Source organism: Mchenga conophoros, linkage group LG14 (genome assembly GCF_057382185.1).
Source record: "Mchenga conophoros isolate Kocher_MC1m ecotype Shallow Benthic linkage group LG14, M_conophoros_male_GT1.1, whole genome shotgun sequence".
Lineage (NCBI taxonomy): Eukaryota > Metazoa > Chordata > Actinopteri > Cichliformes > Cichlidae > Mchenga > Mchenga conophoros.
In genome coordinates, this window is record NC_140539.1 from 35,625,111 (window position 1) to 35,690,048 (window position 64,938).

At 41.1% G+C, this 64,938-nt stretch overlaps 2 protein-coding genes across 8 annotated transcripts; one reads left to right on the forward strand and one right to left on the reverse strand.

Annotated features, from left to right (window-relative positions):
* The first annotated feature begins 274 nt into the window (after positions 1 to 274).
* Positions 275 to 55,346, forward strand: mark4b (MAP/microtubule affinity-regulating kinase 4b). 7 transcript variants are annotated; one of them, XM_085244199.1, is made up of 19 exons: positions 275 to 1,350; positions 22,261 to 22,458; positions 23,443 to 23,496; positions 34,886 to 34,934; positions 35,019 to 35,084; positions 37,021 to 37,091; positions 37,333 to 37,389; positions 37,612 to 37,848; positions 38,294 to 38,413; positions 38,576 to 38,675; positions 39,007 to 39,116; positions 39,405 to 39,594; positions 39,691 to 39,911; positions 40,352 to 40,455; positions 44,497 to 44,775; positions 45,977 to 46,059; positions 50,184 to 50,228; positions 51,286 to 51,325; positions 51,894 to 55,346. In XM_085244199.1, exons 1-19 carry the CDS (start codon positions 1,303 to 1,305, stop codon positions 52,225 to 52,227), a joined length of 2,406 nt encoding a protein of 801 aa, XP_085100325.1. In that variant the 5' UTR covers positions 275 to 1,302; the 3' UTR covers positions 52,228 to 55,346. The 7 variants fall into 7 exon arrangements, with proteins under 7 accessions (XP_085100325.1, XP_085100329.1, XP_085100326.1 ...); XM_085244203.1 differs by having other exon boundaries at positions 276 to 1,350; positions 50,192 to 50,228; positions 51,894 to 52,004; XM_085244200.1 differs by lacking the exon at positions 51,286 to 51,325 and having other exon boundaries at positions 276 to 1,350; positions 50,192 to 50,228.
* Positions 55,347 to 55,430: 84 nt separating this feature from the next.
* On the reverse strand, positions 55,431 to 60,420 carry ckmb (creatine kinase, muscle b). Its single transcript, XM_085244206.1, has 9 exons — positions 60,318 to 60,420; positions 58,802 to 58,914; positions 58,493 to 58,589; positions 57,909 to 58,063; positions 57,521 to 57,653; positions 57,248 to 57,419; positions 56,648 to 56,771; positions 56,358 to 56,547; positions 55,431 to 56,003 (listed from the first exon to the last, which is right to left on the reverse strand). Exons 2-9 carry the CDS (start codon positions 58,892 to 58,894, stop codon positions 55,825 to 55,827), a joined length of 1,143 nt encoding a protein of 380 aa, XP_085100332.1. The 5' UTR covers positions 58,895 to 58,914; positions 60,318 to 60,420; the 3' UTR covers positions 55,431 to 55,824.
* Positions 60,421 to 64,938: the final 4,518 nt, after the last annotated feature.

A 64,938-nucleotide genomic window follows, 5' to 3' on the forward strand; every position in this document is an offset into this window, starting at 1 on the left:
TGTCTCCTGCTGGTCATTACAAGGAATGCAGATAAAAGACACTTTTCAGGCCTTTTCTAATCAACCTTTATTAACACAATATATAGCTGTATGGGACATAAAGTCATAGCGGCTGTTTTCTTAAATCCTGCTGATAGCTTTTCTTCATCCTGGAAAGTTTACCATGGGTATCTTTATTTTCCGAGCTCTGATAGATTGCCGGAAGACAGATTTTTTTGCGGGGTCTTGAAGGCAGCTCGACAGATGAGAGAATAGCGCGTGTCTGTGTGCGCGTGCGTGGAAGGCAGCAGCCCTGCCTACCGTTGACGTTCCCCACTCTTTCTCTTGTCACTGTTTTTCGGGAGGCGAACTGGGGGAGAGGTCCGCTCTTCTCTCGTCTTTCTTAGAAAACAGATGGTGTGTTCGTGACCCGGCGGAGACGTATCTTCGCCCTCACACGCCGGCGACTTCTTCAATTACCGCTGCAGCACTTTTAACCAAATCAAAGAGGAGAGGAGCCAAGGGCGGACTGGACAGAGAGGAAGAACCAACCATAGGACTCACACACTGGGAGGCTGCACGTCCGCCTGCTCTCTTCAATACATTGATTTATTTAACCGGGCCCTGAACGTCTCCCGGCGTCCAGAAGTGCTGCCTCAGCCGGTTCCTGCTTCCTTTTAAACTGACTGCGTCTTCGTGGACTGTCCCCAGAATTATTCAGCAAGCTAACAGGAACACACAAAGTCCCCTGCTTTTTTTCTTCTGAATTCAGACCGTGGTGGCCAGAGGGACACTGAGTCCTCGCCTCTGTTTCCTCTTATCAGCCCCTATCGGTTGCTGTGTTTTCCACCGGCTGTGCGCGCTTTCCTCCTTTCTCAGCAGAAGACGATGCAGGTGGAGGTAAACCGGTGACCACAGGGGCTGTTTTGTTAACTATCCAGCAGCGTGTCAACAGAGATGAGAGGATAGCGTCTGGGAGGGGATTTGGGGGAAAGCGAAGCGCTAAGTGGGGGGTTCAGTGTTGGTTTTCCTTCTTCAGATGAGGCAGACACACCATAAAGACATGAAGTGGATGTAGCCAACCGGTTCAGTTTTTTTTAAAGCATCAGTTTAAGCTGGATCACTGTCTTGGTGATCTGTGCTGCCTTCACGGACTGTGACAATGAGGATTTTATGAGAAGTGAAGCCTTTCCCCCTCTATCTACATACAGCCAGGCTAGTCTGGGGTGGCATTTCTTTCTTTCTTTCTTTTTTCACCCGGTGTGAACACAACCCAGACTTTTTTTTCTCTCCTGGACGGCGAAGCTCACTCAGGGACAAAAAATGTCTTTACGCACAGCACTGCCTGGGAACGAGCGGAACCCGGACCATGTAAGTAGATAATTAAAAACCATAGGCGTCTGTCTGTGAGAGGTTGCACTTAGGTTTTTATTATGCTTTTCAAGGAGCTGATCATAATAACCCCCGTCAGCCCGCGGGCCCAGAGATTAGTCTGCCATGTGCAAAGAGCAGCTGCAATCAAGCAAGGCGACGTAGACGCGCTAATCTCCCCTAGCTCATTTGGGACAGGGTGCAGTTGGACACACATGCTGTCCAGGATGGAGATATGAAGATTAGACTTTCACCTCCACCGGTGTTTTCATTGCGCATGTTTACCCCCCCTCAGCTCTCAGCTGATCAATAATTAATGCATCTGATGCAAGACCACCCAGCCAACCCTCACCTCCACTCCATCACCTCCACCCTGTCTGGCCCGCCCAGTTTCCACTTTAATAAAACCGCGACAGAAAGCTCAGTGGGCAGCTCAATATTGCAAAATCTGCTGTGTCAGGCTAGCCTGGTCCATCCTGCTGATAGCCTTCTGTGTCTGTGGCAGCGTGGGATTTTGGCAGACTGTGTTTGAGTTGTTCTTGATTCAATTTTTAGTGTTTGTAAATATTCTTGTAATTACTGTGAACCTCTCTAATGTCCTATGACATCAGTTGAGCAGCTGTGCAGAATATCCCCACCTCTGTCTCAAGGGCACCCAGCTCAAAGCAGCTTCTCTTTTTGGATGTGAAGGTCTAACAAAGACCACTTCCTCTTAGTGCAGCTAACAAAACACTGAATACTTCCTTTCCTGCTTTTTAAGGTTATTTAAAGTGTATGCTGTCACTGCCTCAGGCCCTGGATATCTTTTGTTTAGATAGGTGCAAATATTTCCAATACCAGTAGTGTCTCTCACTGAATTTTCCTGCATCCAGGGTTCTCAAAGTGCAGACCCGAGGCCGGTGGTGGCCCTTAGTAACATTTATTTGTGGTCATGAACACGACAAGGAATGATAAAGCATACACAATGTTTCCCACATTTCACAGAGGGATTGTAGGTATTGGTAATAAATAATTATTGCAAACGTGTGGAAGATTTGGACTGCTGCACTACAACAATAAGAATGCAAGACCTTTAGAAGTGTAGCTAACAAACGACAGCTTTTAAACATGTAAACTTGAAGGGTTGCAGACGTGTATCAGTAGCTACTGATGAGAAACCTGCTTAGTGAAACAGCAACTGACATCCCAAGGAAGTTAACGTTAACAGCATCCATCCTCAGGACACTCAGACATAATAGACAAACTTTAGCCTAACTGACTCAGGATATATCAGAGGATCAGACTCATTCCAGTGAAAGGAGCTGAAATATATGATGCTGAAGTTGGTGGAGAATGATATACTGGAATCTAGGCAGTTTAAGACCTGAAGTTAGGCTCACAAACAGCATTCCTGTGAAGGTGTACAAATCTTCGAGCATTCAATGGGCGAATTAGACTTTACTTAGATGCAGTGCCTCTATGAATTGACAACAAGTGCATTATTAGCAGGACTGCAGCCAAAGATCATTTTGGTAGTCGGCTAATCTGCCAATTTTTCTTCGATTAGTCAACAATTATTTCAATAACTCTTATCTCCTCTTCCTGTGGGCAAACCTGTTCTAGGCTCCAGTGCCTCACCTCCCCAAGTCTACCCACCTATGAATATCACCCTGTTCTCTCTCTCTCCCCACAGATTAGCTACTTAATGTTAGGTGGAAAAGGTTTGCTATAGTATTAATGTGTGTAAAAACTAAACAAACAAACTAGGAGACAGTGTAGCTATCTCTGTTTATTGGTTTACAATCGCATTTCACTCATTAGCTGCCAAAAAGAGATTTTTCTGCCAAAAACTGATTTCTAGTATTTGCCAAATATTAACTGCCCGTATTTAAACTGCTCTAAATAACGTTTTGGCCTATAATTTGTGAAACAAATGTCAAATGACCTATCAAGTCATCTTGAGCCACAAACAGCATTCCTATCAAAAGGTGGAAGCCCAAAAGTGACGTTTATATCCTTTATTTATCCAGTTAAAATGTCTCATTGACGTTAAAAAAAATATTTTTAAGAGTAATCTGACCAAGAGGATCGCAGAAATTGCAACAAATATAATAATAGGTTTAAAAAGATGTCTTATGTGGCCAAAAAGAACCGGATTGGTTTGAATGTAGGTACAATAACACATAAAGTCATAAGATACTTGGAAAACAGGTAATTTTTACATTTTATATATAATCACTTTGTAAATCATGTTCACCAAAGTCCTATTTACCAATATAAGTAAAGACATGACACATAAAAACATTGGAAATCAGTTTTAAGCAGATGATCATTTTTTGGCACAACAGCGGCGTTTTTAAATGCTTGTGCACTGCAGTAGTGCTGTCTCTGCTTTGCACTGTCTGTCCTGATGAACAGAATTAACTGTTTGGGATTTCCTTACCTGGATCATTGAGCATGCATCAAGATCTTCTTCTTCGTTGGTATTGAGCGCATTCTTGGCAGACGATAAGGGCGATAATGGCCACCATAGCTTCCTGCAGTATATTACAGTTACAAAAACACATTTATGTGGTATAGTATATGACGCATCGACAATAAAATTCTGCTTCCGCGTCATCGAGTATGTTGATGAATCGTTGTAGCCCTAATTTTTAGTAGCATTTTTTTTAATCCATCCAAGACAACACTGTTATTGATTCATAATTATGCAGTCCTCTTGCTCTTATTTTAAAAGAGGATGCTAAATTGAACTTGCTAGTGTCTCCAGTCTAGTCTTTCCCTGCTGGGTGGCTTGTAAGGATGTCGTTGCTCTGAGCTGTCTTTACTGTCCGATCCATTGCTCAGACAGATTTGAAGTCCATTGTCTTGGATTGCAGCTGCCGGCAGTAATCTGGAACCTGCACCATATAGAAAGATAGTACACTACACTAAGTTCACAGAGTACCATGATTGCAAGCAGCAGTCCAGGACCATGGACTTTGAGTCCATAGACTGGATAAGAAACTAACTGGAGAAGCAGCTGACTAGTGCTCCATCATTTATTGCCCCAGTTTATATATCATTTTATAGCATATTAAATTATCTAAGTACAGTCAGTGGGAAACACTGATGTAGCAATGTAGAACCAAGGGAGTGTTGCTTTTAAATGTCACTTCCTCTGTTCTTGCCATCTTAAAGTACTTTTGTGTCGAGACGTGTCTAGAAATACTTCCTTGCTAATGTTTAAAAATTAGAAGAAGATTAAAAATGATAAACCATTCTCTGAACAGAAGCATTTCAGACACTGTAAGGCAGCGGTCCCCAACCTTTTTGGCGCCACGGACCGGTTTATGCCCGACAATATTTTCACCGACCGGCCTTTAAGGTGTCGCGGATAAATACAACAAAATAAAACTAGTACCGGTACCAAAAAAAGAAGATTTAATCATAACACACGTGAAAAAACCGAGTTAACGATAAAACGATAACAAAATAACGCTGAAAACCGATTTAAAAACCCTGAAAACCATACATTTCACATCTGAGCCTCAACTCTCGCGGCCCGGTACCAAACGACTCACGGACCGGTACCGGTCCGAGGCCCGGGGGTTGGGGACCGCTGCTGTAAGGGATTGACTGCTTGTGACAAATAAAGCTTTCATTCATTCATTCATTCATTAGGTCACTCTGGTTACGATAATTTATTGCACAACTCATTCTGGATTGTAGCAGTTAGGTGTTTATTGTTTATACCGCTTGCTGGAACGCTGAGGTACTTTTAGAGGTGGCAGAATCTTCTTTGACTTTTATGCAAACCTGTTGTAGCTGGTTTGGACATTTACACCACATCCAAATAATAAAAATTCAAAAACATTAAAGTTAGATCGAGGCTTGTGTTACAATAAAGATTAAGACTAAAGAAGCTCAGTCTTCACATTGAGGAGAATCTGTTTTGTCCACACTGTGAGATACCAAATAAAAGCGAGAGCCACTGGTGGATTCTTTCCCCTGTTTTTTAATAACTGCAAGAGTCATAAAACGATTTCTCCTGAAGCAGAGCAGTAAACTAATAATAGAGCCTGTTAAATGCTTGATGCAGTCTACTCTTGTCAAAAATGATCCTTGTAGAAATGCATATGTAGCATTAAAGCTGGTGAGAACTCAGCATTGCAGGGAATAAACCAGAATGATTGCTGTCCTTGCTCAAACACAAGCCTTTTGTCTTAGTAACCTCACCATGGCTACAACATGGGGTCCTGCACACCCCACCCCCACCTTCCCATTATTCCTCACCCTCTCCTGTCCATTTTAACACACACACACACACACACACACACACACACACACACACACACACACACACACACACACACACACACGTTCACTCGCCGACTTTGTGCCTTCAACTTACAGACCTTATCCCATTTTGATTTATAGCGACGTCCGTCCGGAAGCAAGTTTAGCCACTTGGCAGATATCTCGACAGTGCAGCCTGGCAGCTGTTTTAAGGCCTTTATCTAAATGAATGGTCAGACATCAATAACTTATATTTCAGGCTTCACTGCATCTTCGCAGTCACCCGGGTTTGCTCGATTATAGAAAAAATCCCAGTCACAATTATTTTGATCAATACTGAAATCATAATTGACAGGATTACTTACAGACTCTGGAAGAATAGAAGAGTTATGGAAATTTCAAAAGTGGATTTCTTTGTTCTTTCATTACAATTTCATTAGAAAGAAAATGTTAACTGAACCTAACGTGCTGCAGCTTGGCAGGGAGTTTCCTTGGAAATAAAACGGTCGCTCTACAAGAAAACAATAAGAACATATTTGACAACAAGCCAAAATTGTAATTGAAATTAAACGTTATCAGTTTGCACAGCCCTAGAATCATCATTCAAATCTGCTGAATGATGCTCGATTATTGTGCTTGGTGCACCTTCCTAGCAAAGTAACTACATGTCGACACAAATCAAAAACAGCTGCCTACAACTAGATCCGCTTGGTGTTAATATGCAGTGCAAACACAATATGTTGATTAGCACAAACATAATCACAGTTCAACACAAGGTAATTGGCAGTAAGTGTCTCTCACAAAGCTAATGCACAAGCTAGCGTTCTTCCAATATAGACATATGCCATTTTCCCATTTTCATCGCTCTGATAGTTTAGCTCCATCACCTCTGAAGTCTTTCTCCTTCCTGTGTTGTAGTAAAACTGTTGTTCAATATTTATTACCTCCAAGTCCAACAGGATTAGCCCTATTTCACTTGTGATTGCACCAGCGCACAAGTATAAACGCAAGCAGTGATGTTGCTCAGTAGGTGTAGGGGCTGCTGGGCTTTGATGCAGAACTCTAAACCCACCCAAGAACAGTTTCCAACACTGATTAATTAGAAATGTTGTTTGTGCTTCGGATCTTCACGTTGAATGCCAGATTTCATTACAGGGTAGTTACAGATGGTGGTAGAAAGACAAATAAAAGTAAATGGAAGTTTTGAATGCAGCACACATGTGGTTGAACATGTTGGTGCATGTATTTGTGTGTTCTGCATGTAAGACAGGAAAGTCTCACATGCAAAAGGCTCCGAGACCATCACAAATGCGCAGCGCATGATATTATCATGCTGTGGCTTCGTCTTCTGAGATCATCAACACCACATTGGCTTATCATTCAGTCACATCACACATGACACGACAGTCTGCACTTTCACGCCACGCTCTGCAATTTACATGTTCTTACTCTCTGTTCTCTGCTTTGCTCTCTTCTCTTGTTCAGTCCTGTCATTTCCTTTAACCTCCCCGTGTATATTTCTGACTCTGTCGCAAAAGTCACCGAAACCAGAACTAATACCTGACATGTCCTCCATCCTTTTCACCTTTATACCCCAAAGTTAAAAAAGTCCCTGCTGCTTTTTGTACTCTTTAACTGCTGTAAGTCCTTATAATTACTCTTCTGTATTTTATTGTCTTGTGCTTTTTTTTTTAATCAGAAAATTGCTAGTTGTACAATACTTCAAACCTGAACAAACCAAACCAGAATATCCATAAGGGCAGGATTATGCTTCTCTGTAGGCTGTGAACATTTTAGTAAAGAATAACTAACAGAAGGCACGTCAACAGTTTGCAGTAGGCGACATGAATAGCAAATAATTTCTAGGGTCACCTTTCAGGACGAATGAATAAATTACATTTTGCTTTTTACTTCCACTCTTATTTTGTGTGCTATGGATAATTGAATTGTTTTCAAGGACGTTGTTAATATTTTACATCTCTTTGTAACTTACTGAGCTCAGTCTTGAGCTTATTGTGACAGTTTTACATCTTTAATCTAAGGGTACAAAAATAAAACGACGTGAAGCAAAAACGCACTGATATAGCACTTTTCCCCAGTCAGGCAATCATGCATGTATTTGACCACTACAAAGAAGCCAGAACATGCAGGAGCAAGCTGCCAGGATTCAAATCCTTCTTGCTATAGGCTTGTATTTAAATGAAATAAGGAAATGACAAAGCTTTAAATTGAAAATTAATATTTTCACTAATATTTTTGTTAAACTTATATGAGGTGTTATTAAAACGTTCCAATAAATCAACGTGATCTGTTTTGAAGTTGCATCTGTGTCAGTGTTCATCTCCCTCTGTAGTTTCCTTGTTTCCACATGCGGGTGACTTAACCCAACCTGCTAAACCTGCATCTGCAAACGGCCTGTGAGAATTTTCATAGAATCTTAAATTTTTTATTTAATCACAGGATCTTTTCTCCTCTTTAACTTTGTTTTGCTGTGTATTTGTGTTTTTAGAAGAAAAGGTTTCGTGGGATTATCTCTTGAGTTTAGAATATTTTAAAGTCTCAACAGCGAAAGTTAATTACAGGTGTAATAAACAGGTTTTAATAAACAATAAACAGGTTGCATTGCTCTTCTTAATGCTGAACTGTGGGAATGGGCACACTTTTTTGCTTGGGGCTAGTCATAAGGTTTTAATGTGTGTGAGAGAGAAGGAAGTCGTATAGAGGGTGTGGGCGAGTGCTTGTGTGCACATGCACAGCTGTGTTTTCTTACAAAAAGGCCAACATGTCTTTCAGTGCACGACTGCAGGGCACGGCGAGGCTTTTGTGTTTCCCTGGACAAGCAAAAAGATTCAAGTACTTGCTGTCCAGACATGTTACCCAAAAACTGGCACCCTCCTTTGATGCCCACGTTGGCATTCATTTCACCTAGAAACACTCCAGATACAGTCATAAACAGCCTTAGGCTTTAAATCATCTGGTCCGCCGAGGCCAGCCGAACCATGCATGATGGGTATGAAATTAAGCGGGCTGCTGTTAAATTGCTTGCCCAGTTTTATAGAAAAATGTGAAATAGTCATGAGAACTATTTGTTTGTGCTTATAGATATAAACTGTCATGTTGTTTTGTGACAGCACAACTCTGAAACTGAAATTTTTCAATAGGAGGTATATTTTGTGCACGTAGCACATATGTTACCTAGATTCTTCAGCCAAGACGTGTCACTGAGGCTAACCGACCTTTAAAAGTCACGAAAAACTTTTTGTTTTTACCAAACCACAATCTTTTTCTAAACCTAATCAAGTTAATTCCCAACCAAAACGAGTCGTCTTTAATAGCCTGACCCTGACATAGTTGTTTTTATTGTCTGAGCCGCTTCCAACAGTAACATATTTGAAATTAATGACACTTTAAAAATAAATGAAAAACAAATGAAATGGAAAGATTTGTTATTCTTGTAGCACTTTGACTGAGGTTTCTTGTGTGAGCAGCAAAACCCCACGAAGCCTCCGCATGTGGACCTTTCTGCCCTTTAAAAGTGGAAGACATCATTAGTACACATGAAAATTCATGCCCAGAAATACAAATCTGCAGATGAAAGCTTGTGATTATAGCACAAGGTGCATTGAAACTCTGTACTGATCGCAGTGCCTTGCTGATGTTTACTTTTTTGTAACCTTGCCAACTGAATCCAACTTAAAGGCGTTTTGGATTACAGCTGCAACAGCGGACCCAAAAGGTCAGAGAAGCAGAACACTTGGAGGGAAGTTTCCAGCTCAGATCCCTGGAGACGTGATTGAGTTACCCTCTGTTTAGCCTTAACAGCTACAGCAATGTTGCCCATGAGCGGGTCACAGAGCCCCCAGTTTCCCTGGTTATATTTTACAGCGTACAGTAGTAAACAGTGAAACTGCAGAAGCATGAGTGTAAAGCAGGGCAGCATCAGGAAAAGAGCTTAAGAGCTTACTGGACCTTCCTGAAAATGGCTTGCTCAAGAGCCTCTCAGTGGCAGATTTTTAAGGAAAATTTAAGGATTTGCATTCCCTGCTCACATTACCGGCTTAGAGGCTAATGTCAATAGTATTTATCTGTTGTTTTTGAATTGCATTTTCTAAATTACTTTTCAAACACCCAGTGTGCCATTCAATGGGCCGTATGGTTCCTGTTGGTTTCATTTGAGCAATTTCTGAAGATTTTTTGGGGTTTCATTTGTGCCCATAGCTACTGTTAGAAATGTAAAATCAACAAAAGCTACCTATAGTCTGATAGAAATGTAGTTATTTAAAAAAATGCATTGAAGATCATCATTGAAAAGGTCTTAAATTAACGCTGAAATGGGGAGATAATAATTGGGATTAGCTTTATGATCATTCCAAAGAAGGGACGCTGTGTTAGATGCAGGTTAAAGAGCCTAAGCCAAAAATAATAAACACAGTGATTAAACTTTGCTGGCACCAAATCAAAAATTAACTGTCTTGGCATTTTGTCAACACAGATTGTTTTCTCTCCAGCAATTATGTAATTCTAGTTAAGTGGTTAGGCAACAAACGCTGAACAGGTGGCGTTTTCTGGAGATCAGGCTACCATGTGCAGAATGACACTTTTCACGGAGCCTATGCTAACTGCCAAACGCTCACAAAACGAGACAAGCAGATTTGCACAATTACAAAATCTGAACCAGGAGACAAGAAGAAAAGACACTCAGATATTCATAGTCAGAGCACACAGTCAGGCTGTTGTGTTCATTGTGTAGAGGGCCTCTTCGGCTGTCAGGTGTCGACTTACTGTCCTCAGTGTTTCTCCTCAGGCCTCAGCTGCTGCAGTTTAACCAAAAGCCCTTTTAGTTAACAGCCATCCAGTGTTTTTCAACCAGAAAGACCAGGTCGCTCTCCATGAGCTATAACTGCAGTTTTAGTGCTCGCTGGGAGGTCTCATCAAATTTGCAAAACTTGTGTGCCCCTTGAAAAAAATAATTTCATGCCCAATTTGGGTGTTCGAGAGGAGCCATAGAGCGAGCTGGATGTTTGGGAGTGAAGGTTCGTGTGATGTGTCATTCAGCTGCCTTCTTTGGCATCTTTTTCCCACGCCTGGTCAAATATCAGACCTAAAATATGAAACTCTGGTGGTTTCTACACAACTAACAACAGTTGGTCCTCATGTACTTAAGGCAAGGAGTCTGAGGCTATTCCCGATAGTTCTGGCCCTAAATTAGTGCTTCAGTTAAGAGAAGTGAGAAATATATCTGTCACATTTCTGGTGGTTTTTTTGGTGGAAGGCCAAAAACTCTGTGTGTGCTATGATGTCTTGTTTACAGATGAAACTCTGCTTACCAACTTTTTAAAGTTATTAAAAGCTGTATGTGATTATGATGGAATCACATGATTTGTGTGTGCATGTGATAATGTTTTAGTAACTAAAGTAAAATATTCAGCAGTCCAACATCTCTAGCTCATACCAAAAGTAGTTGGTTGGTTTTTTTTTTTAAATTGTGGTCAGTATAAACGCAGAGCCTGTGATGCAAGCTTTGTCACAATACTTCCTGTTCCTCTGTGTGTTTTTGTTTGAGCTAAGCTGACTTTTTTGCATTTATCATCTGGTTATAGACAGAGAGCTAGAAGTACATTGCAAGTGTTGTCAATAACTATAGTATGACTTCCCCTTGGCAGTGTGGTTAATAGCTTCCTGCAGCAGACCATAATCTCAAAGAACACTACTACTAACATTGACATCCATTATTTCACCCGCTTAGTCAGAGGGTCTGCAAAATTGTTGTCTGTGAAGCCAAACCAGCAATTACATTTAATTTAAGAGATGTTACCAAGCAGGTCATGTTTCTCTCCGATCAGTGTGCATGGTTTCGTGTTCTAGACAAATTGCTTTGGGCATGAGGAACAAACATAATTGTGAGAGGTTGTGTAGGTCTTGTAATTTTACATTAGGTAACAAAAAGGCCAGAAACAAAGACTGAGCTGTGGGAATGATGGAAAAGGGAGTGGGTAGAAGGTACTGAACAGAAATTAAGAGGTCAACTGTCAAATGATTAAGAGGACCTGACTCAAAAGTGTATGCTTATTTGACATAGACTGGTATGAATGTGGAAGTATGCCGCAAACTGTGAGTAAGACGGGCTGCTAGTTTCACAGATTACAAGTTGTCTTGACTAATCCAGTAATGATCAGCATCATAAGTTTTATGTATGAAAGGAAGTAAATATTTCATACGATTTGCCTAGTTTTAGCAATTATCACTCCCACCAGAGATAACACTCGATCGCACTCATCTCTGACATTACTGAAAAAAAGCCTGATGAGCCGCTAGCTCAGAAAATGAATTAAAAATTAAAACATTATTACAAAAATCTTTCAAATGGAAACTATTATTATGGTTTGACTTCTATTCTGACTTTCACCCTGTGTACTGAACCTTCCATTATTACATGTCCACAGTTTTTGCTTGAGTAATACTGAATACTGCCGTATACTTAAAACTAATCTTAGTAGTCAGTGTTTCCACTTGGGTGATTCCTTTGGTGAGGGTGGGGGGCTCCCCAGCTTTTCTATTTAGTACACAAAAAAACAGATGATACAAAAGTTTCTTCTGTTGCCACCTGGTAACATCTGGTTGCTATGGAAAAATGTGCATTCTCTGACCTGTTGGTGAGTGGTTGCTGGCTGTTGCTAGGTGAAATTGGTTGCAAAGAGGTTGCTGTACCATAAACCTGCTTGTGATTCCTGTGATCACTAGCAGATCGCTGCGGCTGTCGTTTGCGTGGAAGATGCCGACTTGTCTGAAAACACTTTTAGATTAATTAACACATGTTGGGAAGTTTTCAATGTATTTGCAGTAGGCTGTCATGAACCATGTGCTGTTTTCATCTCACCGTTGTACCTCCCTTACTGTGCATGCTCAATCCCTCAGTCCTACCACAAACTATGAGAGAAATGAATGAGATCATACATGACTGCAAAAAGCAGCAGAGAGACTGACACTGTGAGGACATGACTGAAATGGACAGTAAATTTTTTCCCAAAGGGAATTGTGCCTTTTCTTTGCATTTATTGATGTACATTTATACAGTGATGCAGGGTTTAGAGAGAGAGGAGCTGAGGTCTAGCCAAGGAGTGACTCAGCTCTTTAATCCGCTGCTGTTGATCCAAACAGAATAAATCTGACCCTGGCGAATGATATGCTGAGTAATGTGGCACATTTCCAGAGGCAAAAAGAAAGCGTGTGTGTACATTTGCAGTCCTGCCTTGTCCAGACAGAGGAATCCAGTTACATTTTGCATACTGTGGGGTCAGATGATGTCACACTGGAGGAAGGAGGCTGCATTTAACCCACAGTGTTGGGTAGTTGTCCTCTTAATATTTGTGCTGTCCGCTTCATGTAGGGGATGATATTTAAATGTCTTCTCTTAAAACCTCTCCGAGGTATTTCAGCCTAAGAGGGTAATGGATTTAACAAAAGGGGCATTGTGGTGCAGAAAACAGTAATTTATTCATATTCGGTTTGATTTTTTTTCAGCACAATTACTGCTTTTAGTGAAGACTTGGTCATCACAAGATGACTTTTTTTTTAAATGGGGTGTTTAATAACAGCCAGAGTAGCTGACACTTAACAGGGTAGTTAACATTGTCTTGATTTTTCAAATTAAGGTCAATTTAATGATGATTTTAAGCCTTAATAAGTGTTATAATCAGGGGTGCACATAAGTGGTCCGCAGGTGCGCATTCGCTGTCAAAATAAAAGATGCGCACCAGATAAGAAGTTGCAACGTGCGTTTGCGTACATATAAAAGGCACTGTTTTTGTCCGCTAGAGTGGGATTTTCACGGCACATTCTGCACCACATCTCTGTGCGTTCATCATTTGTTTGAAGCCAGCTCACCTCCTGCATCCACTTTTCCGAGAATACGTGCTTCTTTTGCGGTTCGGACTCCTTCTGACATTTCTTTGGAGGTGGAGGAACACCAAAGTAGTTGCTTAAAGGAGCTTGCTTCTTGACATCTTTAAGAGTTCTAACCAAATGTCTGTCCTCCTCCAGAAAAGCTTATGTACACGAACGCGCATTGCAACTTCTTATCTGGTGACAGCTAAGACAGCAAATGTGCACCTGCAGACCACTTATGTGCACCCCTGGCTATAATGTACTTGGCCTGACCCGAGGGCCCAAAGAACCAGTTTTAAGCGTGTAAAAATAAGAAAATGCAAATCTCAGTGGAATCAAATCAGGCTGCTCTGAGTGAGACTGCTAAATGCCTTGCTGTATTATTGTATTTTGATCATAAATCAGAAGGTTAACATTGGACTTGCCATAAAAGACAGAGAGGGAGAGGAGCAACACTGGTCTGACTCAAGTCTGGGCTAATGGTATTGGTAGGAATTTTAGTGACTGTGGCAGAAGCCAACCAATGTCTATCTGCTTCTTTGCTTTAGTCATCTGTGGATAATCTGAAACACAAAAAATGCTTTAGGGATGTTCTGTTTGAATATCAGTCATTTATGTTGTTTAAGGGGCAACATGTGGAAGCAATGCTTATTAGTCACAGCGTGAAATAGTTGTGGGTTATTTAGACTCCCTTTGAAATAAAGTCAATTCTTCTTTCCGCTCTCATTTATTCCAAAAATACACACATTTTAGTCCAGTTTGACCTTCATCTATTCATCATACTCTTCTCTCACACATTTCCTGCCACTCTTTATCATCTGTTTACTAGTACAGCAGAAAGTGTTACAAAATGATTCATGAAGAAATATCAACTCCAAAAGATTATTTCCTGCGATGAACACAACACGATGGTGGTGACACAGTATAAGCGCTGAAATGTTTGAGTAAGGACTGATAATTACGCTACATAAATACTGTCAGTATTAAGTTAATTAGAACAGAACTCTTGAGCTTTACAGCATAGCTTTGAGTGTTGTGAAATAGATGAGCCATTAGGAGATTTCTTTTGTATATTGATATAGACTTAATATATGCTTTTTATAAAATGGAGCTGGGTAGTCTTATCCATGATGAGGGTGTTTAACCCTAACTGGCAACCAACACTGAATGGACATCAGCTAAACGACAACATTTGCCTCGACTTTCTTTACTTTTATTCTTCCGGGCTTTAGTTTTACTAACTTTGCCATGTTGTTTTTATATTTGCGTATAAAATGGTTGTGTTGTTCCTTCTCCACTCTTCACCGTGCCTTTGCCACCAAGACTTGAGTCTTTCACGCACAGATATCTATGCCTCGTGAGACAAAAATGTTTAGGAGAGGATGTAAATGACTGTCTCTGCAAGTCCACGGTTAACCACCCTCTATGTATGTTGCAGTTTGCATCATTTTCTAGCTGATTTTAGCTCTTTGGTTGACACTCTTATTTATCACACTCTCATATGTCAACGTGTATGGTCCCTGAGATTGTCATCTGTTAGTGCAGTACTGTTATGAACGGCAATATCTTGGAGTTTTGGCTTTAAAGTACTAGTTCCTCTTTCGTTCTCAGAAATAAACAGATGCAAGATGACTAATTCGATTTTCGCTCCTTTTTGTAAGCCACACAAAATGCTTCCTGCTTTTTCAAACAAATCCGATCACATTATGAGGGAAGTGAAGCTCCAGCAGCTGGTTGAGCTGAAGCTCCATTGCATCAGACAGCTTGTCTGTTATGGTCACTGGCATGGGTTTTTTTTTTTTTCAGCTCTTTCTTCCTTTTGGGGCCTGCCAGGAAATGCTCGCTGAGTGTTGCAGCTCAACATGTGACACGTCTGCTGTCATCGCTGTGACATCTCTGTCTCCAGAACAGGATGTGATGCTGGTTAAGTTCATGCAACTTCCTGCTGCTTTTGACACACACTCCTGATGGATGAGTGAGATGTGACAGGTTTATACAGGGATCCTGAGCTCTTAGAGAGGAAGAGGAAGACTGTCTTGCGAGCGTGGACAAAGCTAATATTTTTAATGTGTACTCCCACTAGCAGTTAGACTTAAAGTGTAGATTGCCGGTTGCATGAGAGGAATGTAGAGCTGCCAGTCAACCTCAAATTATATGATCTGGGGCCAGTTTCACAATAATAGAGTTTACTATGGCTTAGATAATGGAAATATACTTAAAATAGATGTGTAAATTCAGACCATAAGACCTTAAGACCTTAACTTTCTTAAGCAGGAGCACAATTAATAAGTAAATAAAGATACTTACATCAAAAATAATGGCACACTAAGTAGCTTCTGCAGAAATTGTTAGTCTAAAAAAAGGAAGAGGGACTAAGAAGCCTAAAAAATGCTGCTGAGATAGTGGGTAGTGTAACCCTCGTGTTGGTACTTTCTAATGGTCGAGTGGTTTATGTAGGCTAATTTTGATGTTGGGTGCAGCTGCTTGACTAATCATTTAACGCAGCTTAAAGCAGCTTATTTCAGTAAACACCATAAATTGGATTTGATAACAAAGTAGTGTTTGTTATGTGTTTATTATTCTTAGCAACACATGATGAGTCATGTTGGGTTTTTTTGGGGGGTGCTTCTTCTAAATGTAAGGATATAGTTAGCTTGGCTTAAAATAAGTCAATCTTTATTTTTAGTGGCCAGAAACCAGTGCTCCCCCAGTTGAATTCTCGTTGAAACAAATGATAGCATAAGGTCAGTGTAGACCACATGCTGTGACTCAGTTATCCACAGAGAAAAGCACTGCCTTGGACTAATGCATAGGAAAAGTCAAAACTGTCTCGGTGAAACTAGCACCTGGTCGGCTACATTCAAAACAACCTATTGGAATAAAGTCATTGTGGGACTTTCCTATCACTGCAATAAGTATGTATTTCCCTAAACTGGTTTGTTTCTTTGTTTCCCTTTAAATACCTTTAAGTTTTTCCCTCCTACATAGTTTACAGCTGAACATGCTTTAACCTCTCGGGCAGGACAGGGAATCTAACATATCCAACTCACTGTTACTGACAGCAATTTCTCTTTCCTTTTTTAGCATAAGATAAGAATCCTTCTTATCTCTTTGTTTTTTTTCTGTTATGTTATGGAGATGACGTGTCTGCAGTCATGTGTAATAGAGCCAGTGACGTACCAGTCCGAGAGCCTCTGGAGCAGAAGAGGAAGCTGTAGTGTAGGTCACTGTGTCTGTGACGATGGCTGAAGGTTACACCATTCCTCTGCTGGGCATAAGGTCACACATCCTGTCTTTACTTAGTACCTCCCTACCCAACACACACACTCAGAGCAAAAGTAAGTCCAAGACACCTCCCTCAGGGTGTGGTCCATTGTGTGGAAGCACATTTGTATTCGTCATAGTGGGTGTCTTGACGTAGTGTTGCCTGCCTCGCCTTTACATTCCTCCAGTTTAATTTAAAACTAATATAACAGACCACAGAAAAATCACATTTTAATTCTGCCTTTGCAACAATGAGCTGAGTCTTTTCAGTTATTTATGAGTCCCGCTACAACATATAAGCAATAATCCCTATAACAACAACAACAAAAGTTTAATTTACAGAAGAGAAACAGCATCCAGAGAAATGATAAACTAGAAAAGATGACAGGCATGTTCCACGGAGTATAAAAGAGGAAAATGTTCCTCAGGCAGATTAGGCCCATATTGAGAGTAGATGAGATTCATGAGTTTCCATTCATTGATTCATATCCATTTTGTTTGGCTCTACTCCCACACAGATCAGTGCAGATGGAAGATAACTCCTGTGCTGTACAATAGCCAAGCCAGACATGCAAACGTGTATGCCACCGCAATGCCACCACATACCTGAGCGAAAACTTACCTCTTATTGCAAACTAAAAGTGGTTTCCTGTGATTTGTAGCTCATATCTCTGTAGTTTTTCACAGAAAAAGACGGGACCAGAATGCTGCAGATCTGCTTAGAAAAACCAGTTAAATGTGTTAGTGTTAAATCATTTTTTGCTCTTGGTTTAAGAACAGATCTTTATCTGCTTTGTTGACACCTGATCATGATCATCATCCTTCAGGCATGTCACGCCATCATAAAGATCTGAAAATGTTGAGAAACTGCACAAGAGGCTGTAGTTTTATTTTATCTTATTAATTATACGATAAAAATTATTCTGTTATAGCAGCCAGCTTATATTAAACTAACACAAAATCTAATAAGAAAACATCAGCCAAAAGCAAATAGCTCCACAAAATCAAATTACTCTATACAATAAAATGGCTACATGAAGTAAATTAGAGAGTAAAGCAGAAAACTGCAAACACCAGATCATATTAAAGTGTCAGAACAGAGAGTGTAAAGTGTAATGAGCACTGCAGGTTTGGAATAAAACCATTAAGGTGCTCGGACATACATGTGGTGTTGCCTGATGTGGGGAAAATGTCCTGCACCTGTGTATATAAGCTGATTATAGACGTGGATGACTATGCATAAAGTGTAGAAATTTCTTTAAACAACTTTTGGCAACTTTTCAAGCTAAAAGTCGGCGTCAGATCTTTCGGCATCATGTCAGGCCCTTTGGCAGCTACGCTCACACCTTCAGCGCATTGTTGTTTAATTGACATCAAGCTGTCATTCGTGTAAGCCACACATGAATTTATAGGAAAAAGCTGGCATGCTTCCTTTGTTGAGTCATTGACAGGAGCCTTGCCTGTCAACAGTGTGTTCCTCTGTAAGATGATGTCAAAGGAATTATTCAGAAAGTAACAAAGAACATTTCAGCTTGTTTTTTCTTCATAGAGACTAAAGTGTAAACTGTAAAATGAGAGACTAACAAAACACCAGAATCTCACTCAAGGAAACTGAAGCACAAACTTCTTTGGTGGTCTTTAAGAGTCAACAAGCTGTATTGTCGGATAATTTAATTAAAAACGCTTCAAGAGGCACCAACAGTACACAGTGGAGCAGTCCACTTTAGTGACTAATTTTACACCTTAGCAGCATCCAAGTGGAGTGAGTTCTGAAAATAGCTTCCCACTATGCAGCTGTTATCAGCAGGGTTCAACGCTTTTTTGAACCAGACCATAAATGTGCTTTTAATGGTTCAAAGTTGGGAATTTTAATACTGGGATCTGGGGATACCCTAAGGAGTTACCCTAAGGATCATTAGAGGAAGTGGTGTTTTTGGTACTTTATCATTTTTCAGCTCCGGAGTATGCATACTGGACAGAAGCAAAATCTGATTTTGTAATAAGGATAAACATTGTATTGGTTTAACCTCGCATACGTTCTTGCTACGATTTAACGATGCAGAACATGGACACCAAATCTCAGTGCTTTCAGTCTACAAGGACAAGGTGCAGCTTGTTTGCTGAATGTGCAAATCATTTAGCAACAACCACCACACACACACACACACACACACACACACACACACACACGGAGCCCTTCATCCATCTTCTATATCAAATGTCACCTTACACCCATACTGGAGGGGGAGGGTGGAGGCTTTAATCGCCCCACTCCCCACCCTATGATATCTTTGCTGCTGCAGTCTACCAGCAATATAGACTCCATCACATCTTGCTCAAGCACACACACATGCACGGGCCTGCTTGTGAATGAAACTGCGTGGTAATCAGCAGGATTGGGTGAATCGATAGACTGCACTCCCTGAAGATGGGGAGATGGCGAGATGGGAGTAGTGTGATGGAGGCCACCGGGATGCTCAAAATGATGAGAGGTCGCTGAAAATGAAGATAGCGTCGTGAGACAAAAGAGAGGGCGTGTCCGGGCATGGCGAGGAGAATAGAGGGAAAGGAGGCAAATTGATTTGTCTGGGGGAAGGGATGAACCAGAGGAGAGAGAGGAGGTGAAATTAAAGGGGGGAAGGGAGAGGAAGAGGAGAAAATGAAGGAACACATTTGCTTGGTGGCTATGGCGTTTTAAATATCATATTCCAACTCTTTAGTTATAATCCTTCAATAAAATATTAGTTTCAGTTTGTACTATTTTGGTCCGAACCTTGATGTGTGATCAGCTTCAGAAAGAGAGATGAAAGAATATCAGCTGAGGGCGATTTTTATTTGTTTTCTGGTGTACTGATTAATGTTGCAGACAGTCCACAATCAAATTTATTCTTCTAAACAATAAACTCGACATTTTGTTTTTTTACATGGTAGTTTAGCTTTTAATAGTAATTTCTTCACATAGCATATGAGCTAGAAACATCTCCTTTCTTCATTTACAACCAGTTAATGCCCCCCAGGGATGTAGCACATTTCTCAAAAACCTGCTTTTCTCTTTGTCTTTGCTGTTTTGTATTAGAAATATGAGGGAAAAATGCCTCAAGTGTTTCAAAAAAATGCATTTTGGAAAGCTAATAAAATCTAAGAATGGAAGTCCACAAAGAGAACGACAAAAAGGAGGCGCGATGAAAGCTTTTTGATGTCTGAGAGATGCAAACGGGTAAAACAGGCTGGGTTTAAAAGGTCCTAACAGCAATAACAGCAAATGGTGATACAGTCTGAGGTGGAATCACAGATCTTCTTGACTTGAACCTCATTTGTCTGCAGATTCTTCTTAGGCAACACTCTGCCAGTGATATTGCCTAATCTAGAAATTTACCAGTGATTCACAGAATATGTTAATCGTGATATTGCTTCTGTGGAGATATACTAACACGGCAACATTTACCAGACAACAATTATTCTCAAACCCATGGAAATGTGAGTTGGCTCCTGAAACGAGAAGCAAATATGTTCCTGCACTACTGAGTTGGTGGAAATAGGGTCGGCTGTTGAGTCATCTAAAAAAACAGACATGATTTTTGTAGAAATCTTTGGGTTTTTGTTTTTTTCTTTTTCTACATCACTTAACATCCATGGTGCTACAAGTCTCTGCAGTTTCTTATGACATGTAGTTTTGAATATTGAGTAATTCTCATTTTTCTAAAAGGTCTCATCTGACAGGGCTGGGCATGAACTTTTTCTGGCACTTTTTACTTTTTGCTTGTCCAGGCAGAGACGCCGCTAATCTGGGGTAGAAATGAAAGCAATTCATTTCAACTGAATTTAAAGAAATCAGGTGGGAGAAAAGAATTGCTGTCTCAGACGAGTGAACAGATCTTAATGCTGAACTTTGACATCTGTATGGAGTACTATGCAATTTATTTGAGCTTTTTCATTTTTAATTGATTGCAATGACGGGGCACTTTTTCGTCCTTTGAAAATAATGCTAATTATTCATGCTTTGCATGAAATATCACCCTGTAACACAGTGAGTAATGAACATTTAGTTGCTATTTACAGTTTTCCAAATGAAGCGGTCTATAGCTGGAACATTTCCTGATGGCTTTCACAGAGAAAAGTGGTGATTTGCTAAATATAGTGAAAAGTGTAGCAAGTCATTTGCAGGAAGGACTGAATCTCATTCGCCTTTGAGTTACAAGGTAAAAACTGATACAACTGTCAGGAACAAGGTTCTGCATCATTAATTGATTGTGAAAGTACTTTGTAGCTAACAAACAACATTTAATGCTGAGATTTTACAATAGTAATGTTCACCCTTCATTCCAGATGTTTGTTTTCATTGTAGTCAGGTCAGGTACCTGAAGCTTCCTCTATTTTCTTGTTTCTTTGTTCCGCATGTCATCCTTACTGCAGATGGGTATTTATGTGTCCATTCAGTGCTCGGGAAAGCAAATGGAGAGATTAAAACTTGAAGTAAAGCGGTCAAATAAAACCGACAGTCAAGTCTGGGAGATAAAACAATAAAGATAAATGATCAGAATACATTTGACTCCAATTGAAATATGAAACATGATCAATGTAAAGTCAGTAGAACAAAAGGCCAATGATAATAAGAATAGCGCTGCACTCATATTGCTGGAGTAGAGTTGGGTCTGGCTGACATTTGTCAGACCTATATTACCTGTCTCTCCCTCATCACTGTGAGAAAATGACAAAGGGTTGGTTGGTTGGCTGTCGCAGTTACCCTGCTGTTTCACTCACCAATCTATTCTTTAAAGGGTGATTAAATTCAGACTGTTGTGGTAGTTTTAGATATGAGCATGTTGTGAGTATCAACAGACGCTCAGGTATGAAGGCCAGATCGGTTTCCCACCACCATCATTAGGAACACGAGTCTAACGTCACTGACCCTGCAGCCACACGAGTGTGCTGAATAAAAACATCGAGGGGTGCTGGGTGCTCTTTCTTTTCAACTTCTGGTGTCTGGTACAGGCTTGCAGTTACATAGTCAGTGTCACAAGGTATCTATAGGCATGCAAATCATTTGGAGCTTGTGACTCTCTTTCACTCTTTCAACATCGGTGCAAGTATTTTAAATACGTTCGGTCTGCTACTAGTTAAATTTCCACTTAAATAATAATTTAGCCAATTAAAGGTGAAAAAAATACTTAAAAAATCAATAGGTATAAAATTTAATAGGTATATTCCATCTACTATGATTTATTTTCAAGGGAGAGCTGCACAACTGAACTGTTTTGCTTGAAAAATTTAGGGTTTTTTTTTTTTTTTGGTTTTTTTTAACCATTCAGCTCTAATGTTGTTTTTATTTAACGAACTGTGAGTGGGAGTCCTCTTTCAAGCAAAATTTGTTTTCTCTTACAGTTAGAGAGTATCACATCTAAGATTTCACATTGGATACAGTTCTTAAGATTCCACTGTGTTGTTCATTAAGAATGAATGGTGTCAGTCACAGTAGTTTATGTATTTATCTCTCTCTTTCTTCAGCATACCTCCCTGTCGGCCAGCCGCTCAGAGAAGGGCACGGGCTGGTCAAGCCGCTCACTTGGTGCCAGATGTCGTAACTCCATCGCCTTGTGTTCAGATGAACAGCCACACATTGGAAACTACCGACTGCTCAAAACCATCGGCAAAGGCAACTTCGCCAAGGTTAAACTGGCGCGACACATATTGACCGGCAGAGAGGTGAGTTCAAAGAAACAAGAAGGAGAGAAAAACAATGCACAGAAAGCAAAAAGCAGAAAAAATCCTGATAATTATTACGCTGAAGGGCAGCCGTGCACAGTGGCTCATATGAGGCTAAAAGAAAAGAGTTTAGGGGTTGGAGCAGAAGTAAATACTGCAGATCCTTGTAGCGCAGTCAAGGCCTTTAAACCTTTTGAAGAAAGACAGTGTGTGTGTGTGTGTGTGTGTGGGTGTACGTCCATGTGTTTAAATACACTGTAGTCTTTCTTCTCATAAAACCCTTGACCTACATTAGCTCAGTTGATAACTCTGGGCTCAAGAAACTTTGTGTGTCTGCCACTGGCTTAATCATGTGATAGCTGCTGTTTCCACCCACATAAAGCAGAAGACAAATATGGTGGTTTAAAGTTGTACTGGTATGTCCGGGTCAACACATGCTGTTAAACCTCTTGCTTTATTAAGTAAGTTTTAGCTTTTATGTCTTTTCTGTGTTGTAAAACATGGCGTGGTTTGAACTCTTTGGCCTCATTACAGTTTGTTTTGATTCACTTGTATTTTCTCATTTAAGACTATTGGATTGTGTTGTGCTTGCTAGTAGTATTACCCAATGCTAAAGATTCTTCAGATTATTCTAGTTCAGGGTTTATTTAGTCCAGAAGCTGGAGTAAACTCATCATCTAAGCATATTTTTCAGTAGCCATCAAGTGTCAGACTGTCTTGACTGTCAATATGGACACTGAAGTGGCTGATAATAAATACAACTCAAAAAAACAGCAAATTAATTGATTAAAAAATGAAAGCAGTGGAAATTAGACGGGAAAAGCAAAGGGCCACGGATCGGACTCGAACTGCTACATTTCAGCCGTGTGGCATGCGATCACCTACTCAACCAGTGAGCTATGCTGGCGTTAAATAAGCCAGTTTTTGTTGGGCAAGTGTGATAAATTCTCTGTATTTATTTTGTTTTTGTTTTTTTTCTCCCAGGTTGCAATAAAGATCATCGATAAAACACAACTGAACCCAACCAGCCTTCAGAAGGTGAGTGACACATTACTGGATCAGCCGGTGTATATCAGTTTAATGAGCTGGCCACTTAACGTTCAACTGAACTCTAGATTTAATTGTTGTAGTAAGAGTGCAGGATTTTTTTTCTTTTTAACCTGTGGCATCCTGTGTGTGCTTATTTGTGATGCCTTAGATTAAAACTCTCAGTTGAGCTTTGTGTGCTGTAGTCATCTGACCTTTTACCTTTTGGTTGTTATGCGGTTAAAATGTGAAAAACACAAAAGCAACAGTTCGGGGAGAATTTAAGCACTGAGGCATCTGCGTTGGCTTTGTCAGTGGTTGCAGGGAAGATTCATCTCTCCATCTTCAGCTCTTGCAGTGCTGCTTGATAAAAGGCTTGCCTGTCCAGTTTTATGGGTTATTTATATCTTTTGTGAACTCGGTATAGTATATTCATTCAAAGAAGCCAGCGAAGCAGTGACTTTTGCTTTGTGTCATTGTAATGCATCCGTCACATGTGCACTCAGTCCTCCAGAACAAAGCCGGACAAAGACTTGGAGTAACGTACGTCACCGTATGCTTCTGTGGTGACATTTAGGGTTATGTATTAACTACATGCGTTGCATTTGTGTCCTTAATGAGATTAAACCCTTTCCTGTCTCAGCTCAGACTGCTTGCATCTATTTGTGTTTTTGTGTGTGGTGCATGTGTTAATTGAGCACAATCTAATGAAACAGAATCGACCACTGCCTCAGGGCTGTCTTCTGTTTTCAAGCAGTGAAAGTTGCGGTATTTTCTCATTCAGCTATGATGGTGTTTAATAATACAGCACTGAATTATTAATGTCTTCACTGAGTGCATGATTTTATTATATTTTGCTCCATGTGATTTTATTGTGGTGTTGACCTCTTAGATAGTTGAGCAGTAAAGTTAATCATTATTCACTGGACTATAGTATCATACCTCCATTGTCATAATATCTAAAGCTTGACTGGGTAGCTGCTGTGACGTCACCCAGTGGTTAATAAAGTGTGAACTTTCACCGTTGACTAACCAATCAGCATACAGAAATATTCCTCCTTTCTGACTCCTGTAATGACCTTAATTTACAAAATTAGCTTCATGTTTTATTCAATAAAACCAGAAAGTCGTGACTGAGCCCATAAATCATCAGGAGATTGTTTACCAAGGTCAGAGAGCAAAGGAGCCCAGGGCTGTTTTTCCATAGATTTCTATATGACTGCAAGTGTTTGTGCTACCACATCAATCGCCCCCTGTTGGTCACTTTAAAAAAACAAAATGCAGATTTAAAACACTTAAGCATTGGCTATTTTTCCAGACCCAGAGGCTGCGTCCATATTTTTTACTGCCTATGCTAATGTCAAAGCTAGACTGTGGTTTAGACATTGGTTCGGTTATCGGTTGCATGTAGTACTAATATGCGGTTTTCACATGTGAACTCCAGACAGTGGCAGCTGAATCAGCTTTGCTTTCCCACATTTAGCCAGCAGATAGTTAACATCAGATCTTTTCTCACTAATGGAAACAGTTTGATTTAGGTGTTGGTTATTTTAGGACTACTGGCTGTGAATTCACCAGACAATCAATCAGACATCACATGGACTTAGTAGTATGAAGCTGGCAGGCTAAAGACAGTTGACTGTCTGGTCTCACATGCAGCTTCACCATTTAATGTCTAAAAATTGCTTAATTAAACGTTTGTAATTTAAAAAATACAATGAGTACTATAAAAAAACTACTATGGGTTGTAAAACGTGCTGCTAGTTTTTGTTTGCTCTGTTCTGGAAATGTTAGTTGGTTAAAGAAATGTGCTACTTATTTCTTCACCTTCAGACATCTGAAGTAGGAAATCGTTTTAATAGACTAAAGAAGCAGAGCTGTACCACAAGCTTTTATTCCCCAGATTGGCAGCAGGTTTTTCTGGCTGTTCATTTTGTCATTTGCAGGTTTAACCTTGTGTATTTGTGTGATGGACTCACAGCTGTAAGAACCGTTCCCAGAGTTTAACAAGGGATTTCTTTGTATAGCCTCAACCCTGCTGACCAACCTTTGTCCTTGTTCAATTATGACTTTACTTTATCGTGCACAACAAAAAGCACACTCTCTCACCTCATCTGGATCAATACTGCACCACATACACACATACAAACTGGCCTATTGATGAATTCTCAGCTGGTTAGGTAACTAGTCCAGGCTAGGTTTGGCTCAACTGATAACACAAAGTTGTGTTATTGGTGACGTATGGTTGTCCGTGACTATTGGTCCACTTGGCCTAGATTCTGGCCAGGATGACTGATTGATGACGCTGCTTCTCCACTTGTCAACAAAATGAAAACATAAGTTAGTTGGTATCCCAATCCAAGTCCTCCTATCAGTAATTAAAGGCAATTACTCTGTAAAATTCACCAATTTATTAACAAAAATTGGTGTCTTTTCTTTTTTGTTTTTCAAAAATGTACATTAGTATTTGGTGAAAGATAAATAACTTTATTAGACTGCTGGTGGCTTTCCTTTTGCCTCTGACAAAAACTTTTTTTCAGGGGCTGCAAATAATTCCTCAATGCAGCGAAAAAGACTGTGTGTGAATCTGGGGGATGAATTTGTGGATTGTGTGTGTCTGCTGGGAACACAGACAGTGGTTTTGCTGAACAGCAGTCATGAGAATGGCCGGGCTTTCATAGAACAGAAATTGCCTTCGGTTCCGGTGGTGATACGCCGACTTAATCACACCATTTATCTGCTCTTCAAGTGTTGAATCTCAGATCCTGGTTTTATAAGGCGTGGTTCAGAGCTGTGTGTGTGTGTGTGTGTGTGTGTGTGTGTGTGTGTGTGTGTGTGTGTGTGTGTGTGTGTGTGTGTGTGTGTGTGTGTATTCTGCAGCCTGGTTGTGGTGTAGTGCTGCATAGCGCAGCTGTATCGGGGCAGGGGCTGCCCGTTACGTCCTGTCCTGTCAGCATTATTGTAGCCGGTGTAGGACAATATGCATGCTGCCAGGTGACACTGTCACGATATCTCTCAATCTCTTTCTCTGTCTGTCTGCCACGTTCCCCCTCACTCACTCACTGCCCGTCTCTTTCTCCAGTTATCAATTTCTATGTGTGCTGAAAAAGTGTTGAATTTCATTATAAATCAATTTCAATGTTATGTTTATATAATATAAAGCTCCAGCTTATGATAAATTAGTAATAAGTCGAACTTTGTTTGGGTTGGACAGTTGTGTTGTTAGCAAATATAAAATTTTACTGTTAACATTTACAGGTCTTAATAACCATAGGGGAAGAACCTTTGGTACTTTTCAACATTCTTGACCCCTCATAACTTCCTAAATAGGGCTGCCACGATTAGTCGACTAGTCACGATTATGTCGACTATTAAAATCGTCGACGACTAATTTAATAGTCGACGCATCGTTTGAAGCTTTGTAAGATCACAAAGGACGCAGGAATGAGTAGCAGGATTTAAGCGTGTAATAACGGACTGAAACAGAAGATGGCAGCACTGCATGTACAAGGATGCCAGCTGCCGTTAAACCCCGAAGAAGAAGAAGCTGTGTCCCAGAATTCATAGCGCAGCCCAGCGCAGCTGTCGACAATGGCGGCAGCTAGTTAGTTTTAACTTTACTCTTATTATTCTTTCTGGGTCACAAAATAAACGTTTAACATATTTTCAGGCGAGAATGTAGCTGTGTAAACCTCAAATATCTGCTCAGTTTATCAGGACACCACATATTTTCAAAAGCGCTCCGACGTTTTCGGAGACGTCTGTTACCCACTAGCTCGTTAGCTAGGCGGGGGCAAGGCTAACTAGAGCCGTGAGAACACCGGACTCCCGGCAAATCGTTTTCAAACCCACCGCCGTCTTTCGCTAGTCAGGTTAAACATATATATAAGTCACTTAGATAACTTAAAAATGTTAGTTTGGCTTTCTTTAGTATTTTATTTGTTCCTGAGTAAATTGGTTTGGCTGAGATTAAAGTTATAGTTTTTGCACAGCTAAAACTGTCAAGCAGACAGCTGATTATCAGAAGTGTGAGACGCTGGAGAATATACTCCGGTGTCCTGTTATATTTTAGAAAGCAAGGAGTTTATTAAACTTCACCGAAACAATCTGCAAATTTCATTAAAAATTAATAAACTACCATCTTGTCTTTATTTTTAGTTAGCACAAACACTTCAAGCTGTAAGCTAATGATAGTTATATAAGACCAGATGCTGCTGGTGCAATAAGCTGTACGCTGTACGTCCAATGGATGATGATCTGATTAGTCGACTAATCGCAAAAATAATCGGTGACTAGTCGACTATCAAAATAATCGTTTGTGGCAGCCCTATTCCTAAAGACATCAAATATCCACAGGTATTAAAATGTTGGTTTAAAAAAGGCCTTTTATGTGCTGTAACTTGTTTTGATCAGCCAGTTATCACATCTGGTGGTAGGCTCTTTAGGCGTTTTTACCAATGAAGACAGATCAAACATTCAGGGTGCCGGGGTTTCTGTTACTCTACGTCACTGAATTGGTGCATTAAATCGAAACTATAGTAGGGGAGACCGGGGATAGTTGTAACGTGGGTCAGTTGTAACACTTCCAATTTCTCCAATCAGGGCTAAGTTTCAAATGATGTGACTCATCCTGTGCATGCCTAACTCAGTTCTGCTATCACATGTGAAAAATCAGCACATTTTGTCAAACACAGACAATTTAACATGAAAAAAAGTAATTTGTATACCAAAAAGTAATTTTTTCTACTTTATTTCAATTTCTAATAGCATTATCTGCTTTGCAGTTAAACTCATCAAACTTAAATTATGTTATTTGTATGTCTATGGGGATATATTCTGTGTAGGTCTTTAGTGCTAGTGTTTTAGCCGTTGGCTGTAATGTTAGCTAGTTCATGGCTATAGGAGTCTGGGTCAGTTGTAACAGCAACAGTCTGGGTTAGTTGTAACAATAATGCAGATGTTACAACTTACCACACTATTACTTTAACTTATATTAAACAAGTTGGGGCAACGACATCAGCAGAGAGAGGTTCACTGGTCGCTCTTGTATATGCGGTTAATGCCATTGGCAACACAATTCCTCCACTGTTTGTGTTCCCCACACATACATTATGCAGACCACTGTGTCAGAGATGGACCAGTAGGAAGTACTGGTAGTGGAAATAAATCAGGATGGGTGCAAGAAACAGATTTCCTCATCTTTCTGAAGCACTTTGCAAACCACACCAAGGTAAGCCATGATAAAAAGTAATGGAATTGCGATGCTGGTGAACAACTACATTTTTTCAGCTTCATTGTTATGTTCAAAATTGGTGCAAGAGTTGTAGGTTATAATGCCCAATGAGCCAATGAGGCCAAACTCAAGGAAGACCAACCAAAATTAATGAAATATTCAGTTGCAGAAAATTCCATAATTTGTCTTTTTGGGGGGTTGGAATATGTTCAAAAGCTGGATGTCTGCATTCTGTCACACACACACATAGCTACATAAATGGCTCTAAGTGCATTCATGTGTTGAATAAACAAAGATTACATGTTAATGTTTTGTTAGTACCCTTATTTCATTGTGTTACATTTCACCCCAGGATATGTTACAACTAACCCAGACTATGGGGTTAATTGTAACATTTCACTCTTTGTGTTTGAGGCCATACCATGCAATGGGTAATTGTGCTGCAGAGAAAATAGCTGCACTATTTAATAGCAGAGACATGTAAATACTTTGCATTACATTTTGAATCCACTACCTTAAAAGAGCTTCAATTTACAGACAGAAATGTCAAAAATGTTACAACTATCCCCGGTCTCCCCTATGTTCATGATATTGATGTTCAGAGTTGGTTATGATTTTGGCCTTAGAATCTAACTTGAAGTGGTTTTACTGATTCTGAAGAGGTCAAGTTGGGAGGGCCTGATTGATTTTCCATGGAGTGACACATAAAATGGGAACACTGTAAATAATGTTTTTCATTATTTTTGTGGATAAAAATACATTTTACTAGCTAAATAATGTGGTTCATCAGTTGACATGGTTTAAGTTTGGCGAATGTCCTTGTGAAACTAGAAAATGTCAGAACCTTCACCAATATGTCATCCTTTAAAGGAAAATAAGAAGTAAAGCCGTAGCTCAGAGTGAAGAATATTTGTCAATATTAATCAGTCTTTTGTCTTCCATGGAAGATTGATTGAGTCGCTTTAGTGTACCTAGTGGAAAAGCACACAATTTGCATTTTAATTTTGACAGAATTAATATTCAAAAGTTGTCGTCTTCACAGTCGAGTTGAAATAGAAACACGCACGGGCTTCTTCCAACGCTTTAATTCTCTCCACGAAAGCTCTTCGCTTCATCTCGGTCTTCCTAGCAGCTCACGCTGCGGTGCCTCAATCTATGTTTTGTCAACTGTAGCTTTATGCCTCACTTACCTCTCTCTTCTCCCCGCTGCTCCACTTTCTCTTTTTTCTCCTCTTCGTCATCTCTTTATTTTGTTCTCTTTACTGTAACACTGCGTCCCACTTTTCCTGCCTTTCTCCCCGGGCGGTGTGTTGCAGTAGTAGCTCTACTGTAATCACAGCTGTACTCTTTGCCATCTGTAGTCTACAGTACACTTGTTTAAAGCTACAGGGACACAGGCACTGTCATGTTATGAGACTTTAAAAAGCGTATCCTGCTTCTAGAGAACTGCCAAATTTCCACCTTCACTTGCAGCTGACACACAACAGATCAACCACATGACTGATGCAGGCGTGATAAATAAAAGGATTAAAGCAACAGCTTCAGATTTAATCAAAATCAGATGCATATCTGTCCAACTACCTGAAGTGGCATTGATATATTAATGTGCAGTTAGACAAAAAACATTTAAGCACTGCGTCCTAGACCGTTATATCTCAGGGCGTCTTCTTACTGTTGTAGATGTTATTTATTTTCAGTTACTCTCTGTGGAGCATTTTGTAACTTTAAGAAAAGTGCTGTATAAATAAAGTGTGTGGTTATTGTTAATATTATAAATCCAGGTATTATCTTCTGTTGTTGTACCCGCAGGCTGTGGCCTTCAGCAGATTGCAGATCTCTGCCAGTGTTGCTTCTCTGCAGAGCTTTTCCAAATTACAAAGCTGCACCCTCTGTAAACAGTTTATGTTAGTTCAAAGTTTTAGGTGTTTATGGTCTTAGAAGAGATCGTATAATGAGGTGGAAATCATGATGCCAGACTGAGTGTAGCAGAACATTTACTGACATTTAAAACTGCACATTGGCAGGAAAAGAAGAAGGTCTTCCAATGATTTTTAGATGAATCTCCTTGTGAGTTTTTGGCTGTGGACTCCAAACAGTCTTGTGTTTGTGTTCATATCTTTGAGTTCTAATAGCAACATACAGGAACAAATGTCATTGTCCTTGTTTCCCCTGTGGTGTGTGTCGTTGGATAATCACCCAGACTATGCAGGGCCCCACAAAAAAGATTGGTGTTACTTTAAGAACAGGAGAATTTTGTGGGCAGCCGCTCAACTTTGTGAGTGTGCAAAAAGTAAAATAACTGTTTGAGCCACTATCTAATGCTGTGAAGTATGTTTTGTCCCTTGCCCAGGCCCCTTCAGCCAGGAGCTAAATTCCAGACAGGCAAACAAAAGAGGCCGTCATGTAGGGATGGGGAGGTGGGGGTGGCTTTGGGGCACTGGAGCAGGAGCAGGGACCCTAAGAGAGACAAGATACAGAGCGCAACTGAAGACAACAGACGGTGTTTGTATAAGACTACATGGGTTATAACAAGCAGATAAAGCCACTGTCCAAAACACTCTCGGCTCTGCCTTTGTATGCATGTGTAATGCCATTATCTGGATTGCTACGCTGCATATTGTTCCTGTGTGGGTGTCTGCGCATAATCATATTGTTGCTGCTGTATGCATTGTTGTTATTGTGCCGGTCTGTGATGGGAATAATTAGACAATAAAGGCACAAGAGGGCGGGCAGACCAAAAGCAGAAGGTTTTCTCACAAGTGCTCTCCCTCCGCTTACTGTGTCTGGTTTAGACAACCTCTATAAAACTATATGTCTCTGTTTTTATTAGAGCTGAGCCAGGATTCCTGTGATCTGGGTCAAACACCAAGCAGTAAAAGGCCAGAATTTAACTCCAGCGTCTCTTCATTAATGATTCATCTTCTCTTATCAACAGCCCTGAGAGCTCCTATTACTGCTGTGCATTCAGTGAATGGGGGGACTGGGAGGTGCTCATTTAGCAGGAGTTTAGTGGGAGCTTTTCCTTCAGGATCAATGATACGCAAGGTCAAACATGTATGCAAATGTTCCCTGGCAATGAGCAAAAGAAGCAAAACCCTTTAGCAGTGCAGCTTATTAGACTGTGTTTGCTTTAAACCGTGCTACACAAGCAGCCACGCATGCTGAAGTGCTTCATTAGCTTCAGGCTTTTTCTCAGATGTTTGCCTGGACAAACTTGATTTAAAATATCTCTAGCAAATCACTTTATCAGGTCCAAAGTTGAGATTGTTTATAGACATGTTTAGTTATCCAGATCTGAAATGATGCTGCTGCTATTATTATTATTATTATTATTATTAAACCAACTTCATCTCGTACAATGACCAAACATTTTGTAAACGAGGGGCAGCTAATCAGAAATTAAAGTGGTTACAAGAGCTTGGCCTTAAAGGGGAAGAAACTAAAACACCTTGTTCTGAACTGAGGAGCTGCACCAAGATCCAGTACAAGATGAACAATGATTATTTTGAACTGTGAATCATGCAAAGCTTCTTCGGTGCAATCAGAAAATACAAATATGAAGCTGGACATGAGAGAAAGAAGTTCCCCTTAAGCTACAAGGCTAAAGTGTCTTTTTAATACATCAGCAGCAACAGTATCTCAACAAACTGTTGCTAACACATCAGGAACACCAAATGATCTGTAGTGTTTTGTGCACATGGACCGCCTAACAGTTGCACTTCATTATCAATTGATTAGTCTGTCATGTTTCTTTTCCAATCAGTTAGTGTCACAGCCTTGGTTTTATCTTAAGGTGACTTATTCTGTGTGACCGAGGATCCAAAACTCAAAAAAAGTGAAATTTCAGATGTGTTTATGATTTAGTGTTGTTAGGTGTTTTGCTTTTTATTCATATTAATGCTTTCTGTTTTATGTCTCCTTTTCCTGTTGTTTTCAACTCTGTTTACTGTCATTGCATGTTTGACATTCATATCCAGTTCTTCCTGTGTGTCAAAGCGTAAACTCTTAAATTAGTTTAACACTTCTTGCATCTTGGCTGTTAGCTCTTTGTCACACTTTTGACCAGTCGACAACAAACAGGAAGCTTCTGTGTTGGCTGCTCTAATGCGAATCAGTCTGTGAGTGGACGTCTTCTTATGTAGGCAAACCAAAGTGTTTATTTTCTTCTGGGTCCACTGGCTACGAGGAATCTCTCCGACACAGGTACAGGCACGTAAAGCACTGCTGCCTCAGGTGACTGTAATGTCGTCGGGGAACGTTTTTTATCGCAATGTGAAAAAGCAAATTCCTGGGATGCATGTCTGTGTAACCTCTCAGTCTACCAGGTCAAGTAGTCTTGAGAGCTTAACACCTCGGCTCATGTGAAGACTCGGATGATCGATAATGGGTCGATGACCCTCAGGACCACCTCTAAAGGGGACAACCCCGACCACGGGCTAAATACTTGAGACTCTCGATGATTTGTTTTTAGCAGTAAACCAGCCTGCTGTAAAATTGAATTTCTGTGAATCTGCAGCGTATGTAGATAAATGTACACAGACTAATCCCAGGATTACTGCATAAGTAATGGTTTTAAATTGAGAAATGTGGTGTTGTTTTTTAAATTCTTGTAAGTAAGCAAATGTCTGTTAAAGATTTATGTGTAGAAACCCATTGTTTAGTGTGTAATATGACGGAACGGTGGAGAAAGCAGTACAAAATGTCAAATTATACGTGTATTCATACTTGCAGAAAATAGCCGGTATGCCATCTGAAATATCCTTCGTTTAATTATGTATTGTTAGATGAAAAGATGCTGAGATTCAAAATGGAATTATAAGCCTGAAGCTGACGTGAAAACATGAGTGGCGTTGGGTTTTCTGTTCGATGAAAAGTCAGAGAGTGAGAGGGCGAGATAAGGGAGGAGCGCGTTTCCCAGGGCAGCTGAGGTTCTGCGACCAGAATGAAGGCATCGGAGCATTCCTGTTTTTGTATTCCGGTTCTTTTCACTGGCTTTGCTCTCTGTCTTTTGTTCTTTTTCCATGCTTTCACTTTTTTCACTCATGTGTAATATTTTCTCAAAGAATTGTTAATGAGGCAGGTTTGCGGCAGCGCTCTGAATAGGGAAAATGACACAAACAGTAATATATATGTTTCTATACCTCTGTTTAGTTTAGCATGTTTTCTTAGCTTCGCTGAAACACTCCTGTCAGTGAAGCCCCATTCCCCCTTCATAGTTAGAATCTCTCATTTTGTCACGAATAACAAAATGAAACTTAACTGATGACTGATGAATGGAGTTAATTGCATTTGTTCAGTGTGCAGGTGGTTTGTTTGAAGTTTTCTCTGATGTTGACTCATTTCTGTGGTGAAATGAGTGTTTTTAAAAAAAAAATTTATGACTCGCCATTGGGATGTCTCACTGTGAGTCCTGGCACATTCTCTCTGTAATCTTTTAAATGGTGTTCCCAGTCAAATGCATTACTTTAATGAGATGGAAGGAAAACGAGAGAGAGAGAGAGGGTGATTGCATAAGAGTGGCAGGATGAGGCAGCAGTCTGGAGCTCAGTGATGGATTGGGAGGGGGGTAGGGAGGGTCCTCAGGGAAAGCCACCCTGGAGAGGAGGCCTTATTGTCAGCCTAGCATCAGTGGGACGCTCCCTTGGGTGACCCCGAGCACTAGTGGTCAGAAAGATGAGCGTCTGTGTGTGTGTGGGTGAGGAGGGATAAGATGAATGATGGGAGCAGTATATACACCAGCTGTGAACTGTATGAACTAACTGTTCATTTGGAGAATAAATTAGAGTAATGATGGATATACCTGAATTCCTGCCCTTTTCTTGACCTGACCTCAGCTACAAACAAAATAAAAGTAGTACTTTGAAAGAGATTCAGATGTAGATTAAATTCATCAAGTTTGATGTAGTTTTAATTGCTGTGTCTTCTTTTATAAGTTTATTATTGTGAAATCTATAAATAGCCAGATTAAAAATAGCTGCGATTCTGGCAGTTTCCTCTGTATCCTCATTAAGTGTGTGTTGTCCCTATGACAGGTTAAACGGTTCATTTAAAATTAATAAAAGCATTTTTTGATTTTGTGTTCTTCCACAAATAAACGGACCTTCATCCTTTACATACGTTTGCATCATGTATCCATTTGAGATTTCTTTTTCTTCCTCTCCTGTTCAGGTGTTTCGAGAGGTACGCATCATGAAAACTCTGAACCATCCAAACATAGGTGAGTCAACTCACACAACTTTTTGTTCTATATGTATGTTTCCACGATGGCCTTTGCGCTGAAATCTTTCTCTGTGTATTACAGTCCAGTTATTTGAGGTGATTGAGACCGAGAAGACACTTTACCTGATTATGGAGTACGCTAGCGGAGGTGAGTGACACCATCACCTCCCTCATCTGCATTGCCAAGTATAGATTTGTGCCAATTAGCTTCATTACTTCTGAACTGTACAGTCCAACCAAAGAGATAATTAACTTAGAGAGAGTATTTACTCCATTTGCATTAGTGAGGTCTTGCTTCACTACTTTAATGTTTTCTCCTCCGTCTTTTTCGGAGCTGTTCCTCTATTCATCTTGCACTCAGCCATTGTTCAGCAGTTTCCCAGGCACTAATCTATTTTTGCAGCGTCTTTATTTTTTTTTCTTCTGTCTTCGTGATCCCTTAATCTCTCTTCCCTGCTCTCTCTGTATGTTGTGTGATCTCTTACTTACAATGCCTAATAAGGAGACATCAGCTCACCAGCAGACATGCAGCTCAGATCAGCTCAGCCTGCTTCATTGTTTAACAAATTAAATGTTTAGAGGGAGGACGGGTAAACAAAATGATTTCATACTTTGTTTCCCGAATATAGTGTGTCCAATTACTTTGCTTATATTATGGCGCCTGTTGCTCGGTCAGGCCTCTTCCGAGGCAAAGGGGGCCCTCGGGCCTCCGGCCTCTAGGCCTGCGGCTCGGTTCACTCTGGCACAGCAGGCTGCCGGCAGAGCCGGCGGGCACGCCGGTGCAGCCCCCTCTGGTTTCTGCTCCGTGGCTACTGGGTGACCCCTCGTCTGGGGCTCTCCTCAGCTCTTCCCAGGAGGGTGGCACGGTTGCCCCTCCGGTGGTCCTCCTTGGGCTCTCGCACTCTGGGGCCTCTGGATGTCTGGAGCCTGGATCTCCTCCATGCCTGCTTCATGCCCTGGGGGACAGGGCTATGGCTCTCTACACCCTCTAGCAGATCATTACATGGGGAAACCTTTTGAATACAAGCGCGCTGATCCACACAGGTGTGCACACGGGTGTTCACTGTTCATAGACATAAACTACACCTTTCTTGACTGCTACTTCAAGGCACATTGTGCGCTGTCGGTCCTGCGTGCTGCACAACAACATTCAATATTTAGTATTTACTGCTGTTTACACTTAGCTAGATTAATGCGATGGTGTTGTGCTTAGTATGTTGCTCTGTTTTTTGTTTTTTTTGCTTGTTTTCTTGTCTTTTTCTTTCTCCCTTTCCTATCCCTCAGTCATGTCTGTCCCGTCTGTAACAACTGAAAATAAAATAAAATAAATAATAACAACAAAGGTCGATCAAATGGACCAATACGGCAAGGCCGCGATGGCCATAAATGCTCTAAAACACGAGATGGCCCAGGGTCCAAAGCCGGGCTGCCAAAGGGCTCTCTGGATGGATCCGCAATCTGTGAAAATTGCTGAATTTAATAAGTCGAATTAATAACTTCTGTGATGTTTTAAATGCACTGATGCTGCTTTTGGTCCCTTATTCTCAAGGAGTCACTACGGCACATATGATTTGACAAATTTTACAAATCTTTTCCCCTCCTGATGCAACGCTAAAGAGATTTTTGTCTCCTTCTGATTTTGAACCAAATGTTGTTTGGCACATTTGTAAACCCACTCACTACAATCCTCAAATTTTAATGCAGTCTAATGATAGTAGATTGAGTGTTGAAAAAACTGAGAATTATTTAAGTACTGCTAATTTTTTTTTAAATCATTCTTAGTCTTTGTTAATGGGTGGTTCATTAAATAAGAACAATAAATGGCCTGTATTTGTATAGCGCTTTACTAGTCCCTAAGGACCCCACTGGCGCCACCAGGCCCTCTGACCACCACCAGTAAGAGTCTTGCCCAAAGACACAACGACCGAGACTGTCCAAGCCGGGGCTCGAACCGGCAACCTTCCGATTACAAGCTGAACTCCCAACTCTTGAGCCACGATCGCCCAACAATTTAACAGTCCGACTGGTGACTTCCACGCCCACTTTAAATACAGGAAGTTTTCAATGTTTTTGTGTTTTTTCAGGGGAAGTGTTCGACTACCTCGTGGCTCATGGCAGGATGAAGGAGAAAGAGGCCAGAGCCAAGTTCAGACAGGTCAGTGAAACTCCACAGCTGGCCTCAACCGTATGTCTGAGTGTGTCACAGCCTAAACCTGATGCACAGCTAGTCTTTCAGTTTTAAAGGATTTATCAATTTATTTATGAATTTAGTTTAGAAAGCGGGCATTGGCATCTTTGAATTGAGCTTGTAGTATAGGAGCCATTCATTTGAAGGACAACATTAGGTTCAGTTATGTTCTCTTGTATGAGCTCATTTTGTATTTCTGTCTCCTTAGATTGTTTCAGCGGTGCACTACTGTCATCAGAAGAACATTGTTCACAGAGACTTGAAGGTGATTACCCAGAATCTTGGCACAAGATATTAAAAATTCCTCCTTTTAGATAAGTGTAAATTATTTACAGAATTTACTGAATTACCTGTAACATTTTCAAAGCTACAAAGCTTAATTTAGGCCCAAAGTGTGTTATAGATTCAAAATAATAGTCAGTTATTCTTGAGTTTATGAACCTTGTCTGTATTCAGAGTTTTCTGTTGTCTACCATGTTTGCTGCAGGCGGAGAACTTGCTTCTAGACGCCGACTCCAACATTAAAATAGCCGACTTTGGCTTCAGTAACGAGTTCATGACGGGTAATAAACTGGACACGTTCTGTGGCTCCCCGCCCTATGCTGCCCCGGAGCTCTTCCAGGGGAAGAAGTATGACGGTCCAGAGGTGGACATCTGGAGCCTGGGGGTAATTCTGTACACGCTTGTCAGCGGGTCCCTGCCCTTTGACGGACAGAACCTAAAGGTGGGTGACATCAGGCCAGGGTTTTTCAGATTGAAATGTCATTTGAGGTGGCTCAGAGCTTACAGCCTTATCTGTTTGATTTTTTTTCATTTATTTTTTATTTTTTGAGAATAATCCATCACGGAGATGTTTTTGTGCATTAATTTAGATACAGTCACGTGCCTCTGAAGCCCAGATTATAGGAGAAATTTAAACAGTTTCGCAAAAACTAACCTTGTAGTTTACATTTACAATGTTAACTAGTTTTAATTTGTCTGAAGTCATTATAAATAGCTCTTAATCTCAGTTCTCTCTACATTTAGCCCATTTACAGCTGCAGGATCACATAATGTACAATTCTGAAAAACAATAAACTTCCATTTAATTGTGTTATTGTTTTTTTTTGTTGATGTCTTAGTGCACCTGTAGTTTAAACTAATGGTGTCCGGATGTGTGTTGTGTTCAGGAGCTGAGAGAGCGTGTTTTGAGGGGGAAATATCGCGTGCCCTTCTACATGTCAACGGACTGCGAGGGAATCCTTCGCCGCTTCCTGGTCCTCAACCCCACCAAGCGCTGCTCGCTGGAGGTGAAGACAGGTTTATTGCACATTTAGTGGAATAAATCCAAGGCGCATACACAGAAAATATCCAAAAAGAAAATATAAATGTCAGATTTGTGATGTTTTTTTTAAATCAAACATGGCAGTTTTAAGCTTTCTGTGTTTTCTCTCATTTTCTTTCATGACTAGCAAATAATGAAAGACAAGTGGATTAATATTGGCCATGATGGCGATGAGCTGAAGCCTCACATGGAGCCTGTGGAAGACTTTAACGATACCGGCCGCATTGGTGAGAAATATCTTAATCACTAATGTTTTCTTAATAATTTAACATTAAATGATATCTTTTCATGAGGTTACTGAAATGAAGGGTTAAAGAAATATTCAGTAAGGTCCTATAGGCAGAGTTTTTATCCCTAAACCTTTGGAGGCATTCCTCTTTATTCAGTGGGAGGTTAAGATAAAAAATAATAGTGGGTGCCTTGATGTTCAAAAGTGGAATACTATAGGCTAAGCCTCTTAAGTAAAATGTCAGTACAATGTTACCATTTAGCACCATAATTTTAAACTGTCCAGAACGTTTCGTTGTACAGAAGTTCTGAAGTATTTTTTTGTTTTAGATGTGATGATTGGGATGGGATTCACCAGAGAAGAGATCAGAGATGCGCTGGCCAATCGAAAATACAATGAGCTCACTGCCACATACCTGCTGCTGGGACGCAAGACGGAGGTAAATCGTTTCCTTTGCTCCTGACCTTACGATGAAGCTGTTAATAAGCTGTCATGGTTAATACTTAGATATTATGCTTACATAGCAGTAAAACAGGGTTGAGAAGATAGTTTTGGTGCCATCGCTTCCTAATTTGTTTACAGTTGTGATGTGCTACAGTCATGACACCCAGACTAATTAAGACTGACATATGAACTGGCCTCCGTTGCTCTCGGTTGATGAAGATCAATGATCGAGTCCAGTTGTAATTTTATATCGTTTGTGTGTCTGTGCATGTCTGTATCTCAGACGGAGGTCACTGACTCTCGGTCTAGCAGCACTTTAAGTCTGGCTCGAATCCGGCCCGGCGGCATCACCAACGGAACAAGCAAGCACTCCACTTCTTCTTGCTCCTCGGGTGCACAGTCTTCCTCTTCTGGCCATAAGGCACAGCGCAGTGCCTCCACGTACCACCGCCAGAGACGACACTCTGATTTCTGTAAGGCAAACTACTGATGACTTTTATTTGTTTCTATTCATCTTGAGACTTTGAATCTGCATAAATTTAGCTCACTGAGAACCTTTGCTCTGTTAGGCGGTCCAGCTGTTCCAGGATCAACACACCCAAAACGAAGTCCCAGCGGCGTAGCTGAAGGGGCGGGGCTTAGAGAGGAGCGGCTGTCGATACGCAAGCCAAGCACCAACACTGTTGGCTCCCGTAGCATCCCCACCCCCTCCAGTCCCATGGTTAGCTCTGCTCACAACCCAAATAAATCTGAGATACCTGACCGGCGTAAGGAGGTTAACTCAACCACGGTAAGCCCAAAAGGTTTATGTGCAGGTGGGAGGAACCGTCTAGTGAATCTAATCTGTCACTTTTTAACCCCCTTATCAATACAACAGATGGCAGAGCCCTAACACCCCACCTAATCCAATTACCTCAGATTACAGCCCTTTAAGGCTACGTTAAAATAAATATAATGGGAACCAAAAATAAAATATCCTCCACAGACTGGAGACAATCAGAGAAGTAAAACTATTACATGTTTTGAGATAAATCATCAAATTAGAAATTAATCATGAGAAATGAAGAGCATAGTTTGCATGCAAAGGGTTGAAGACTGCAGTCAGAATAATCTGAGATTAACTCTTTAATGTTCTCCACGGCAGATACAGGCAGAGCTCAGAGGTCAATCCAGGGCAATCTTTGTTTTCACATAATCTCACATAATTTACAGGCTTTTCTTCTCCTCCAGAATAACATCCCTGCTAGTGCTATGACTCGAAGGAACACGTATGTGTGCACAGACCGATCCAACTCTGATAGACACGCCCTGCTACAAAACGGCAAGGAAAACAGGTGAGAGTTGCAAATGTGTATATGAAGTATAAAATCCACCCAGCAGGTACTAATGAGATCTTTCAAAAAGCAGACAATTTGTTTCTTCGCTATTTCTCTAGAGGCCTCTTCTGAAATCATTTTAAACTGAAAGGGGGCAGATTAGCTTTATTTGCGTGAATTTGGACCACATTCAGTAGCATTCATGTATATCAATATATTTATTAGTAGAACACAGCCCGATAAATCGCCCGCACTTCAAACCTCAGATCAGAATTTTGTTTAAATATGATAAAAATCTCTGGCTTCCATTTACACACTGTTAGGTCTGGATAGCTACACCCTCACCTCAGTTCAGACAGCTCTAAATTACACCCATTTTGTCCCTGAAGAGCCTTAAAGGCAGTGAGTTAAGTATAGAATTGAAGCTCAGGCTGGTGATTAAATGGCTGGTTTCGCCGGCACATTGCATCTTCACATTGCATCTATTTTAACTATTTTCAACACTTTGGGAAATGCGTTTGTATTAATTGCAAGTACAGTGGAACATGTCACTGTGATAAGTTTTGTAAAGACCGGTTTGACTGGTACAGCTTGTCCCCTTTTAGCACAAAGCTTAGCATGTTTCACACACACATTTTGTCTCTTCAAGACAGGATGAAGGGCTTAACACTGCACATCAGTGGCTTTGTCTTTGTTCTGTGTGCAGCTCTGTGTACCCAGTGTGAACTGTCTGTTGTTACGACAGATGGTTGTCTCCTTGTCGGTCTCTGAGCATGGCAGTCAACGTCCCCTCTCTTGCTGTGTCTGTCTCACTCTACTTCACTCTCTCTCTCTTTTCCTGTGGTCACTGTCTCACTTTCAGTCTGTCTGCCCTGTTTTCTGCGCCTCTGTCTCTTTATCACGCTTTAATTTTGTCTCTCAGAGGGAGAGCCTGAAGGTTTCTGTCTGCTGTCTGACCTCCAGTAAAAACAAATTTGCACACACGGGGCAGTTAGGGGTAGGCCAGGCGAAGGGTGTATCAAGTGCATACAAGTTTTCAGATCTTAGTCAATCAAATCAGTGCACAAAAAATGAATGAAGTGTTTGTGCAAGTCATTTTTGATAGGAGGGGGTATCATATGATGGCGACAAAGAAGTAGTGAATGTTGGTATGAAAAAAATGCCAACAGTGTGACATCAGTAAACTGCACAAACGTGTCTACCTACCATCATGCTTTTCAAAATAGATACGAGGAAGAGGGTTAAAAAACAAAAAACATCAACTGGTGATTTGGATGAAACGCTGAATCACTGCTGTTCAGGAGACGCTTACTCTCCTGTGAGCAGAGAAGATGACACACCCCACACTGTTCGATTTAGGCATTGCACCGAGGCAGCATCCTCTGCTGTAGCTCACTGTTATGATTTAACAGGTGGTGTTAGAGCATGCAGGATAAATGTCTGCTCTAAACAAAGGAAGGTTGAGGAGAAGAGAAAGCAGAGGGGGGAGGAAGAAACGGGAGAGGAGGTGAACAGGAGGGAGCAGCAGGATGAAGTGAGGACTGGCGTTGCACCAACATAACCCTCCATTTGCCTCAGAGGCCTTGTCAATGTGATGCCATGCCAGAGTGGTTGATGGGAAAATCACGTGCATGGAAGAACAAACACACGCACAAATTGTACATGAAAACTGTCTAACCTGTAGTCCTAAAAGATCAGAATAAAAGCCCAAAACACTGCGCATGTTCGGTACTTGAATTTACGTGACTGTTCGTTTGTTGATTGCCTACATCAGGTCCTCCGCTGAGCTCAAACTATGTGTGAAGAAGCTGTTTTCACAAATGCGCTGCAGCCCTGAACATTTCAAGGCCTCACCTCACAGAAGTGCACGTGAGAGCACAAATATCTGATGCAGTCAGATCGAATATTAGCTGATTTCTAACCTGCCAGCAACCTAGGACATCGGATTCTGGGGATTGATGTGTGAGCAGGGCGGGTAATAGCTGAGTGCATTTACTGCTAGCAAGTGGGCATCATGTGTCCTGCCTCCTGCACGCTCTACCAGAGCAACTCCCTTACCTAAAGCACACAAAGTATTTGCAGTAATGACAAAGCATTAGGCGGGTCATTTCCTGGGGCGTGCTACATGTGAGAAAGGGAAGCTGTGTCCCGGGTTCCTCAGACACTGTCCAAAGTTCATGTTTGAGGTCAGCTTGTGATAAGACTGGAAGATAAGGGACTTCATTATCAGGACATAATGCAGATGCTCTTTGGTATATGAAAAGAGCAATGGGTCAGCTGTAATAATCCATGTATACATTAAAAACAGAAATCAGAGGAGTTCCTCAAACTCTGGGATGTCAAACTTATTTTACATTTTACATTTTACAGCCCATTTTTATCTTAAATGGGTCAGACCAATAAAACTCCCCTATCTGTCAATGTAAACAAGCTTAATTACACGTTTAATCCTCAAAATATCTCAATATAGGAGGGAACATTTTCAACAGTATGCCTCAGGTTTGTTTTTGTTTTTTTAATGGTGACCCCTATTATAAAAAAACTGAAATGTCTGTGACCGATTAAGATATCTGTAAACCTTTAATTGTTTAACTAATTCTTAATTACGTTGGTATTATACCAATGGCCAGAGGGGAGGTCTTCATCAGTAGGAAAACTATTAAAACCTCAGAAAAAGTTTATTTTCCAGAGCGATCCACTGGGTGGGATAGGAGTCTTTGCCAAGCCCATTCTGGTCCCCGGGCCTTAAGTTTGACATCTCTGCTTTAACTAATCAAGCACTGACATTAGTTTGAGGCACTGGTGAAACTTGTGTACAAAACCACACACAGCTACAGAACAGAAAATTTATTTTTTTCAACCATCCCCCGTCCCGCTGTCCTCTGCTCTCTCCAGCCCCCATGTGCCCCCTGAGGTGAGTCTCAGTAGGCAGCCAGTTCACATTGACGCTAAACGATTTTGCTCTGCAACGGCTGCGCTTCAGCTTAACCCATCTAATGGCTCTGTCCCACTTGAACCCTGTGTGTGGGTGTTATCTAGAGCGTTATGAAAAGCAGCCTCAGGCCACCAGCCAGCCTGAGAGTCAGGGGTGGAGAGGTGTGTGTGTGTGTATGTGGTTTATGTGCGTAGGTGCATAAATGTGTGACAGGAGAGGGGAACTGGACATGAGGTAGTGGGGCATGCAGGCGCTCACAAGAGAGAGAATATTTTGGGTTAATTTTCAGGTTAGAAAACAACCTGTGTGAAATGTATGACAGCTAGCTCTGCTGGTCTTTCTGTCTTTTACTTTTAGACTTTATTTCAGACTTTTCATTTTTCTTGAAAAGTCTGAAATAAAGTCTGTTTGCGAACAGCTCATTATAATTTCACCTGTTGACGTCTTTGATTTGAATTGTAAAATCAAACCGGACAAATAATTATTTTTAAATTGTTAGGTTGTTAAATATACTCAAGGATAATTCACCTTTTATCAGCCAGCCAGTTATCAGTGTCCATAGATTTTGTTTAATACTGCAAACTAATGATAGAGCTTGTCTTTAACCCCAGTTTAAGCCATGAAGAAACCCAGTTACGTAATGATTGATTAAGTGTTTTTAAATGCACTTGGCATGTTAAATCCAACTTAAAGCCATAAGTCTGCTAATAATCTGCACTTGATGTCAAAAAATCCAAATGAAAGATGAAAAATACTTTTTGCTATCGAGTGTTTTCTGCCACCGATTCATTCGAGCCTTTGTTTGTCACATCACTGCTCGAGGTGGCGTGTTTTTCCAGTGAAGATGGGTCACACTGGTCTATTTGGGGTCTGAAAGTGAAGTGAAAATGCGCAGTTTTGCGATTGTTGCCTAACACTGGCTCAAACAGCCTACGCTGCAATTATAATGTGAATGTAACTTCTCTGGTTTGATTCTGTTTATGTTGAACGCGCTTCCTTCCAGATGTTTGGAAAAGCCGTAATCAAATATGTATAAATGGTTTGGTGCTTGTATGGTTCCTGAACAGTTGCACTTGTTCTAATAGTCTAACTTGCAACTTCTCCACCCTCACCCACCTCTCCAGTTCCACATCCCACCGCCTCCCCCCTGCCTCCCCCTCTACCCACAGCATTGCAGGTGCCTCTGGGACCTCCTCCTCATCCTCCACGCCTTCCTCCCGTCTGTCCCGGGGATCCACAGTGAGGAGCACTTTTCACGGAGGGCAGATTAGAGACCGCCGGCCTCCCTCTCACGCTCCTCCAGCGTCTCCTACGCTGTCCCACGATGCCAGCCCACTGCCCCATGCCAGGACCCGGGGTACGACCAACCTGCTCAGCAAAATCACCTCCAAGCTGACTCGCAGGTAAGAGGAGAAGCTAGATGTTTGAATGTCAAGTCTTACTGTTTTTGAAAGCTTTAAGTAACAAAGAAACAGGGAGTGGACGGGGCTAACTGGTAGAAACACAGTGGCTTGTTAATAAATCTGCACGTATTTTTGTTAAATGTTTAGTAATACTGCTAATCGTTGTGGTAAAGTGACAGTACAGGCCTGTCTGATTATGAGCTTACAACTAGACAGTGTAGTTCTGCACATGAAGATCATTTCGATAACCTTGCTGCCTGTCACGTCTCCTTAACCAGTACTAACCTACCAGCCTTCCTTCTCTAATAATTCAGCTTTACAGGCTTCAGAACTTGTCCTCCGGAGTGTCAGACCTGGGTCTAATAGTGTTCAAATATTGTTCGCCAATTTAATTTTCTCACATTCAAGATTCTCAGTCTTTTTCTTCCGCCACATCCACATCTTCATGGAAATATCCACCCACTGCTAACCACAGATTCAAACATCACAGAATACTAAAGTTACCGTTTACTGCACTAATTCATGTTTAGTTATTTAGATTTGACTGTGGGGGCTGTGTAATGTTCCAAGTGTGTACATCTTACTACACTACAAGACAAAATATGAATTACTCTGTCCTGAAGAAGTAAAGCTGTCTGCATGTAACAGTAAACCAACAGTAAACACACACATCCACACAATCCTGCGACATCGATGGACAGTATATGAAGACCAGTTTAAATTTATAAAAATTCGATTTTATTCAGCATGGTTACCTCCTTTTTTCAGTTCCTCCCATGAACTGTATTCCTGAGGCACCTCCGCCTTACTGCACCTTAGTGGCAATTAAAGCTAAAAAGGTAAATGATAACCTATCTGACCCAGGTCTGCGCGCTAGGTGGACACACTATATGTCTTTCACGGTTGTTCTTGGCTGCTTATTGTTGCTTTATCTGTTTGTTTGTTTGATTCTTTAACCACTTTGGCTTTTTCTTGCCAGTCACCTTCCAGTCTTCTATCCTTCTTTTCTTGAACTACAGTACCTGATGTTGAATTCTTCACCTCTTCTACCTGTGCTTCTTACTGTCACTCTGTGTTGTCTACCCCTTCACTTGCTTTTTCTTCCACTCACATCTCTCTTTCAAAAACTTTCAATTTTCCATTTTTTTCCATTCCTCTCATCCTCTCTTCACCTCCTTCTCTTCTTCCTCTCTCCTCCTAGGGTCACTCTTGACCCTTCTAAACGTCAGAGCTCAAACAAGTCCATGTCGGGCTGCACCCTCCCGCAGGGAACAAAAACAGTTAGTAAGTCTTCCTTTCCCATGTTTTCTGGCTGCTTCTGTCCATCTGACTGTCTGTCTGTCTGCCTGCCAGTGCTCAGTCATCCCCTCTACCCCTCATTCACTGTTGCAGTCTGTTGCAGGTCAGAGTTTAGTTATATGAAGTTTTATCTGAGGCAAAGCTACTCTAAAGGTAGTAATTAATATAAATAAGTCAACTGTCTCAGTCAAATATTTCCACTAAAATTTATATTTTAGCTTCATGGTGGTAAAATCAAAATTTTGATTTTTTTTTTAAAGTGAAGAATAGTTGATAAAGGAAATAACATAAGCAGGTCTTAAAAAAATCTTAGATGGCCTTTGAAGTACTATCCAAAGACATGTATGCAAAACGTCCGGCCCCACCAGTGGATTCAAACCCAGAACCAGTTTGCAGGATACGTGTGAGAGAAAATATGAAAAAGCCTAATATGCAGTTGGAATTTGGGTATAAAGCATATTTGTCTTGTATATCTTGGCTGTTAAAATACACAATATGCTTATAGACTAAACGCGGGGTTCTTGTGAGCATTGAGTGTGCATGTGAAATGCTGCCTTTCTTTATGTTGGTCAGCACTATTTGATCTGCAGCATCGACATAACTGCTCAAAAGTTCTTCGATTTATTAAAGACATTTTTATTTTTGTAAAATCTCTTTATTATTTATTATTTTCATTACATCCATCTTCTTATCTGGATCAAGTCCGATCAAATCTTTTACTTAAATAAATGAGTACTCAAAACATAATAGTGCATAACTTTGGGCTACGTTGTGTTTTCTGGTTATTCATTGTGCATTCATACATAAAACGGATAAAAACAGTTGTTGCTGCATTAAAAGGTTTTTTAAAAGTCCCACGCTTAACTTGCTTACCATGCAGAAATTTGTTGTGATACATCTTCTCCTTTTATGTTACTTGATGTGCTTATTCACCCATGCTCGGTCACTGTTTGTACACACTCGGTTTTATGTTTCCATTAACTGACGTAAAAGGTTATAAAAATCCAGGATTCAAACTTCCCTTTAGAAAGTTGAAATGCAGTAAGACTAAACTCTGCAGATGTGTGACTTAAAGTTGTGGCCAAGTCCACTGATGAAATGTTTGATGGTTGCTTCTTCCAGTAGAGCAGCTTTATCTCAAAACCAGCGTGTTTGTGTTTCTAAAACTCTGATCAGCTGCTGTCTGCTTTAGTGTCTCTTTGTCACTCCTCCCATCTCCAGTGGCTCAGCTTTAGGCTGTAGCACTCACTACAGGCTGTAAACAGCACAGCACCATTACCTGCTTCTAGCAAAGCACTTAAAAGCAACAAAAATGTGAATTATTTCTATTTTAAATGTATGTTTAAGTTTTCCTTTTTACTGTAGTATGGCTTTAAATGTTACCATCAGGTAGGATGCTAGGTCTTTTAGCTATTATAGCTAGAAATCACTACTCACAAACAAGCGCGTGGACAACACGCACACTCTTGTTCATGCAGAGTGTAGAATAAACAACACTATGGAGATGTGTGTGTATGTTTGTGCGTTCCCTGGAGTATGAGTTTATTGCAGATCAACTGCACTACTTTGAGTCACAAAATCAACACCATATGTTTGTCCATGCTGTTAACAAATCATCAGTCGTGCAGCAGCAGGGCTTTGGATTCTCAGAGAAAGCAGAGAAACCAGGACAGAAAGGAAGGGGAGTGTATTTTATACACGAAAGACACAGGGGGTGAAGGAAAAAGAGCTGAGATGAAGACAGGCAGGTTCTATCCCTCTGAAAAGTGTGACATATGGTGCGTTCCTGAATGGGTTTTAGCAGCAACGTATGTCAAAAATATCACTTTTATCCACTTCTAGATAACTGTCTTGATTTTTTCTTCACATCTAATGTTATAAAATATTATTTCAAGTGTTTAAAAAGATATTTTTGACATCAGTCCACAGCTAAGGATTCTTTCTAGAGCAAACAAACTGAGGAAAGGTCTGAAGGGTTTTTCAGGTTGGTATTAGGAGACTAGAAGGCTGTGCACAGGATGCACAGGACGTTTTAATTTAGACTAAGGCAATGTGGAGGTTGCTGTAATGGTATACAAGGTGGCAGAAAGCTAATGGATCATGCTGTAACTGTTGACAATTAATGCGATACAACAAATATGTTGAACCGTGACTGTAAATGTACCCAGCGTGCGTCTTAGCGCTCCGCAGGAGAAGAGGCTTGTAAGAAGCATCTGGGCCTGCTACAGTCATCCTAACCGACTGACCCAGCATCACTGCCGTTTTAAACCAGGATTAGTTATATAACCACAGTTTATCTGTGTCTTAAACTGGGATTGCGCGCAGCTCTCCCTCACGATACCAGCAGATTGTTCTGTTACACTGCCGCAAATTGTCTGTCTGTCTCTCGTCCCAGTTTCGGTCTTTTTTTCCTCTCCCTTTTTGCGTCCTTGTCCTCTTCTTTTTGTTCTGCTTCTCTCTCCCCCACACAATCTGTTTTTTTGCAGTTTACATACTTTAGTGTTTGCACACAGTCACTGACTCACAGCAGAGTCTGGTCAGTCTGCCACTCCACACTCGTTGCTCACAAAACACTTGAATTCCTTCATGAGGATGCGATGCTCCTTGTTTTGGAGGAGCAGGAGTGTTATTCTCGTTCTTTACACAGACAAGATGTCAAGGTCATAATCTTTATAGAGCACCTCAAAACTCTTCAATTATAATGGTCAAGTTTAGTGTTCTTAAACCTAAAGAATTCCCCTCGAGATATTTGCTCAATAATTACTTGGATAACTTTTTCCCGTAAAGGTGTATCCCAGTGGTTATTCCTGGGGATTAGGACAGATCTCTCTCTACTTTTTATTTTGTGTGACGCAGTCAAAACATTGAACTACGCAATCTAAACATTTGTTTAGCCCTGATTAAAACCTCTGCACCACAACAGCTCCTTAGTCAGAGCAACGGTCATCTTAGTTCATTTAGGTTTCATTTTTCAAACTTAATCTGTCAGTGAAAACTCACTGCTGGCTCCTTCAAAGTCACCCCCATTTCCAGGAATAGAGATCAGGTTGCCATGCTGGCGGGAAGGAAGCCATCAGTCAAGTGCGTGAATAGCAACAGTGGCCCCCGGTGGACACAGATGGGATCTGTATTAACCAGCCCGTCTGTGTGAGTGTAATCGTAGCAAATCATGTGGTCCTGGAGACGGCACAAACTACAGGAGAGAGCAGACAGAAAATCAATGACATGCAGCTATTAAAGAGGGTGGAGGAGAAGAAGAAGTGCTCAGTGCATCATGGGAACTAACTAACTATAAGCTTCATCAAAGAGGAAAGTTTGAATCCTAATCTTAAAATTAGAAAGGGCTTGGTCTCCTGAATCCGAACTACAGATGAAGGCTCTATGTCATAGTGTCCTATATCTACTAACCGGAAGACCGGTGGTTCAATCCCTGGCTCCTCTAGTCTGAATGTCCTCAGTGAGACGCCGAACCACAAATTGCTGCTGATGCATCCATCAGCGTGAGAGTGTGGGTATCATATAAAAAAAGAGCGTTCACAGAATAGAGCACTGTCTGAATGTGTGGTCTGCATGAGTGTGCGTGAATGGATGCATACGACCGCTCGCAGTGCAGTAGGAGTAGAAAATGGCAGTCTATTTGTCCAGTATAAGCTAAAACAAAAGTCGTGAAATGCAGTCGTAAAGCCTGTGAAAAAGCTGTCAGTACAAATGTATCTCATGAGTACCCTGCTGGCATCTTGTAACTCACTAATTTGTGCTTCTACCAGCATTAAAGTCTGCGTTTGCGTGAGTCGTGTAACACAAACTATGTGTTGAGACCTGGTCTGCTGCCATAAATTCACCCCCTCGGCATTTGTTCATCCTTCTCACTCGTTTTGTCGATTTTTGTGGTTTCACATCCATCCAGTGTTTCAGTGCAGTGAGTGCAGGTCGGTGATCCATCTGTGATTTGAAGATCATGTTCTGTGTCGTGTTTAGTGGATTGGTCCATTAGCTGTGCTGCTGATTGACAGGAAATGGGGGTGGGGGGTGTAGAAGGGGAGGGGTTGTGTGAGAAAGCGGTTGGCCGATTGATTTCTAACAGATAAATTTTTTTTTTTCTTCTTGAGGGTCACAGACGAACCTGAGAGAATCAGCAGATCTCCGGTCACAAGGTGAGTAAACATGTTTTAACCAGTACAGGAAATAAAGTTCCAACAGAGGCTATTTTTCACACGGAAACATGTCGAAGCACGCTGGAGGCAGAAAGACACATCGTGCACACTCACTGAATTCAGGGTTCAGTTAGCAGAGCCATGTTTTCACCAATCACAGGTTCACATGTGATGCAGGTTTGCAGCAGTAACCCTCGATACCCTACAAAGTGTTTTTTTTTCCCCTTATGCAGCCGAAACAGGTCATGAATAATGAAACGCATCAGGCTATTTATAAGAAAGCTCAGCAGTGTGAGTGCCTCTGTCACATTTGTCGCCAAAGGTCAACGCTTGTGAACTGTTACAGATAAAAGGTGCTTCGCTGCATTTGTTAAGGCTTTAGTTACCAATTATTTTTCAAATTCAAATTATTAATTAAGGAAATTATCCCATCCATGTAGTGTAGATTAAGGAGAGAATCTTAGGCTTTACTGTTAGGTATAGATTAAGTTACTCAGCACTATAAAGAATAATTGAAATTTGGTTTGTTTTTTTCAGTGTATTGTATAATGACCTGCTCTATTCCCTCTCTACAGTCTCTATAATGTGCTATAGCACATCTAGATCATCTTAAAGTCTTTGTCAAGTTTAAAGGCAAATACAAAACTTGATACATCATGTAAAGTCTCTTCCTTGCAAGCATCTTAAATAAAAAATAAAAAGACGTATGTAAACCTCTGTATCAGAAATGTGACCTGCTATAAATGGCTGTTACTGCTGTCTATTCTTTTCTTCATTTATTTGTTACTGAGAGGCTACAGAGATGAAATCACACTCATGCTGTTTCATATTATTTATATGAGACATACTTTAACAGAAATCATGGCCAGCATACAGCACACAGAGATATTTTTCACCTCTGGATGAAATTCAAAAATATTTTTGTCAGTAATCAAAAGCCACATGAGACCACTGAATCATAGCTCAGAGGTCGCATTCATTTCTTGTACTGTAATCTCTGTAAACTGAGTCTCGGTCTCTCTTTATTTTACTCAAACTGGTGTGCGCTCCCTCTCAGCCTCAGCTGCTCCAGCCCAGTCTCAGGTTAAAAACAGCAGGTAAACCAGCTGCACCAGGCTAACATTAGCAAACGGACTGTGGTGGTAGATGCTGAGTGTGTCTCCCTGTGGTAGATAATAGAACTATAATGCTGGACTAATAGAAAATGCATTAAATTATATTTTTTACCAGCAGGTTTTATGCTGTTTGTTGTCACTTGTTGCTCCAGAACAAGAAGTCCATTACAGACGATAATTATTGATTACACTGAACACTGACCACTTTCATGTTACTCATTATAAAACATTTTTAAAGAAGAAATGTTTATTTTCATATCTTATTTGAACAGCAATTATGTGTTAGTGTAGAAAATAGACTTTGACTCATCTGTGTCCTAGGAACAGAATCAAAATCCAGTGATGTGTGTGATATTAATTGTCTTTCTTCTCCTCCCCTCCCCCTAACCACTCATATTCTCACACAACCACACATTCAATCACTTGTCTTCACACTTTACCATTCATCATCCTACATTTAAATCTCTTCTTCTGCCTTTGCTCTTCTCTTAAAAACTTTCCATCTATCTCCTCCATTTGCATCACCCCTCCCTTTTCTTAACCTTTTCAGTCGCCATCTATCTGGGCATCAGAAAGCGGCCGAGCCCCGGACCCCCCGATGCGGCTGGGATGTGAGGGTACGGAGCCCCCGCGACCCGGCCGAGGTGGTGCTAGCGCTGCGTGAGGCGGCACAGGGCTGCGGCTGCCAGGTCCACCTGGCCGGGCCTTTCCTCCTGTCCTGCACCCACGGAGCAGCCGGGGCCCGCGTGGCCTTCGAGGCCGAGGTCTGCCAGCTGCCCAGCGGGCTGGGCCAGAGCAGCGGTGTAAAGTTCAAGCGCCTCTGGGGGGCACCGTTAGCCTTTAGAGACATTGCCACCAAAGTGTCCAAGGAGCTGGAGCTCTGAGGGCAACCGGGGGTGGGGCAGATTGACAACGCACAGGACAGGTTAATGAATGATGAGGGATGCAGAGGAGAAGGGTCACAAGCCCTCTTCTCTTCATCCCTGGGCTCCACCTCAGCTGGCGTGGCTAATGATGCCTCGCCTCCGCCAAAGACCCTCTTCTTCTGATGCCACCAGTCACAGGCAGACAAATGGATACACAGATGTGGATAGCCCACCGCTGCAGGCTTATGATGACCCTTGACCTTGGAGCTGTCAGTGACCTACAATCCCTGCTTAACACCACCACTATAAAAAAATGAGCCCATAGAGTCAGACTGTTTTTGTTTTCATGATTTCATATTTGATGATGATGATGGGGATGGTGCGAATGATGGAGCTGAATAAGTTGTTGTTGTTGACATTGTTATTCCTTTTGTATCATATTTGTTGTCATTCCTTTTTAAAGAGCTGCTATTTAAAGAAATGTTTTCATTTTTGTGTATTAAGTTTATTTTCTTTCTTTAGTGCTTTTAAAACGGGCAGACATTTGGCAAACGTCACATATTTAAGTGAGGGCGTAGTGTGACCTCCGGCCTCTAGAGGGAGACATGCAGAAATGCAAAGACAAGCGTTGCAGAATTTCTGCCCATCCATGAACAAAAGTGGTGTTTCTGCTCATTTGGGAGTCTGACGTGTTTGTATCATTTCAGGTAAACTGCTTCTCTGTCTGCTGGGCTCATAGCTGGCAGGTGAAGCGCTTACAGACAAGCAAAGCTGCCTAATAATACAGGACCAACCTGATTATTTAAGCGTTCGCTCTGATCCTTAAAAACAAATACAACTTCACCAAATGTTTGTCCTTTAAAGTGCTAAGTTTAATGTGTTCCTTGCAATAGAAGAAATTAATTTTAATACCTAACAGGAAGTTCCTGTATCCATGTTGGTTTCATCAGTTTTATGTTGTATTTTTCTTAAAAAGACAAACAAAAACAACAAGCCAATCGGAGTGCATTATTGTGACACAGACACACAAGTTAAACAACCAGTGTGTAGGATTTTGTAGCATCTAAGAGTGAGGTTGGGGAAAACATCCTTACAACCACATGTTAGGCTCTCTCTTAAGCCGGTCTTTGGGTTTCTTAGTCTGACCCAGTTGACGGTTCGATGCTCTGGATGCAGGACAAGCTCTCACTGTGTAGATACAAATGGCTAAAGTTAAGCTAAAAATGTGCAATGCGTAGTTACATGTGCTTATACACTAATGTAAACATAACTATGAATGCCATATACATTTCTGCTAATGGAGCTTCGGGACTCCTACGCACTGGTCCTGATGAAAGTAGTTCCAGTAAATAAAGAGTAAAATGCATTTAATGAAAATACATTTTTGCCCATCAAAATTTTAAAAAGGAATACTTCTTTAAAAAAATGGCAACTAAAAAAATCCACTTCCTGTTTTACCAGGCTAATCCAAACACGATTTAACCTCCTGCTTCTGACAGTCTCCTGGATCACTCATGACCTGCTCAGGGTTTTGTTTTAGCCACATGCCACACGAAGTCTTATCAGTTCACCCTGGAATCGCTGTTTTCCCTTCACCTAACCATAAAGGCTTGAGCTGGCAGATGCTGAGAGGTTAAAAACTTGGTCCATTTTCCAAAAGTGATGACTCATATTTTTAATAAAAACATTCATAAATGGAAGAAAGAGACCTTTAGGTTTTTTTTGTCATAATTTTATCCCCAAACATACTGTAGTGTAGGAGCTGATGCTTCACTGGGTAGTTAACAGTACGAAACAGTATCCCAGCTTTTTGCTTCACTTGAGTGTAGTGCAATGCAGACACAAAGCCAAGAATCAAGACTTGAATAAGCACCGATTACGATTAACAGGGCTCCTTGTTTGTTTTATTATTTTTTTTTATTGCTGTAACCTTTTTGAATTTTGTTGAGCACTTTCTTTTCTATTTTTAAAAACTTTTTCCCCTTTTTTCTTTTTAACATCCCATTTTTTTCTTTCACCCATTTAAAGCCCACTACAAAGAATACTAAGAATCATCCTGAATGTCTTTCTTTGCTTATATGGCTGCTTGACTTTACATGGTAAAACCAGCTGTGACGTCTTCAGGTTTCCAGGTAGATGTGCCACTTGGTTACAGTGACGTTACTGTAACCAAATTAGAGGGAACCGATGTACAGGTACATTTAAAAAGTACCAAATTTCTGATGAACTCTCAACTCAAATGAAAATCTGTCTTACATCAGTCTTTTTTTTTTGTGCTTTATTACACTGATTTCTTCTTTGAAACATCTTTACCAAACTGTAGACTTTATCCTCTGTTTACCAATCAGACTGCAGCACTGCTGGAAGGTGTATGACTGTTGACCAACCAGACTTAAGTATTGCTGTAAGAGGTTTTTGACTGTTAACCAATCGAACTCCTGCTTTATCAAAGCTTGTGGCGTGCGCGTTGATGAGGCAGTAGTTTAAAGGGGGAATGTGACCTTGAATGACCTTTAAGAATTCATTTTTCTTTTATAAAAACAACACTTTGCTGCTCATTAAAGATCATAGTTACCAAAATTATACCAACAGAGACTCCGCTTAGCGCTACGGTGATCACACATTGGTGCACGGACACTGATAACTCCAAAATCAAAAGGTTGTTGTACGTCTATTGTAACTCTATAAAGCTACGCAACTATAACTTGTCCTTTTCAAGTATGCAGCATCTGACAAAACACTGGGAATGGAAATGTTGGATGTTAGAGCAGATTTGTGATCTTTCACTACAGCAATTTATCTGTTTCATGGGAGATTTCAGCCGCGGCAGGTCTCCACCGCTGTCTGATAATGTGAAGCTGTGATTTAGGGCTAGTTTTGCAGATTTCTTTCTTTTTTGTTTGTTTTATTTCGTGTATAACGGAGCCTCGCCCCGTGGGGCTGTTCTCTAGATACGGTTAGGGCCGCGCTTTAAGGCTACAGTTCTGTTGTGTAGTGTGTTTAAAGCCGTCGCTGTTATCAGTAAAACTTAACTTATGGGCTGAAATTACAGAAATGATCGACCTGCAATCCTGCATGTCTCCTTGGAAATAATGTGTCACACAAAAATAAAGACTTTCAACCTCGTTCTTATTTTATGTCTGTTTTGTGATTGCTGCCAGTGAAATTAATGTTCTCTTCTCAGGAGATCTCATAAAGAAAAGATGACATAACCAGGAAGCTTGATTGTCACATGGGGCATCATTTAATAGTCCATTATATTGTACAACCAAAAAAAAATTCCTTTGGTGTGCGTGTACATAGCCATGGTCAGACTATGTATGGATTGATCCCAGGATGTTGCCGAGATGATGAGAAGAGAGATGGTTAGAGTTAGAAGAAACCAAAGACAGTAGAGGAGAGGATGAGAGGAGTAATGATGGCAGAAATAAGTAAGAAAGGAAGGAGGATAAAGAGAAGTGGAGTGTCTGTTGACGGAAAGAAGAAAGCAGAAAGTAGCCAGTTGGCCGAAACCAGTAAAATAACTTTACAACATGGCTACCGCTTCATTTTTTTATAAAATAAAAAAACAAAACAAACTCCGACAGTCATTCGATCGTGGGATGTCTGTCCACTTTACTTCTGGGCGGGGATCATGCCATCAATGGACTCTCCCTTCTCAAGCTTCTTCTCCATCTCAACCATCAGCTTGACGCCATCGACCACCAGCTGGACCTGATACACCTCAGAGGAGCCCAGACGGTCAGCGTTGGAGATGTCGAACACGCCGCCCACAGAGGCTGTGTCCACACCGCCTGTGTCAAAAGATGAGGACAATAAGAACAAGAAGGCTCAAGAGGAGGTGTAGGGGGAGGAGGAGTTACCCTTTAGCCACTGACGTAGTACATGCCATCAGCAAAGACAACTATTCCCTTTTATCAGCTTGTTTCAGAGGCACAGCTGGATGACGTGAAATTAAAGGCTCATTCCCACATCAAGTAATTTTACTGGAACTTAGACACACAGACACACACACAGACACACACACAGACACACACACAGACACACACACAGACACCATCCGTCCCAAAAAAGTGACACTGAGGTGGTTGTTTGTACACTAAATGCTTAATATGTCTGTTTATAGCTTCAAAAGCATTTTTCCGCACCTGTGCCACGCTTCTGCAGACGCAGCCTGGACAGGATCTCCTCAAACTTGGCGTGTGTGCTGAGCTTGGGCAGCTTGACGTGCACGCCACCACGCAGGCCGGTTCCCAGGTTAGAGGGGCAGGTCAGGATGTAGCCCAGATGCTCGTTCCACATGAAGCCGTGGTTGTGCTTCTTGAAGATCCCCTCAATCTGAACGGTGAAGAGTAAGAAATTATTCATCCTACGGTTGTTTAAGAGCCCAGCGAGTCCAAAAAAGGAAACCATAGAAGGTCCTGTTTGTGAGTATTACCTTCTGCAGGCCGACACAGAAGCGTCTGAAGACCTCCTTCATGTTGCCTCCCTTCTGCATGGAGATGACACGCAGGTGATCCTCCTCGTTCACCCAGACCAGGAAGGTCTTGTTGTCGTTGTGCCTAGAGGAATAAAACCCAGCTCAGTTTTATTTGATTTACAGGCAACAAGCAGCACTTCTTAAAGAAATTTGTGCCACACTTGCAGGCTTTCTCTCTATATTCAACCAATAAATTGTTAAGTTGACCTTGAAGATCTCTGTGGATATAGTCAAATGACTTACATCATTTGTAAAGGATGTAAGTTTAAACTGCAGCTTCAGCAAACATGAGACGCTTTAAGAGATGTTTAAAAGAAGAAATAATTGGTGTTTTCTTCATATTATGCAGACAGATGGTAATGATGTCAAAGATTTGCTGAGGAAGGGCAGATGGGAGAATTTCTCTCAGATGTTTCTAATGTGTTTGTGTTTTCATAAACGGAGAAAAGCTGCTGTCTCGGCTGATTACAGCACGTATCTGATCACCCTGCTTTTTAAAGAGGAGGAAAAAAATAGAATTGTCTTCAGATTTATTGATTTCCCATTTCTGTTTCTCACCAGATGCCTCTGGCGTCAGGCCAGTCGCGGGCCATACCGGCGCAGGTCAGCAGGGGGGACACAGGCTTGTCAAACAGGAAGTGATCAGCGATCAGCTGCTCCTGCTCGGCATCAGTCATGCCATCCAGGGGGTAGTACTTTCCCTTGAACTCACCCTCCAGGCTGGACAGTGCTGAGGAAGGAAGGTGTGCGGCACAAAGATGTCAGTCTGTGAATAAAATGAGTTTTATAAACATGTGGGTTATTCTTATAGGTTTGACATTTAGCGTTTACCCTCGATGGACAGATTCTGGATGGCTCTGCGCTCTCCACGGCTGTTGTGGGGGGGCAGGGTGAATCCCTTGATGCTGCGGCCAGTACGGACACGGCTGGAGAGCACATAGTTGGGGTCCAGGTCATCACCACCCTGGAACACAACGTAGACATTATAATTATGTTATAGTATTTCATAGTATATATTTTGATTTCATTTCTATAATAAATTAATGTGTCTTTCATTGACAAACTCAAAGAAATGAAATGTGGACCCACATTTTGAGGGATGTGGAAGTTAACTTCTAAGTTAGTCCAGTTCAAGTACATCAGCTTTAACACAGTTTAGGGAATGAATGTGATTAGGCTGGTGTAAATGTGGAATATCGAACAACACTTGACTCTTCACCTTCAGGTTCTCGAAGTTCAGGTCGGTCTTGTGCTTGTCGGTGGGCTTGTATCCACCATGACGGTCGGAGATGATTGGGTCCAGCAGGTCCTTGAAGACCTCATAGGACTCCTCATCACCAGCAACGCAGCCCACAGTCATGATGAAGGGGTGACCTTGGGACAAGAAGGAGAGTAGGAAAGATTTTAACCATGCTGTATATCAAATAAAGTAGCAGTAAAATAAAAAGTATACAGGAAACGTCTTCACTCTTAATCTTTGTCCGTTTGGTCAAATTCATTAACACAACCAGCCTGACGAGCAGATGCTGACGAGTCTGGGATGTTGTGCTGTGTTGTTGTACAGGTGTGAACTTCTTCAATCTTACAGCCTGACTAACACCACCCGTATTAAAAGGAAACAAAAATTTAAATGCCTTTGAAAATGAAGTGAATCGTTCCTGAACCGGCAACAAAAATGTCAAACTAGGAATGAAATAAAAGTAAAACCTATAATGTCAGTAACCTAATCACAGGTCGTATTTGGTTACAGGTTGTGCTACAGTTATTCATGTCTCGTGGTGCCTGTTTGCCTTTGCTTCTCACCAGGGTTGTCGACACCGGTCTGGATGACATCATCCACGGTGAAGCCGCTGGGGGTGGACTTGCTTCTCAGCTTGCCGTAGATCTCCTTGCTCAGCACCTACAGCAGATAACACACGCAGGTCAGCCATGTGACTCACCTGTCTTTACCGGGAAATCTAAGAGATCCCGAAAGAAGTAATCACCGCATTTTTGTGGCATGCATCTTCACAAAACCCTGAATCATGTCTCGTTGAAACGAAATAGCATCTAAGCCCATGTGTGTGGCAGTAAAGTGTCCATGTTTAGACCATGTCAGAGCAGGGTTTGTACCTTGGCCATGTGGTTATTGTGCTTGGTCAGATCGGGGTACTCGTCGTCCACCGAGAACTTCATTTTGTAGTCGTTGTGGCAGTTCTTCGTCATGGCTGTGATTCTTACTCCACCTGACAGGAGACGGGGGAAAGAGGACAGTGTGCTGTTTTAATTATTTAGGCGGGATCATGCAATGTTTCCCTTATCAGAATAATATGACATCCATGAAAAAAATGTGTTTACTTAATTTACCAGTTATCACTTGGTGTCTATCTGGTGTGGTTATGTAAGAAAAGTCCGTCTTCCTCTTTGATCTTTTATTTTTTACTTTTTAACTTCTCCCTTCTGTCTTCTTCACGTCCCCCCCACCCCTCTCTTTGTCAGCTGTGCTATGTCCCCCCTGCTCTTCCTTTCTCCCAGACGTCTCACCACCTGTCTCCCCCTCACAGCAAACATTATTAATAGCATAGTCATGCCCCCTCCTCCACTGCACCCGTCCCACCTCAAGCTCATAACGATGATTGGCTTTCTCTCCCATCTCACTCAATTCAACGTAACGTCAGCTTCCAAGGGAGGCGAAAGCCTGCATGGAGTAGTTTTCCACAGAAGTAATTCAGCTTTTAAAATAGCTTTAACAAAATGAAAACAGCAGAAAATATTAATTCTCAGAAATAAATGAGGTTCACAGTTTTATTTTTCTATGCTCTATGATCTATTTTGTTTATTTCATTTAATTCCTTTTTAGCTGAGAAAAAGCAGTAAGAAAGAAGAAAACTACTTTGGTCACATAACCTTTTTAACTTCTGCAGAAATTAATTCAATAACAGTTTAGGAATCTGAAAAGGCAACCGGCGCTGCAGCTTCATAATCAATCAGGTTGTTGTCAAGAATAAATATGCAACTCCTCCTCACTTCTTTCTTTTTCTGTTTGCTGTCAGTGTCTCTTTCCTTGAGGCCGAGCTCAGTTAGTGGAGGTGCATTAAACTGATGATGACACCTGGTGCAGCGAAAAGGTCAAAGCCTGCATGCCTCACAGACGGCTGTGCAAGTTCCATGACTATATCAAGCGCTCCTAAACTATTCAAAGACATACCTCAAGCCAGTGCTGCAGGCGTCAGCAACAGATGACAGATAGACGCAACTGCTGGCGCAGCACTACAGCACTACAAATGGATATGCCCTCAACCCCACACTGCTGCTCACGTCCAAGAATCTTTCAAAGAAATGCCTACGTTTCAGGCTACAGTGTGCATCGGTAGAAGAGTATTTAAAGTTTATTTTAGTAGCTTCCATCCCAGAAAAAACGTTTCACAAAAATCCAAGACAGAAATGCAGAGGGGGAGTACGTTTTCACGGCTCGGTGTTCGCCAGCGGTGCGGAACCATTCAGTTTTCTGGTTTCCCTCTCAGACCAATTTTGTTCTCAAAAGGTTTGATCCATATTTAAATGGGAAAAACATCAGAATATTTCCCTTTCATTTACCAAAAAGTCAAACTGAAACATTGCATTCAGGGTTGTTTTTTTTTTCTTTTACCTGCTTAGGAGAAAAGAAAGAAGTAACAGATCCCGGGATCAGATCCTATCCACCAAATATAGGGGTCGCCCAGCTCTACCAGGTGATGGACTAAAGTATTTATACTCAGACCTCTGCTGCTATTGGCTGACTGGACTTGGGGTCACCTCATTTGATTGGGTAGAAAGGGTTTTCCGTGCCCGGCTGAGTTTCTAAAAGGCAAGAACCGAGATCACACAACACTGGAGACAAGGGACAGACAAGGCAACAGCTGCAGCGGGAGGTCCAACCCTTCACCTTCTGTCTGCATGTAACTGTTTCATAGCAGCCTGCAGGAAAGGACACGGTTATCTGGAAATATCTGTGTATTATATGCATGCAAAGCAGGGAAATTGTGTCCACATGTTCCAAGTTATTTAACCTGGTTACAGAGTAACTGTAATTGAATTTAGATAAAAGGTACAAATGTCAAAATCCCAAAGTCATGCAGGAATATATGTATCTAGCGTTTAGTAAGATACTGTGAAATACTAATTTAGAAGAACATTTGCCTCATCTGTTGTTTTATTTTTTATGTTTAACATTTTTTTATGTTAACCAGTCCTTAAAATATATCTTGGGGGAAGAGTGGGAGGAGGAAATTCCTTAGTTCAACCCTTAAAATATGGAAGAACATCAATTTTTATAAATGATTTTAATTAAAAACATACTAAAAAGTAATTTTTGTTGTCACCAAATATGTTCAGGCTAATACTGTGCAGCCTTGTGTCGATCATGCATGAAGCTTTTAATCTGGTTTGACATGGTCACTTGTTACAGTAAGAGTGGGAGACTCTGATGGGCATTTGAACCCTGCTTTCGTGTTTCATAAGTGTTCTCGGAGCAGAGTGACCGGAGTTCTCCCTGTTATCACATTTATCAGCTAAAATAACCACTTTGTCTTGGATTACATCACCGTGATATTCTGGATTACAGATTGGATTTCACTGAGCTGTGGCCCTCTCATCGACCAATTTGCTAAGTGGAGGAGTCTCCATGTGTGACTTTTAGATATGGGGTACAGCCCCCTGTGTGATGTAGGGATGCATAGTGACAGGCTGTGCAAACTCAAAACATTTGGCAAGTCAGAGAAGAGAAAACCTCTTTACATGTTTATCTCTGAAGATGTGAGAAGTTAAGCGTCTGTCTGCTTCCTGTTCTCTCCTCTGGATTTTAACCAGTTCCACTCAGTATCCTGTCTCGTGTGGTTCAGATTGCTCAGGTCCTGCTCTGTTATGTACAAGCGCCAGCATCATTACCCTCCCAGCAGTAATATGATAAACCTGGGTAATCTACACGTAGACAGATGCTAAATCATCCACATCATGTGACAGAAAGTAGACATTGTGGGGTGGAGCTGAGAGGCGCTGTGACGCAAATGGCAGTCTCGGGTAAGATCCAGCAATAACTGAGATTACGCCACATTTCATATCTCACATAATGCAGTGTGTTCTATGCATTCATATCAAGAGATGGATTACAATTATCCCTTCAATCTCACCAAATAAACCTCCTATCTTCTCAACTAAATGAATAATCAGAGTGATGGGAATAAAAATTGGTGCAATATGTAACAGATAAGTGAAAAAAAAAAAGCCTGGAGGAAATTTTAGTACAAAAGAAGGAGATTGTACAAAGCTGCAGAACCGGTTTGGAATCAGCATGATTACATGTTAGCAGGAACACCGACCCTGCATCTGACAATAATCACAGCTCTGCTGACGTCTCTGAGACTGTGGCAGTCATAGCTCATGTTCCTTCCTCTAAACTCTTTTTGGCTGCAGCTTTAACTGTTCACAGAAATTACTTGTAGCATACTTGTAAGTATGTCACTTGTACCATGGTTGCTTAAGCGTAAGCATGCAGTGTGTTCCAGCCTGCAGGACAAATGTTGACCTGCCGTCAGAGCGCACAGTCCGCCTGTGGACATCCGTCTTCCCAGTGAACTAACCGGACACTGTGTGCTGTGTATAAATGTTAATAAGTGTCATTTAATGCGTGATACTTGCCGTCTTCTTGTCTGTGTTCTTATTCTCTTCGAAGAATCGGACATTGGTTTTAGAAGACGAGTAGATTATGTATACATCTCTAGCATTACTTTCTTTGACCTCCATGTTTTAGAAGCAGCTCTTGTTGTCCTGAGAGAGGTTCCTGTAGTAAACTGAGATTTGCAAATCACTTATAAGTGTTAACTGCCCTTGTCTGTGTAGTTAGAAGTGATACCTGTCAGATGAAAGCAACAACTTTTTGTGCTACCTTTGCATCAAGCTGATGTCAGCTTGGCACAGATTTCCTTATATGGTCTTCTTGGGCACTGAGTCTTTGGAAGTGGAAGTGAGCATAGTAGGTCACCCTTAACTTGTGCCTCTGAAATCATTGTGAGTAGCAGTGGATGCACGGTAGAGCCCAGAGTGTGGAGCATTTAAATCAGCTTATTTTGTAGCAGAACAAGTTTGACATTCAAACCTGTAGAGAAAATAAAACCAAAGACGAAACAAAAGACGTTTCTGTTTAGTAACCGTCACAGGGACGTCATACTGTGTTCAGGTTAAACGGTCCACCGGTCATTTAAATGCCCAGTTTTCTAAAAATTTGCTATCACTTGAATATAAATGGATCATCTGTGATTCAGTGTACTTTCACAGTCAGTGTGGAACAACTTTTGTCTTCACACAACACGTTTCTGCACATTTGTGGCTTCAGATTTCTGCAAGAGTGTTGTGTTCATGAGTGCAGGACTTTAGAGAGTCACCCTGAGTCTCTGCTCCTTTGCTCTAAATCAACCAACGGGCTCCAGTTTCACAGCTGTGGCCTGACCATCCACAGACATGGCTTTCCAAATTAGTCTTTCCCTCATGTCGTTGCATGTTGCTAGCCCGCTGTTAACACGCGCTCGCATGAATGAATGTGCACCCACTTATTACCATAACAACCAGTAACAGGACGTCAGTGTGTGCTCTTTAATATAAACAGCGACACTCATGCATAGCTTTTAATTAGTCAGCAAACAAATAAATGTATCCCCTACATACCTCTAACATGAAAAACAAAGGGATACCCATTCATATCTGATTCAATTGCATGAATAATATAATATCTAGCAGCCCATAACTGGTCTCTAAACTCTATTTCACATTTTAATGTGCAGTTTTACCCTCCACTGCATCCTTTCAACATAAATCCTCCTCAATAAAACTCAAAGGTCAGGCTGACTGACGTGTGATATCTGTTGTGTGTGTGTCTTCAGCCCATTCAGACCAGTTAGTTCTGTAGCTCGTTTGCCACTGAGGCACAGCTCCAGCATCCCAGTTTAGACTGTCACCCTATCCCCCAGCACTCGCCCATACTGCACTCCACCTCTCCGCCCTCCAACACATCCCCAGAACCATGCAGCTGCCTTGGGGGAAACGGGCACCAAGGACAGTTATGTAAACCAGGAACACTGTGTGACTCATTTGTAATGATTTTCATCTGAAACTCAGAAGCACTTACATACCGAATAACACAATATTGACGTGAGCACATAATCCAAGTTTGTTCGTTTTTTTTCCCCTGATGTTAAAGCGTTGTGTTGTTAAAAGATTTGTACATCAGCTCTGACACTCATGAAGCAACAGGATAAAATAGTCTGCACAGATTCAGTTTGTGTGTGTGCAAACGTGTGCATGCATAGTTGCATAACTTATTATAATCAGTTACAACAGGCTTATATTTTTGCCTAGTTTTAGACTAACACTTAAAAGTTTACTTATTAAAAGTAAAAAATTTTAACATCCATCCATCTGAAACTGGACTGAAAATAAAATAAAAACTGATTTAAAAAAAAACACTCAATATAACAGCTGTGGGCGAAGCATTCATACAAACATGCAAGATCTCATAACAATCAAGGATGTGGCCTTTACCATTATGTTGATGTATCTGTTAGCACTGCAGGTTTATTTGTGCTTTTGAGCAGTTATGCTTCCTGATTCCCAGACATTGTTTTGAGCATTAAGGCAAGAGACACGGAGTATTTCATAAACTCTGTTTGGGTCGGCTTCAGCGTGATAGTAGATTCTTATTCACAGCAAAGGCTTCAGGGAGCAGCTGAGGGCTACAAGCATTCACACATTCACACATGGGTGTTGCCAGGAACAGCTGGCAGCCTAGGCCACTGATGGCATCCCCTGATGCATGTTTGTGATATTTCTTTCTACGTTATTAAACAACAGCTTCTTAATTTGCTGTTGTGGTACTTGTATTCAGAGAAGAGAGATAAATAAAACCCAGAGGATTGAAAGTTTGTGACGCTTCAAAGGCGTGGTGTTGTTTCGAACTTAACCTGAAACAAAATCACCTCTTAATCCCTGGGATAACTTCATTAAGTCTCTCATGAAAGATGTTAGAAATCTTAGGAAGTGGCAGCAGCCAGGATTCGGGATGCTCGTGCCTTCTTAGCTTCTGATCTGGACTAACAGCTTCGAACTAACAAGTCCTGAGCCAGAGGAGCAAAAAATTATGTTAGCAGCTTGCGGCGCCTGCAAATAGACTCGGGTATTTGTAAGACAACTCTGTGGACCTGTGTGGATTGTGTGAAGGTTAAGGCTGTTACACAGTGGAA

Coding starts and splice junctions, on each gene's coding strand:
- mark4b (XM_085244199.1), top strand. CDS start 1,303: ATGTCTTTACGCACAGCACTGCCTGGGAACGAGCGGAACCCGGACCAT. Junction 35,085..37,020: donor TATGGAGTACGCTAGCGGAG/GTGAGTGACACC, acceptor GTGTTTTTTCAG/GGGAAGTGTTCGACTACCTC. Junction 39,912..40,351: donor AGGAGGTTAACTCAACCACG/GTAAGCCCAAAA, acceptor CTTCTCCTCCAG/AATAACATCCCTGCTAGTGC.
- ckmb (XM_085244206.1), bottom strand. CDS start 58,894: ATGACGAAGAACTGCCACAACGACTACAAAATGAAGTTCTCGGTGGAC. Junction 57,420..57,520: donor CCAGAATCTGTCCATCGAGG/GTAAACGCTAAA, acceptor TTCCTTCCTCAG/CACTGTCCAGCCTGGAGGGT. Junction 56,548..56,647: donor TCTGTGTCGGCCTGCAGAAG/GTAATACTCACA, acceptor TTCACCGTTCAG/ATTGAGGGGATCTTCAAGAA.